General features: G+C 41.4%; 1 protein-coding gene across 3 annotated transcripts; it reads right to left on the reverse strand.

Annotated features, from left to right (window-relative positions):
• Positions 1-4,770: 4,770 nt before the first annotated feature.
• On the reverse strand, positions 4,771-21,447 carry hdac11 (histone deacetylase 11). 3 transcript variants are annotated; one of them, XM_083668577.1, is made up of 11 exons: positions 21,262-21,447; positions 20,667-20,727; positions 19,782-19,865; positions 18,958-19,058; positions 17,606-17,722; positions 13,869-13,911; positions 12,777-12,853; positions 12,439-12,501; positions 8,762-8,858; positions 7,041-7,219; positions 4,771-6,343 (listed from the first exon to the last, which is right to left on the reverse strand). In XM_083668577.1, exons 2-11 carry the CDS (start codon positions 20,680-20,682, stop codon positions 6,104-6,106), a joined length of 1,017 nt encoding a protein of 338 aa, XP_083524703.1. In that variant the 5' UTR covers positions 20,683-20,727; positions 21,262-21,447; the 3' UTR covers positions 4,771-6,103. The 3 variants fall into 3 exon arrangements, with proteins under 3 accessions (XP_083524703.1, XP_083524702.1, XP_083524704.1); XM_083668576.1 differs by having other exon boundaries at positions 19,782-19,930; XM_083668578.1 differs by lacking the exon at positions 20,667-20,727.
• Between the last annotated feature and the right edge of the window lie 50,642 nt (positions 21,448-72,089).

Here is a 72,089-nt window from a genome sequence, read left to right on the forward strand (position 1 = left end):
TGCTGAGATATTATTGCACAGTGACCAAGTGCAGGAAACCCAATATCATGCAATATAGAGATATTAACAAGACAGATGAGGGATGTAGTCAGGATCCATATGATAACAAATGAGTTTTGTGTATGTGTAACAATCATTGACAACAAATTGGGGTCAACATTTACTGTGTATCAATGTGAACACATGCAGGTTTAACAACTGGTTCCTGTTTGTGTTCTGCGGAATTAATCACTTACCACACTTCCCAATGTTGACCAACTCAACAAGTTATTGTGTGATGCAATTCAAACAACAGTGCAACTGGGTAAACAAGATATCTAACAATTCATTAATTGAGAGGGGGAAATGGAAATTCTATAGAATCCTAGTGGAAGTCTTAACTCTCCTCCATACGTGCTGGACCATAATACCATTAGACCCATATGTTGAGTAGGATTGCTGTCCAGATGCTCACCCTCTTCCTGCAGCCACCTGCTGGTTGTTGGCTTGAATTACAGCTACAATGAATAATTCATTGCCATCTGTGACTAAACTGGACAACAACAGAACCACGCAAACATCAACAGAGTGGCCTGAGTCATCAGCAAATCTCACAGCATCCAAGACCACCCCAAATCAAATCCCAACAAAATGAATTGCTGCACACATTTTGGATGGAAATCCAAATGCCCAAAGAGAGTGCAAATGCATTGTGCCAATCTCAACCCGTTGTATAAAGTGTAACTGGAAAGGTGAGTAAACAACTGCTTGGATCTGCTCTAAATGCTTGTGAATGTGGATTGCTTTTGGTGCTGTCTTTATATTGTGGAGAAAGAACATGAATCAATGCTGGAGCTGGTACTGAGTGGATGGGAGTGGGAGTTTGAGCTGGGCTGGGCAATGTGATCTCATTGTTTTCTTACTAATGCAGTAGGTCACTTCTAGGACAGTGTTTGATTGTGTAGTTCAATCCGTCCTTTAATCAAGCAGCTTGATTTGCCATGTCTCCAGGGCCAGACGACCCTAGTAGGATCAAACAACATCACGTCTGTGTCAAACTGTTTTGTTACAAACGGGAATGGGGGCATATGGTTGTCTCTTTGTTAAAAACACAACATTCAGAGCAACACCTATACAGTCAAGTGAAGAGAAAGTCCTCCAATGAACTGCCAATTCCCTGGGATTCCCACACAAAGAGATGATGTGTCTGATAAGATATTTTCTTTTGTATCTGAATGTCAATAGAGCACTCGGATGCTTTTCTGTGAATACAAAAGGGGACAAAAATGTAAAAAGCTCTGCCACTGACAAGGCAACTTTTTCACTCAACAAAATCAAACATCGACATCATGAGTGAAAAGACTTAATATTCCCCCTGCAATGCGGGGAAGCTGTTGCATAAGCCATCATGCATTATGTCTCAAACCCTTTTTTTCTTTCTTTCTGAAGCCATACGGCAAATGGGATTGGAGAAAGAAAACAATAAGCAGACATCACCATTAGTCACTCCAGGAGGAGACGGCAGGAGGCCGGTCTGTTCCAAACACCCAGCCATCATCAGTCTACTTGCAAAAAGACATACAAACCAGTCAACACCAACAGACAATTCAATAGCACCACACATCCCCTTCAATTAGACACTGAGAGCATTGTTCTAGCGCTTTGTTTTACCTGCTTTAGTAGTAAACAAGCATCTATTGAAATCCTGTTCAAACTGAAGATGGCTGAGACATAAACTTCTCAGGTTGTCACCATCCCACTCCTGACACCAGGGTAGCAAACAGTGGGGTAGATTGCCATAAGCAGAGATTGAAGTCACAACCTTTTGCTTGCCAACCGGCCATGGGTCTGTAAATACTATTCCTCTAGCTTCGGTTAAAACCTATTTCACCCTAAAACCTGTGTTGAAACATTGTTGAACCCCTGAACTATCAGTGAGCTGTCACAATATCAGGTGAAAGAGTACACAATACAGTACATCCTGGGGTAAAACACCAAGGTTCCCCAGATCTCTACTTTCGACTGCCAATATCACTTCTTCCTGCCATTCCCCCCCTGCAAATTCACTCTGACAGGAATTTTAATAACAGCTCCTCTGGTGCGACTTCCAGGCTCTTGACTCCCTGCACAGAACAGGTGCCACTTATCCCAGGTAATGGGGCTGGGCTGTCGTTGTGAGACCTGATGTGGCTGGCTCAAGTCCCACTCCAAGATGAGTGAGTGAGCTGGAGTCAGTTTGAGTTCTGCCCCGACATCGCTCTGTGACATCCAACCTGACCAAGGACCAAAAACCACAAAGTCTAGCCAATGTCTAGCCAACAACCTACTTAATGAGGCCTATTCATGCAAAATGTGTCCTCAGCCATTTTTCAGCCCTGCACCAAATGGCGTTTTGGCCAAGGTTGCTACAAGTCGAAAAATTATACATCTTTGAGCTGTTGACAAAGAAGTGACAAAGTAAAATGTAGCCCTTTTTGGCAACATAGAGTTTTTATGGACATGAAGGACATCTCATCATCTAGCGTATATGAGACAGAACCTAAATCATATAATTTCATCTCACTCTACATACTACTGTAAATGTTTTTAAAGAGGGTTCTCTTTCAGCACACTTCATGGTTCAACCCCTCACAACCCCCCACACTGAAAGTCCTATTCAATTATGCCTGGTACAAGCTGAGGATGCTTACAGACACATAGACCCACCTCATAGTGAGGGTTCTCCTTCATCTCCTTCAGAGAACCTGGGTTACATTCGTAACCTCTAGTTTTCTTGCAGAATGAGGAGGTCAGCACACTTAGCTTAGGCAGGCATGAAAATGCAATCCCCCAAAGTGATTGACAGCACTTTAATGAATTGCAAACTCACACGTGGATGACGGCTAGGGATAAATAATACATTTATTCCAGAGAATATTTCCTCATAACATGGCGTTTAATGCAAATCTAGACATAGCATTATGAGAAGCGCCCCAGTGGCTGCTGGCTTAGTTTAACCATCTAAGCAAGCTCTAATACTTCCCGACTGATCAAATTTCCATCTATATTGCGCTGTCACCCCATTATGCAGTTTGCTCCATTTACTCTGACGGAATAGCCAGAAGCACCTGGTGCCACATGGTGCGTGGTAATGGCCTTTTTTAATGATGTCACTGCATTTCACCTAAGTAAAGGGTAGCGTTGGGTTTTCGTGGGAGCCATGGCTTAATCAAATGTGAGGGTCCAGGGAGAAGGTGTGATGGTAGGAGGTCAGGCCGTGAGGTGGATCCAGAAATAAACATGAGACATTCTACCATGATAATGGTCTGTCTAATAAGACTGCTTTGGACTTTCCTCTCGTCGTGAAAAAGACCATAAAGGCACTCATTACCTCAGTGTCTATAAAAAGACACAGCTTTAATGTGCGGTGCCATTAATAGCACTGTGTAAAAGTAGAGCAGCAGTGTGCAGCTATGATTGGTGCTTCAGTTTCTTTTGTAGGTTTCCGATGGACAGCTTGCATGACGTAAGGGGCTTAGATGTTTGTTTGCTGAGTCACAAAGACACCTCTGTGAGAACTCTATTACATCATGCTGACCTAAAGCTGTACTCACACACACCTGGAGGGAAAGGCAGGCTTGGGTCAGGTTAGATGCGTGCCACCCCAGATTCTAGCAGTCTGGAAGGACCTTCTCTGAGGTGGATTTAGTGGCACCACAGATAAAAAGAAGTAAACTGTTTCTTGTCCACCCGTTTCTTGTCCATAATTTCACACAACAGTTTTAATTGGTTATGATTTATTTAATGTAATCATTAGTGCATAGCACAATTCAATGTTGGTGCAAAACACAAATGCACCCAAAACAAATTCAAAACATAGAAAAATAAAGTATAGTGTGTTTGGCACTGTTATCAATAAATATCTTAGATACAGAAGTCTAACATGGTGGTAGGCTACTTGGTAAAGAATTGTTAAGTTGAATAAAACTGTCATCAAAAAGTGCTATTCTAGAGTTCTAATTAAAAGTGGAGTTTGTTAATCCTGCCACCTCCATTGACAAGCAGCACACTACATCAAAGGCCTTGCTAATTAGCACTGACATTGTTAATGTGGCCTGCTTTTCACAGTTTCATTATGAATCTATCCAAACAGCTTCCTGGACAGGGGGAAAACACCTTTTATGTTGTTCTCAAAAAGGCCCTTTTATCATGAAGCTTCCACTCCTCTCCCTTTAGACTGACTGCAATGGTCAGTTAGTAGAAGATGATAAGCAATACAAAAGCATTATAAAATATTCACAGCTGCTACTTTACAGTTCGCTTCAGCAACAGCAAAACACCAACAATAACAGACACAAACAACACCATACAAAATCTACAAAAGATCTCATTTCATAACCCATCACTTGGCCAAACCTTCCATGGTCACATTCACGTAATATCTACAGATACACTACAGAAATGTAATTTCAAATTCAATCCAAATTCAATCCATTCAATTCAAAATTTCAAACTCAATGTTGAGTGTTGATTTTATGGTTATCATATTCCTATGATTTCTTTTTGACCAATAGGATGATTTCTGGGCATTTTTTTGGAATATTTAGAGGACCCCTTTTGGCTCGAGAGCACCTCCAGGGACAATACCCTCCATAATGTAACTTTAACATGTGGTTGATGACTATCCCTTTGAACCCTTTAAATTGACATTTGTCTCCCTCTGTAAACCCCCATGAACCTTCCTCACACCAGGCATGTGCACCTCTCGGTGAGGCCATGATGAGCATGCTCCAAATGGAATGTGGACCTCTCTCTCTCTCTCTCTCTCTCTCTCTCTCTCTCTCTCTCTCTCTCTCTCTCTCTCTCTCTCTCTCTCTCTCTCTCTCTCTCTCTCTCTCTCTCTCTCTCTCTCTCTCTCTCGCTATAATTATGACTGCAACTCAGACAGAGTGAGTAGGCCTTGTGGTTAAAGGCATATTAGTGCTTCATCTAAACAAGAAGCTTACTTTGTTATTACTGTAATGCAGAGTTCTATTCGTCTAGTTAAGACATGACAGTTTCACCTCAGCAGAAGTGGACAGGTATATCTCGATGCTCGACAGCGCATGAAGAGAATCTTTAGCTACCTCTGTGAACAGTTCACTTCGTAAGATTGTTACAGGGTGCTGCATTAATCAAACTGTGGATTAAATTAAATCAAACCCTTCTCATTTACACTCCTCTTGAGACTTCTGCATTCAACCTTTTTTCCACAGTGCACAAACGGCTTGAGTCATTTAATATCTCAATGTGGAAAATGCATATGCTTACTCATTAATCACCACAAAGATGTTCAGTTTTCATCTTGAGATGACAGGCAGAGCCGTATTGTATCTGTTTTTCTTATGAAATGGACGGGGATGTTTAAGGGCTTCAGGCCACAAAGCAATGACTGTCTTCCAGGTGACATTAAAAAAACTATCAAACTAACTGTGTTATTTTAGCATTTCAACATCTCAATCATTTCGAGCAGCACAAATGGAACAGCCTTTACTGTCCTGTATAGCCATAGTAAAGATACCACAGTAAATAGTTAGTGCAAGTCCTCAATGATTAAGCTTGATTAATAGGAGGCCAGCCATGAGAAACATCTTTATCAATGGCAAGAAGGTTAAACATTCGAATTATCCCTCACACCAATGTTTTCTTATGTACAGTAATCATCTTCTTCTTTCACTACCATTACATGGGCAGGAGAATAATAACACTCGCCCGGAGGACCCAGGTGTATAAAATAAAAAAAAGAAATTAGTTTGAAAGATAACTTATATTCTAATTTATGAAATATTCTAGAATAAATTAGTTATGTATGAGAGGCTGTAGTGTTTGTTCAAATCAAGAGATACTGTAGAACTCTGTCAATGCTCATACAAAATTGAAAAAATCCACAAAAAACTTTTTTTTTCCTGCATGAGCATTGCATAAAAGCCCATCATAAATACCAAATCGCACACATTTCTGCAAAACTGTACCCCAAGTTCAGTACCGATATTATATCTTACACCTTGGAATGATGCATATTACTCGTTCAGTAACTGTACAATATCAAATCACTCCAGTGCCTTGCGACAGCCTCATAGACAGTCCCAATCAGTCTCATACCCAATCAGATGGCATTAAGGGTTGACCCAGCAGAGACAGAGCTACTCATCATGAGGGGGACCAGTGATGACCCCGCCCCCTCTAAGGCCCCTTCTCCAATCAGGCCTTGCCGATGCAGGTTCAGGATGGAGTCAGCGATGATGCGGGCCGTCTTCTTCTGGTATCCGCCTGACGTTACCATGAGGATGGGTATCCCACGCCGCCGCGCAGCCCTGAACACAATCTCGTCTCTCTTCACGATGCCCTGGGAGAGGAGAGAGGAGGTTGTGAGTCTTTCCATGACCTCTGATGGTAATCATAGCTAGTCTAAATCCTACAGAGCCAGCTGACCTCATGTTTCTGTCTACATTCTCATTCCCCTGAGAAGCCAGTGGTAGGGGAGGGATGATTGTCCCCATGTCTCCCTCCACCTGGTGGAGGGAGAGAGGGAGAGAGGGAGGGAGGAGCCTGGGAGGAAACACATATTTTCTGTCCCCCAGGGGAATGGGTGGGGACACGCTTCTGTCATAAAATAAAGTTTTGGAGCGATTCCTCATCCCAGATATCGTAAGAGCATTTTTCACATATGAAAAACACTTGTTTGTTATTGTGTAGAACAGAAATCATTGAGATTTTAATTAAGATTAAAGGGAATTGCTATATCATGGACATGTTTTGATGAGGTCTAAGGCTTACTACGACCATGTTGAGGAGTATTCCGTGTCCAATGAAATGTGATTCTTAAGTTCTGAGTCAACTTTTGAATATACTTCATAAGGTAGGGATGTAAAGTGATAGTTGAAGAGATGAAACACTGACACACAACATGTAATCAAGAATGCAATACAATGGCTAAAAGTGCTAAATCCTGGTCTCCAAGATGTTAGTCAGCCTATTATTGATTCAATGGGCAAACACACTGCGGTTAAAGTACTGAGAGCTGTTGACAGACAGGTGTGCACCTGTGGGGATATAGCCAGTCCTCCTAGGGGGTCCCCATCTAGGATGTCCGTCCCTGCGTTGTAAATGATGATGTCAGGCCGGACCTCGTTCAGCGCTCCCTCAGAGTGGAGCTCCACCTTCTGAAGGTACTCCGAGTCCTCCGTCCCCCAGTCTAGCTCCACCTTCCTCTTGATCGCCCCTTCAAAACACACGTTGTCATGTTGTCTTCATCGTCATCATCATCACCATAAGTAATCATGATGTCTTGTAGGCATAATGTACATAAACATTCATTGATCCCCATCATGGTTAAACATCAGAAAGCATTGCTGAACATGAGCAGGTACATTTTAAGTGCTGCTGATGATAAATAACAGATTATTAACTAGCACTATAATGGATGACTGCACCCATTAACTTACAGACTTTCTACCGTTTAACATCACAGTATTTTATGCACAAATTACATTTTGCACAGACACTGACGGCAGATCAAAAGCATAGCAGATTTCCCATATGCTGTACTTCATTGAATGGAATAGATAATTGGTTGGTAATACAAAGTTTAGACAAGTCATTATTCTCTTCCTACAAGTGTAAATTAATGTACATTTCTAATTGACGACTGTAAGTGGTGAAAAAAGGTATGGTTCTGCAGCTTTCATGTCTCTAATCCAAAACTGTAGAATTAAGCAAGGAGCAGGAAGGAACAAGGCATTGCTCTATTAACAGTCTTCTAATTCGTCTTTCAAGACTTTAAACTGCATATGAGGATTTCAGAGAAAACAGTGACCACAAATGAGGTGCATTGTCTTTGAAGATACTTACATGTCTCCTGGAGAAACACACAAAGCAGAATGAGGTTCTAAAGCCTTTATCTTGAAACACCAGAATGCACAATTTATTTTCCTTACTTTGAGGAACTAGCATAGGACCATACTCAATTGGAAGCCTACTCTTGAGTCAGTTGTAGGGCAAAATACTGTGTGTGTGTTTTATTCTGAACAATATTAATAAAATAATGGATGGATGGATTTGACTGTAGCACACATTATACAGCAGTTGATAGTATATTTTGTAGCAAGACCATGATAAAACTAAAGTCATGGTTCAACTGAGCAGCACCTTTAGTGCTGAGGCTAAGTAGTAGTGTGTGTCCTCCGTCAGATCCACTTTAAGGTATTGACAGATTACGTTAATGTGTGGAGTGATTATAGTGTTAAATGGACTCTTAGGTGACAGATTACATGCAGTGTGTGAACAGAGCCCCGTGCCAAGTATGGATGGAGAGGTAAAATTACAACATAATTAAAATGGCAGTCGCTGACATCTAGGGGTTGGATTTGGAGGAAACAAAGCCTCTCACCCTTGTGACCGCAGCAGGCTCATTTCACAGTGCTTATGCATTATATTAAAAATAATCAGTCACATGGATTAACATCCCTGAGAGTATCAATTTTGCACATTCTCCCATGCAGGTATGAGACTCATTTCTCTGCCGCAAAATGTGACATGTCTGTCTCTGCCCCCTGTAGGACATTTTTAAATCCATGTCCACTCCACTGCCTCTACACATCATGCTTTCGCTTTGAATATCAAACCAAATATGTAATGCAATATTCCTTAAACAGTCCATCAAATACCATATTTGCACAAATAACATAACTTTTTCATGAAGAGCAGTGGATATATTTTCAACTTTAATTGATCTTACAAATGAAGTTAAATGAAGATGACTTACTCTTGGCGTATCCGTCCCCCGGATAGATGTAGCGGTTGTAGACATCCATGATGAAAACCCGTCTGTCTTCCAGGAAGTCTCGCTCGTGTCCATTTCCCTATGACACAGTGGGAGAGAAACATTATCAGAAAATGACACTTCAATTACGTAATCCATGTGCATCCTATCCGATTACCCATGCAGGTGTAATACATCCAAAGCTTCAACTTCAGACTCCATGACAACCCTATACATCAAGTTCTGTGCCAGTGTCCATGGATCCCATTTAGAGAAATTTGTTTACCTTTGATGGCAAGTGTGACTGACAGGGTGTGATGAGGGATAAATAGTCCTGCCGTCCATAGACATTAGTGTTAAGGTACTCATACCAAAGTCACTGCAACTCAATCATTCTTCATTTCCTCTCCTCTGTTTGTCATCTGAAGTGTCTGGGTCCTGTCAGGTTTTGATTAGGCTCGATGCCAGGGGCCAGTATTAATGTATCAGAAGCAGGATAAATGGGCCTCAGTCTCAGGCCCACGCCACACTGCTGCTGTCAGGACATTGGAGGTATATGGGAATATTAAGCTCAAAGGAGAGAGATTCAAAACCTCTATCTACCATCTGTGAAACAATGTGGTAAAATCTTGCTCTAATCTTAACGGTACCGGCAAGTTTTTTGCAAGTGCATGAATTTATAGTGCTGAAAATCTGCAATGCAAACTAATTTTCCACCATTCACTGTTCAGATAACCTCAAACTCAGGTTCATGTAAGCCCAATGAACATTGGAACAATCTAGACATTGCTTTCATCTTGAATATAAAGATATTTTGTCAAAATAGAACTTAAAAGATTAGAGTTCAAAATGACTCAACAACAAAGACAAATAGCATCAGTTGTACTATCCAGCATTATGCAAGTGTCTGCATACTGTAGACCTCGTGTGTGTGACCTGAACTCTGTGACTGTCAAGGCTTCCTTTAAACAAGCTCACTGAATCAATATATGAAGTTTACTTTAGGTTTAGGCAAGTCACTTTAAGGAGAAGGGCAGCTGGCTGTCAAGTGATGGACAGCTGAACCCATGTATGAGAGAAAGCAAACACATCACATGTTCATGGGACTATGTTTAAAAGAGCCAATTTAGGCAACACTCCACCATAGTTAAACAGTGTTTTCGCCACTGGCTATGCGAGTTACATTTGTTGGTCATACCACCCACCGCCCCAGCTTCCATCTGCAGGTTCGCTCTGTGTTTACCGTCCTGTAGGGGGTTTGAAAAGTTTATTGGCTCCCCGCCTTATAATATTGTATTTTATGGTGTTTAACTTCAGGCAGGGAGCTATATCAGAGCGGGGCCATCCAATTACGCCAAACCTAATTACCAAATGTATTACCATTTTCATTAAACATAAAATTAAAACGACGTAACTAGCTGAATATACTGCTGAGAATCACTCGGGTCCGTAATCCTCAAGAGGTTGACCTCTCTTCATCAAGTGGCCATAGGACCATACATTTGAAGTGACAACTGGGCTTCAATCACAACAATTTGTCCTGGCTGCCTTGGAGAGATAGAAGGATTATAGCAAATCATACTTACAGAACACTTAAGACTGACCACGGAAGAAGATTCAAGGGCCTTCTCATACAGTAGGCTACAGTATGTTGTGGAGAAAAATGTATTTCACTGGTATAATACACTTTTCTTTTAACAATAACCAACAAAGAACCCCCACCCAGATATACTCTAACAAAGAAAAATCCTCTGGATAGGGTTTTGTGTTCCATGGATATAGTACATGCCATAACTTAGATGAGGTTAATCGTATGAGGTATGTTTCAAAATGTGCAGGAGGAAAACAGACATGCATACACCTACATCATAGCCAGGGGATGTCCTGTAATGCTGACCTTAGCATTGATCCTCACTGTTACTGTGTTCACGGTTTGTCACCACTTTTCATGTAATCATTTGTTGTCTCATTGAATAAGAAAGACAACTCATTAGTCCATAATCTAAATCCAATTGTGCAGAGTACAGGACCACTCCAGAGTGTCATCATCCCAGGCCCTAATTGGGGATCTTAGCACCCTAGTTTGCCCTCTCTACAGAGCTGTGCTGAGAGGATATTTTCTTCCCATTTTTATGCCTTCATGCAGATTTGCTCTTTTGTTCTCAGTACAGCCTTCATGAATTATTTACTTAGCATCAGTATTGATCTGATCCCGTTTGTCAGTCAATAGCTAACAGAATATCATTATAATCAAAATGAATATACTGAAGCAGTGTTCTTTGGAAGAGAGTCACAGGCTTTGGAAACCTTGAGTGACCAATGTTAACAAACATTTCCGGACTAATTGGTGGGGAATATGAGTCATTATCTAAAAAAAATAGCTAAATATGGTAATGAGGCCTCACAAAGGGTCGAGTCCAAATCAAAATGCTGGGCTGAATAATCCTCACTCTAAATTTGCAATCTCAATATGCACAGTAACAAGATGAACATGCTTAACCATTTACATTACGTAGCACTGAAATTAGTAATAACTACTGATCTATTCTCTTAGTAATGGCTTCTTAAAAAATGAAATAAAAGAACATTGATTAATAGCTACTTAATGCAGCATCCATGTAAGAAACCGAGGATTTAACACTGCCCTGTTTCACTCAAAGCCCTCAGTCTGAACCGAAACTGCTTTTCTCCACAGACTGTAATTCTGATATGATGTGTGTGTGATGTTGGAGGAGATTCATTTGTGACCTACTAGAGGAGAGATGTGCCTGCTGCTTTGTTTGTGACAGGACACTGACAGTGTCAGTTATCTTCCCAAGCTTTGTCTGCTGATTACCTATTTAAGGCCTGTGCTGCGTGGACACCCTCATCCTCCAGTCCCAGACACAAAGTGGTGAAGCAGCACCAGCACTGCTACACTGCAGCTCTCCTCTGATCCTGACCTGCTTGTCTCTCAAAGAGCTTCTCTCTCTCTCTCTCTCTCGCTCTCTGAGACACAGCCAACTTTCAGCCCAACAGAAGTACTGTAGACTTGCTTCTGTAACCTTCACAGCGATGAGATACAGCACAAGACGAGGCAGGTTTAGTTCTGGTGAAAGTGTGAAGGCGAGCATGTTGGTGAAAGATGTCCCATGTCGGGAACACTGAATAGCCTTGTCTCCTTTCATCGTTCTAACGTTGCACTTGTATCAATCAGTGTAAATCAAACCTTTTCCTTCTAACTGCTGAATTAAGCATGGGCTCACTCTCCCTACTGTACGTAGTGGCTGACATGTCCTAATGTCAACAGTCGCTACATGTAGATATTCATCACTTGATGGCAACATTACTGCAGATGACCCAGCATGTTAGTGGAATCTGCATCATACTGTACAGTACATACTGTCACCTGTGGTAGAAAACAATGAGGGGGCATTTTTAGCATGTGATACCAACAGGAATTGTGGAAATCTTGTCCCACCACGACTGACTCCAATTTCCCATCCCAAGCCAGTATGCTCTGACAAGTCATTACAACAGCTTGTCAGCGAAGCCCGAAAGAGGATGCTTGTTTTGAGTTGGAAAGGCGTCTTCATTGATTGCTGGCTGTACTAAAAAGAGGGGATTATCTTGTCATCAGAGTTAGTTCTTCTGCAGCCGTGCTTATTGACAGTCAGAGAGGAAAAGACTAGAGAGCTCACCTGATGAGCATCCAGATCGATGATCGTGGCCCTGGAGATGCCCTCCACTCTCTCAAACAGAAACTAGAATGGGAGACCACAACACACATATCCACAACACACACATTACTCCCTCTATCTCCTGTGATGGCACAGTTCAGTTCTATGAAAATCAAAATATATCTACTGTATAGCAAACAGTGTCCGTCTGTTTAACCTCATCATTACTTGCATGATACAGTACATGTCAATAACGTGACATGCAGCTTATAGCCTATAGTATGTATGCTAATACATTTTTTAATAATAATAGCACCTCACACAATAGAACAACCACCCCCCCACCTCCCTTACAGTACCTTGATAGCTAAGGTGATGTCTGCATAGGCACAGAAGCCCCCTCCCTTGTCACTGGAACAGTGGTGAAAGCCCCCTCCTGGGACAGAAAAGCAATGGCTCAATGTCAGGACTATTACACAGCTCAGGCAGGTCATTGTACCACAGAGAAGGTATATTATTCAAAACACCCTAAATGTTTTTTTTAAAAGGTTGTTATGGAGTGTATTGCTTGTTACAAAGAACTGTGACAGTTCCCCTTTGGAATGACAATGTGTGTATCAACACCAGAATGAGGCTTGTACGATTGCCATTTGCCTGAGGAGAACAATTGAGAGGCTCGCTTTTGCCCTCCTGTGCCCTATGCCCTCCTATGCTTGTGCTCATTAAATAGTTGTGTAGCCCCGCATCTCTAATGGGGGTGGTATAATTTTGATTAGCATGTACAGTATAGTTCAGTAGTACAGCCCAGATACCTCAGGGGTCATATACTAAATCTATGGGGATCTCAGATGCATTTTGAATGGCCTTCAACACTCTATTAAAAATCATGTTTATCGACGTGAAACAACAGAGCTTCTTTTCCTGATTCATCAACAGAATGTGTAAAGTGGCTGAGTAAGCAGGAATCACTTGGCAAAAAATCTGATGCTGCTTTTTCTTGTCTCGCTTGGCACAAATCAGGAAGAAAAAGATGTCCTATCAGCCAAAGATCTCCAGCTCATAAAAATCAAGAAATATCACATTGATGGCTGGATTTCATCGAACAACAGCAAAACCATGACACATTCTGCTCCTCTGTCTGAGAGGTTGTCTTGGTGAAGTTATATAACACTTGATCTATACTCTGTTAGACACCTGTTTCCAACGGAGTGCCATATTAAATTAAGAGGTGATCTGGCAGTGATTTCACTGCATTAGACCTCAAAATCTTTGGCACATTACAAAGTTGAAAAGCATTACATTGCATGTCACGGTGCAGTCAATTAATGTGGTGAAATCTATCCTGTATCCCAATTTCCCCACATTAGAGGTAGCCCAGTTGGGTGCACAGGGATTGATAGTCTAATTATGGGTCAGGACAGACTGTGGGAAGGTAATGAAATTGAACTCACCTACATTTATCGCCCATCCTCGGTCAATGGCCAGCTTTCCTGCCTACAGAAAAGACAACATTTCATCTCTGTCCGCTGTCGTATTGGGACAGAGCACAAAAACATACGGTATAGTGGAAGCTTAATTGCTTCGATAAACAACATTGAAAATCGATAAGCAGTATCTTTTAAAACTAAAAACAAGCAAATAGCAAAGAAAAGATCTGAAAGATTGTTTCATATATATCATTGCAGGGGTACAATGGGTTCCAAATGGAGGAACATACTACACTAGAGCTGATCTTCTGTATGACATACTGTATGTGGTACTGTATGCCCGGGGGAATGCATTCTAATACAGCTCTCAAAGCAGAGGTTACACAAAAGCAAACAACATAGGTCATGAACCTTAGCCTTTATATACTGTAACCCTTCATTCATGTGCCAATTATGTCCACCTGCACAAGACCCATGGCCTTTTCATTCACAGTTCACTCTGACAGGCAAGAGAGACTGTCAATACAGTGTAGGTGAACATCATTCACTCCAAAGCAATGGAACAACAATAACACCATTAATTCCTGAGTGTGTCCATGTTTTGTGTGTCCAATACGTTATTATCATTCATTTATTATCAGCAGCGGTTTTTGGCCCTTCTCCCGCCTTGAGTACGCTCCTGTTGCACTCTTAAAGACCTCAGAATTAAGTTAGATACTTGTCATGCAACAATTTCTTATCCAGGGGGAGAAACAGACTGGGTTTGTCACACACACACACACGCGCGCACACGCACACACACACACACACACACACACACACACACACACACACACACACACACAGGTAGGCACACACACACACGCACGCACGCACACAAAAACACACGCACGCACGCACGCACACACATTCAGCCTAATCCCCTGAACACGGCTGGTGCATGGCTATGCATGAGAAGGGTGTTATCTAAGCACTGCTGGTGCCATAGGCACATCCTATGAAGCAGATCTCTTTGGGAGGTTTCCTCTGAATAAAATATACCTGCCAGATGGAAGAAACCATCCTTAACCACACATCTTACAGAACTCGAATGTCAGTTTCAAAATGGCTTCCTCTATATTCTGTGGGATTGAGAAAGAAGAAAATATTAATCAGATCTATTGCCAAAACATGCATCATCATGGCAACCAAAAGGCCACCAAATGCCCCCTCTACTCTACAGTGTATGAAAAAGCAATACTGTGACAAACACAACAACAGCTGCTCATTTCACAAGCAGGTTAGAAAAACGTCTGGAAGAGAAAAGGAAGCTCTGCTATTTCTAGTAGCAGCACTCATAGCTGGTAGCAGGTAGCCTGAGGGGAGAAGACGTGAGTTGAGAGGAGTTGTGTGTAAATGCCAATATCGCTCTCTGACGGAACAGTAATAACACAGATTAGCATGTATGCACGCATGCGGCTTGGGTTTGAAGCACTCAGCCCTGAAGAGAGAAACAGACATGCAGCATAGTCAAAGGTAGAGGGTATCTCTTTCAGAAGCCATATTCTAATATCATCTGAAAGAAATCAATGATAGGCCTACATCAATCTAACAACAATATCCAGCTCTTTGAAATGTTCATTGGAGCACTACTTTACATGAAACTCACAATTGGAAAATATCTCAATCAAAGATGTCAAAAAGTAATTATACCATTTGAAATGAAACTAAGTGTATGCAGTGAGGATAGTTTTGTTTTGCAGTTATTTCAAAAGATAGCTTTTGAAGTACAGAGCTAATATTTTCAGAACTGCAGTATTTCATTCCCTCTGTCTGTCGTCTGATGGACTTATACAGTATGCATTCGAAACTATGGTCTTGGCCATCTCCTGCTGGTTATTGCTAACTCCATACAATTAACAATGATTAACCTGTCTACAACTAGTGAATGCAATTGGTTAATTATCAAAAAAAATTATGCACCACAGATTAACAAACCCATAAACTGCTGTTCAGGGACCGCAAAAATATTACTTTTTTCTTATCTAACAAGTATGAAAAATGCCAAGTATTGAATATGGTTCCACAGTCATTTCAAAAAAGGTTCTCTCCCCTCAGTGCGTGTGCTACAGCACCCATACTGTAACAGCCTGAGCTCCTCACTCACAGCCTTGAAGGCAGCTTGTTATTCCCCAGGTTATTCTACCCGCACCAAAACTTTGTCACCCAAGACACTGTTTTTTAATAAAACATTCTCTGATGCTGAGGCTGTCGAATACAACATTCGGGATTAAAATATTTTCAAAGGTTAAATGACAACTGGAATAACTCTTTATACTGTATGATATCAAGGGCCTGGAAATCTCATCGTGAAATATGAGGACTTGCTATGAATGTCATCTCATGTGACACAAGCACAGCCATAAAATATCCTTGTGTCAGGCGAAAAAAAAAGTATACATAAGTGTCATTAAAATCGATTTAATGTGTACTTAATATACCTCAAATATATTCATGTTTTATACTTATTGAAAGTATACTTAATTTGTACTGATGTTTATCTTCCATATATTTATTGAGAATATACTTGAATATATTTCCGCTTAATTGTATTTTAGGTATACTTCCAAAAAGTTTACTTGAGATTAACATGTTATTCATTGTAATCAAATGTACTTATTGAAAGTGTCCTCTCATTAAGTGTACAGACAAAAAATATACTTGAGATAAAACTCATGTCTACTTTGTAATTAATTTGTAATTAAGCATATTTCCCTACTTGAATTTAATGTCTTATAGTTAGTTATCAAATATACTTATTGAAAGTATATTTTAATTTAATTTCCGCTCATTTGTATTACAGTACATTTCCAAAAAGTACATATTAATTTAATGTTATGTTATTTTCAATCCAATATACCTCTTGAAAGTATTTTTTCATTTAACCTGACAGCTCAGTAGAGTCCTGGCAGACTGATGCTAGTAAAACTAAGAAGCTGATAGTGGACTAGAGGAGGAAGAAGGGGGGGACCACCATCCACATCAACAGGGCTGCAGTGGACTAGAGGAGGAAGAAGGGGGGGACCACCATCCACATCAACAGGGCTGCAGTGGAGAGAGTCAGCAGCTCCTTGGTGTCCACATCCCCGAGGACTTAACATGGTCACACCACTCCCACGCTGTGATCAAGACAACGCGCCAGCACCTGTTTTTCCTCAGGGGGCTGAGGAAATTTGGTATGGACCCCCAGAACCTCTAGAGATGCACCACAGAGAGTATTCTGACTGGCTGTATCCTGACTGCCCCCCCCCCCCCCCCCGCTCAACCATCACTACCTCAACCGTCCCTCCTCCCCTCCCGACATTATTGCACATTATGATTGCACACCTGACATTATTTCACATTATTTGCACTAGTACTATTGTCACTTTTCTTAACTTTTTTTTGTGTTGACTTGTTGATTGTTGCTGACTGTTGTTGTTGACCTAGGAGCAAGATCCCAATGCATTTCACTATGTCAATTACAGCTGTATGCGATGTACGTGACAAAAAATGTTGCTGTCTTGTACATTTGTTTCGTATATATTGTATATTCTTTAGTATTGTATATTTTACATTGGTTGGCATTCTGCGGACAGCAAAGCAAGAATTTCGTTGTACAGGGAAACATGTTTTCTACTGTGCATATGATAATAAACACTTTGAATCTCTTTGAATCTTTGAATCTTTGAAATAACATTTGATTTGATTTTGATTTGGAGTTGTTTATTACAAAAACCTACCATTATCGTCCCACCCGTCTGCGTTCGTAAGGGCCTCAGGACTTTCCGTTGCACCAGGAAGTTGGGCAAGAACAGGAGCGGTGGGATTTCTGTGATGGTTGCCACAACCAGTGACCACTGAAATGGACAAAGAATCACGTCACCATACAGAGACAAATGTCTCACACCTCATGTGGTTTGGTTTTACAGTACAACCTTTGCTTTTCATATCACTCTTTACACATGAAAAAATACATACAAAAATAATATCATAACCACAGATGGGCCCAGTTGACTGTAGAGAACAAGATGCACTATGGGAAATAACGGTGACTTCTAATGTACACATCTAGGTTTGGGTATAGGGTCTGTAACTATTGAATGACATGTTATACTGCTGGCAAAATGTTTAAGCATCATCAAAAACAGTCTCAACTCTGATATACAGTACAGTACAAGAAAGCATAAAGTGAATGCATTAATTCACAGCAGAATACTGAGATACCTCTCGTGAGCCATCCAAGATATGGTTCTGCATGCAGTAAAAGGAGAGAGAATAAATACATCGATTTTTCAACGTGAGACACCCGACTACTTAAAAAATCAGTCCATGACCTTCTTGCAGCAGACTATTGTATGAGATGTCGCTCCAGCTCTGAAGCCATTCCTGTATCATCAACAATGACTATGGATTCTCAGCACAAAAGGCAGTATCTCATCATGCTAAATGACCACTGTCAAAGCTGTTGTTTAAACAATCTTGACTCCTGCTCGAATGAGTATGCCCCTATGTACTTTGTCTTTTAAAGCAACTCCATTGTGTTGTACATCATGGGGATGACTCATGCACGCACAAGGGATTTGGAAAGGATCTATGTTCTGTAAAACACTGTAACCTGATTGATTTAGATGTGAATCTAGGCTTCCATGGGATAATCCAGGGCATTTCAATCATGTACAATCTGTCAGTCTATCACCGCTTACATAACAATATGATCCAAGCAACAAACCTTACTGAACTCTTTCATTTGTGCAATTAAATGTAGTATACCTCAGCGAACAGGCATTAACTCTAAACATGATTTCCCACATAATAATAATAATAATAATAATAATAATAATAATAATAATAATAATAATAATAATAATAATAATAATCAAGTTTCAAATAGTAATCAAGTTTCAATTTGATGAATCCTTGCCTGAGTAGTATCAACGTTTTGCCTTCAGTACTTTAAATGATGGGAGGAGGAGGAAGAGGAGGGGGAGGAGGACAACTTAGGGTCAAGGAATGGTGTGCACAACAATGTTATGTTAACTTGACTCACTGGAGAAGCAGGGGAGCACTATGGTGACAGATCACTGACAGCTACCTTCAGTTTGTTGAGATAGCGTTTGGTGTGAACCACAAGGAGGTCCTCCTCTGTAGCTTCACGGGCCTCCACTATGTTCCCATCAGTGATGAACTGCTCCTCTAAAGGACAGGCATGGTGTTACAGTTATGGGAGGGGCAACACACCACGTGAAAGTACTAAGGGGATGCGTTGTTTCTATTGTGCAATATTGTAAAATATAGGGGCAATCTGGGATTGGTACATCCATTTCTTTTTTACTTAGATTTATTTATTTCATTTTGTACTTATATTCTGATGGGTTAAGACAGCTGAACTAAACTAATGAGGCATTCATAAGTTATATTCTTCAATAATCAATGGCTATATATTCAGAAAAATTCAAAAATGGATCCCAGATGGCCCCTTTAAGATAATTTGAGCAGTGCATCATGGTATTCAACACTGTAAGGGGAATACACTGGTAATCTATCTACACAGTATATTTTACTCATGTGCATTCCTTCATAAAATATGATGGTAAACACAGCGAGTGAAGTTACCATGGCATTCAGCAGAGATGACCTACAGTATAGTCTAATCTGACAACAGGTTTATTTGAAGCCCTGCCAGAGCTTCTCTCTTCCCCAGTCCTTCGGTTCAAAGCCAAAGTACCTGCAGAGGCTCCCAAAGGGAGTTCAACTCTCTCTAATTATCTCTGCTCCACTGCTCAGCCTCACCCTACTCCAATCCTTACCCCTCCACTTGCGCCTGCTCCTTTTAGAGGTTACCGAAGCCCTCCATATATTATACCTCACATTACCCAAGGAGATTTGTCCTGTAATCTGCCATTTAAAAAGTGCTACCTTTTAAAAAGTGAATGACTTTCCCCCACTTCCCAGCATCGAATGGATGGAGCTTTTCGAGGCCCATGAATGTGATGTTGTACTCTGGGGAGTATACAATGGGCATACATGTTGGTGGGACCTCAATGAACAGCTTAGTGCGGTGAGAGCTGAAAAACAAAAAGTGTGACAACTACTGTAGCAATGATAAACTACTAATACACATTATAACAGTTGTAAGGATTTTGTTCTGTGTAACCATGCAAATGAATCTGTTCGAGGACTCTAGCTCTAATGAATGTCTTGTGATCGAATCTAGAGGTTAGGAATGTAACCTAGGTTTTCTCAACGAGATGAGGGAGACCCCTCACTATGGGACATGCACTCTGTCTACCTATTCACTGAAGACCCCTATACAATCACGCCTGGTACAGGTACGGTTGTAGGCAGATAGCCCACTCTTACTGCCCGTTAAGTTAAGTTGTAGCTACGAGAACACACTACAGTACGCTTCGGACAGTCAGCAAGTGAAGAGTGGAAAGGATCAAATGGGCGCGCTTGCTAGGTCCTATAGGATGGATGGTAGACGGGGATATTTGCCTGCAAGCGTCACCAGTCTGTACCAGGCAAGATTGTATAGGAGTCTTCAGATAATAGGTACACAGAGTGCGTGTCCCATAGTGAGGGGTCAAACCGAGTTGACTGAAAGAGAACTATGAATTAATTATTGTATTTATTATATTCATTAATTAATTAATTCTAATGAATGTCTTTCACTTACAGTTGACTGTTAAGATTCTGATAAAGCAAATCTAAACAACTGCAAATGCATCAATGAATCACTATGAATAAGATTAATCCAATTCAACAGTTATTGGTACAGATTGCTGGTTAGTATGCACTTACCATTTTTTCCCTTCATTATCTTCTTTCTGAGACATTTTTTCCATGCATTTCTTACTTTTGTCTAAAAATTGGAAAAATTGCAATTGTGTTACCAGAACCATTACATCAGAACCCCTTAATATCAGTCTGATGTCAAACAAAGGAAAACAGTAGTAACATATGGGAGTCAAGGTCCCTCATTAAAAAGTGCTGTTGTGGATGAAATTCATGAATTCATATTGATTATATTGATTTGTTTAAATCAGCAATAGTGTCCAGCGTATTGTGTTGCGCTTTACTGTAAGGAAACTCTGTTGGATATAGTTGAAGTGAATGACGCGCAATGTGCGGTTGCTACACAACCACAGTACATATGAAACCGCAGAAAGGAAGAGAAACTACATTACCCATAATTTCCACACTGGCTGCACATGCGCACTGTAATTTCCAAAGACGCAGTATGCAATAAGGAAATATGTTCTTTATGTTTCTAATTTCTACATTGTTCAGTTCTAGACTAGTGTTGTCGTTAATCAAAATCGAAAGCATCGTAAACAATGTTGCGACAACAATGAATTCAGCTGTTGCCGACAGATTGCATCGCACTCGGACTCACCTGCTTGCCATAACAATCTTTCTATTATGTATAAAGCGACACTTAAATACTCAAATTGATGTCTTGCAATCTTCACAAATGCAGTGTTTGGTATTTCGTGCCGATAACATTGTGTCAATCATCTCTTACACCAAGAAATAAAGAAACCGATTATTCTACTGTACTTCCCTCCTCAACATAAGATGAATACGCACGTCGCACGCGCTTCATGTGGCCCGTAGCTACGTCATTTGCGCACTGGTCGTAGACATAATTTCAGATGAGTGACAGTCACTGATTTGTTTTTATATGCACTCTCAATAAAAACAAGAACTCTGACATCTATAATGCATCTATAATTCATAACACAACAAATTATACATATGTTCACTTGTAATAACAGTTGTTTACTAAAATACAAAATACTATTTACAACATATAACAAATATATATACAATATATTAAAATATAAATACTATTTGTTCAGGTGTTTAAGCTAAAATACAGTGATTTATGTACTTACTGTATGTACAGTATCCTACATGGAAAAGGAGGTTCAGCTCATATTAACTAGGAAACAACAGAGAACTGATAGCTTCCCGGTACAGACATAATAAAAAATGATGGGATTATAGTGACAAGCATATTAGTATTGTATACTGTGCTGAATGTGGATTGATGGTTAAGACCGTGTGTGCCAGTTTTGACTTCGTCAGTTTGAGGCACTATAAAATGAGTGGATGGGAAGCTGGTGTTTAAATACTGTGAGTAGATGAGGTGATGAACCACAGGTGTGATGATCGAGCAGGTGGAGAAGATGACAAGACTGATTGCTGGAGCCTGGGCCACGCCCACACACATACACACACAGACAGACAGAGACAGACAGGAGAGAGACAGGAGAGAGAGAGATACCAGCACAGGCTTGGTGGAAGTGGAGGGCGTGACACCTACTCTATGTGCGCTCCACTCTTTGCACCCTACTATGACGTTTTTAATGCTAACAACCCATCACTTTCGCCATATCATCATGATTAATGGGCGTCCCCTCAAAACTCCTAACAAGGGATCTCTATGAAAAGACGCATCATTCACCCACGTTTCATCAAAATTGGGCCAATCAGTGTAATTTCTTAAACGTCGTATCTGTATAGCAAGACACATTATTCACCCAAGTTTCGTCAAAATTGGCCCAGTGGTGTCAGAGATAAAGCGTGTGACATACGAATGGACAGAGACCGATCCATAGTCCCGTCCCCAATTTCATTGTGGGGGACAAAAACGCCAATTTGGCATTTATTTTGAAAAGGCAAAAGTTTCATTTTAAATCCTGTTCTGGCAATATGCAAATGCAATGCCAGAGTGACAGTGGATAATGAATGATATCACTTGTAACTCATATCAATTGCTTTGCTTTCTAATCCTGCCTCTTGGCAGCTGTCTCCAGAGACACAGTGCTATAAATAGCACCGTGTGTACTGTAGCACTTGCGTGATGATGATGTTGCCTTGTCTACCTTACTGATGAGATAAGGCATGATCAACATGCTCATGGGCTGGTGGTCCCCTGATCACAGAGGTACATTAGGGCTCATGGATGACAGTACTGCAGAGATAGATCGTCTAGTAAGGCTAAGCCACTTACTGTGGTGACCAAACAAAACAATGCCCAACTATGTACAAGGCTGTACAACTAACACAATCCCTATTTGCATTGCATTTTCTCAAAGCTCATAGGTGACCTTGTTCATTGAAGTTGAGGCCACCCATTACATAAGTTGAAGCCGATGGCATGCCTTGGTATTTTGCAGATAATGGAATATTTTTGCATATTTAGTTCTGACATGCCAATTCAAATAAGGCAATGTAGACTGCTCTCCCTTTTATACAATATGATAACCCCTGTCCTTAATTGGACCTGGCCCCAGTATGCAGAGTTCCGTCGGGGTCAGCACCATTGATTGATGTAAAATAATATGATCTGTTGTTGCTCTTTTTGTTGGTATTATTTTTTGTAAAACATGTCTAGATTCTTAAAGCACTAGATTTATGAGCACTCTGAACAGAAGTATTGAATAATATGATGTCAATAGAAAGACCAATTTTTTTTCTACATTTTAAAGTACTGTATTTGTGTTTCAAAATTCAAAACATCTAACATCTATATTCTGCCCATCAACATCTTTGGATAAGTCAAAATGACATCACCATGAAAATGAATATTATATCTCTCGTGGGGGTGGGGGAGGGGTCACAATATGACATTTAAAAACTTTGCAGTAGCATATTTAAAAACCTTTGGCATCTGTCAGCCCGAAATTTAAAAGCTCTGTGCTGTTTGTGCACTCCTGTAAGCAGATGTTTTCTTTTGGTGTTTTGTGTTTTTTTTTGGGCATGGTTGAGGGACACTCAGGTCTATATTTGACATGCTTCAGATGGCTTGCCTGAGGCAATAGACACCTCACCCAGAGATTGTATGCTAGCCATCTGTTACCATAGCGACTGTCAAAGGAACAATGACATGAGCCCATGTTTACTGACATTGAGTGGTATAAACATGGCGTGTGTAGAGTTCAGTAGATAGCATCTATGAGTCTTTGCAGAGTGAATGGTCATTTAGGGATATCAAGGACAAGTAGACCGTATCAGTTCTAATGTGGAAATCACAATAATGAGAGGTGGATCTTAGGCATTTCTAATATCTTTTTGTGGTAGCCACTACTTGGACCATGAACAGAAGATAAGTGTGTGGTTAATTTCAGTGTCAGTTGTATGCAAGTGTGGTATTAGGTCTATTGCACGGATACCATATGGACACAACACTTGCCATGGGCTGTTTTGCAGATGGATACAACACATTTTAAGAATCAGCAGGAAGGTTTAGATTTCCACCAGTTTTTCAACGACACCATTATCCATCTGCCCTGTTACCGCCAGAAGGAGCAATTATCTCATACAAATGCAGGGGGGAAATATTTCCTTTAAACTGATTCATGGTATAATCTGCAGATATCATATGAACAAAAAATGTTTTCCTCTGGAGAGGGAGATTGCTTTCAACCATATGCGCAGGCTTACGTCAATAGACTGCAAAAATACTTTAGGCTTTATACAGGGGCCTTGTGTAATTAATCTTAGTAAAGAGACATATCGGTTAATCAGCAATATTTTGTGAGTTATGATTTCTTTGTTTCACCATCTCAAATGCTGTGTGGAATAACTTGCCAACAGTCAAGGCACTGCTTTTTGTCAAGGTTGGTTTATTGATAGACCTGCCCTGCGCAGATGTTTTGGTACGAGATGTGGATAACTTTGTTTAGACAGTATACAAGCGATACAGACACTATTTCTATATACAAAGCCAATGCCATGATGATGGCTTTAACATCTCTAAGTCTCAAGCTCGGCTATACTGCATCACTCTCTCTGTGAGGTTACGCCATGAGAGCAAAGGTCATCCTTAGTCTTTGTAACACATAACAAGTCTTTTAGGTGACGAATAAGCCATCTTACTGGTCAGTAAGAGTTTAAGACTCCAGATCCACCTCATTCAGAATGACATTCACACAGAATGTCAGTGTACAGTGTAGTACTAAAGAGAAAATTATTCTGTTTAGTTCAGTTTTTTTTTCCGCATGACCCTTATACACCTACCTATTGTCTTCATAAACAGAATCTTCTTCTGAAAAACATTCTCCTGGACATTTACAGTACCATACTGTAGCACATGCTGACCAATGTGCTATGATAAACAAGAGATTCTTTTTTTCTAGGGTTGAGTGAATGAGAAATGAGTGTCCAATATGCAAGCTGTATTGAGAATCTGCAAGATTTGCCTTTTCATCATATCTTGTGAAAAGTAATGTATAACGGGCTCCTTGTTAGGTAAACAGCCTAATTGCCTTGGGCTAATATCTTATTTTTAAATGGAAATGGAAGCGTTGATTGCTATTAAACAGTGCTAGTAGGAAGGACTTACACTGTAAGCCTGGAAAGGTTTTATTCGGAACAACTTCACAGAATTTTAGTATATTCTTGGTTTAAGTGAGCTCTAGTTGAGCCTTAAACAAACATGGTGAACAGCAGATATCATTGTTTTGCTATTTGATCTGATATGGGGGCAGTGTAACTCAGGTTTACACTTAACCTTGTGATGGAGATTTGAAATTCAATTGAACTCCTCCGTGGTTCTCAGTGGTTATGTACTGAATGTTTCTCATTGCCAGAGCTGGGCTCTGATGACTGGGGACTTAACAGCTTTGCCAACCCAGATTTGCCTCCTCCCTCCACCCGCCTTTGTACTGCATGGTCCCTGTCTGTACTGCATGGTCCCTGTCTGTACCAAGCCCTGAGCCATCACACTGACAGATGTCACCCTATGACATAAGCACTCTTGTGACCATCTCTCTCTCTCTCTTTCTCTCTCTCTCTCTCTCTCTCTCTCTCTCTCTCTCTCTCTCTCTCTCTCTCTCTCTCTCTCCCTCTCTCTCTCTCTCTCTCTTTCTCTCTCACCAGAATTACCAGTCCCGTGTTGTGTCCCCTCTGGGAAACTGAAACTGACCACTGTCACTCAAAGAACCATAACCCTGACAGACATTGAAGGAGAATGTACTGCGGTACTTGGGGAGGGAATAGCAGGCATACAGTACACACTCGACAGAAGTGTGTCGAAGCACAGTACTACCAAAGGGACACAACTCTCATCCAAACAGAGACGTAGTGCTCTGATATTTATTTCATTTTGAGGTGGAGGGAGGGATGCGTCCACTTTCTGTCCACATCAAAGGAATTCAACAAGACCTTTGTGTCATCGGATTACAGCAACAACAGTTTGGAGTGCACTGGATGAATTAAATATGTTTGCTCCAGTAATGTAGAGAAATCCACTCTCACTGTATGCTTTGAGACATTTCTTCTGTTTTCAAAGTCTGCTGTCTGTGAAAGCTGTTGAAAGAGGGTGGTTGCTATATGATAGATGAGTCCTGCTGCTTGGCCTGATGCTAGCCCAGCGAGCAGTGGTAATGAGGAGATATACAGTATCAGAGGGGGAAACACACAGGGATACAACCCCAGGACCTGAGCCTTGAAGAAAAATAAGGCTACCAAAGAGGATTTATGTCAAGAAGAATTATGTCAATCAAGAATTTACCAAGCTCAGCCATTGTGTGAAATGAACGAGAGGGCAATAATACAAATGTATCACTCATACAACACTGTAAGAAACAAGGTCAAAGCTTTATGTAGCCGAATATGTTTGTGTTGTTGAGCATAATGTATAATGTGCCTCCGCTCCCCCACCATCAACGTTCTCTTCCATTCATCACTCACTGGTCGTTTGTCAAGGACTGTGCGGTGATTGATGGTGTTTACGTTGTGTGTCTGCAGAGTGAGTGATGAGCTGAAGTGCTCCATGCTATGGGACTATCTCAGCGCCAGTCCAATCCGGCAGGAAATGCCCTGTCCAACTAATTTGGTCATATTAAGGAAATTCTTAGAAGCTGTACTGTATGACATTAAGGCATTGATTGTGAAACGAAGATGGATTTTACTTCACACAGATGAGCCCATCAAAATATTCACATGCACGTACACACAAACACAAACACACACACACACACACACACACACACACACACACACACACACACACCGAAACATGTGACTACTTTGTCTTCTGATATTCCTCTGTCAGAAAGAAAATGGACCAGCACCTTATTTTGCATTTAGATAGGGTCCAGTACATCAATTAAGAATATCAGTGGCTGCTTATGTGATTGATTACAAGGATCCTGATGGTAAAGAAGCTGTTCTCTAGGTTGTTAATGTGTGTGATCAGTATTCAAAGAGGGAGAAGCAGCCCAGGGAACTAACCTTTGTGACAGTCAATGGTTATTCCCTTATGATTCATTTTTCCTGGTCACGTGATCCTGCCTGGCCAGGAAAACCTTAGGACCCTTCTCATACAGTACAAACATACTTGTTCCGTATCAGAGCCTGATCATAACCACCATTGCTTATTAGTGTTTTATTAGAACAGATTGACTCATACAAGATTGATTGTCCTCTTGTATGCTCTACATGAGTTGAATCAATCAACTCCATTCATCTGTTTGTGTCTGATTGCTTCCCAATGTTGTTCCAACTGAAACCACATGAAAGAGTGAAATAATGATACATTGAGTTGTTCTGCAGTCCCTCCAGAAAGAAAACAACTGGCATCAAATCAGTGCGTGGATACGTTTTAGACCTAGCTCACCAGCACTGCTAATATAGAGCAGATCTTCCATTTCAAAGGACAATGCATTCATATTGATCTTTTCCTTACTTCATTAGCTTGTGCCTTTCACACTGTGACTTTTTTTTTTATCCAGACTTGTGTTTGATGTCAGTCTATGGTTATTATGATGTGCAGTTTGTTGACTTCCCAGCTTCTAAATGTGGTATTATTTCCTCCTCCAAGATGTATAATTACACAGATCTCTCTTGTGTCACTAGGGCCTTATGAAAACATACACATACAGTAATATGTTTTTTTATTTTATTATTATTACTTAATAACAAAAAAATAAGACTGTTTTGTTTCCATATAGATAATCTACCACTGCGTTTCAATACAGTCATTGCTTTTCACTGACAGGAATGGAACACATAATGTAAATATTACATAAACTGACATAATAATGATTGTAACTCAAGGATTTTAACATGAGGTTTGTGGCCTTGTGACTTAATTACCTGACTCCATATGGTCCATCATATAGGAACAGTAGCAGAGTAGTATAATAGAAGGCTGGACAGCCAGAAACTAGATGTTTCCATAATTAATTTATTCCATACAGCGTTCAAGGAGAATATTGAACAATCCCTCTTGTAGAGCTTTCTTACTTTCAATGGCTGCCAACATGTAAGAAGGACTTTAATGTACTGTTTGTGTCAGTGCTGTCTCAGTGCAGGATGTCTTTAATGTTTGATTCCTTCTTACAGTAAACCTGCTCCCTGGTGCTGCCTACTGAGCACTGCTAGGGAGAAGACTAGCAACAGAGTGCTTGGGGGGGCTAGAGATTCGGACCCTGATGGACCATTCCTAATCAAGGTCATACGTCCCTGAACATGTCCTCTCTTGAAGAGTCAATGTACTGTCAAGGCCAATGTAGCTCTGGATCCATGTCCAATCTCACATCTGTGGATGGGGAGACCTCTCTTAATCTCAATCTCTTCAAGTCAATCTTGTTTTTCTACATCGGAGAATGTTTTGCGATCCCTTTAGAGAGACAGCACACTCTCACTGTCCTCTTTTTTCCTGACTGGGAGCCATGCATCTCCACCTTCAAATGGTGGGAGCATGAATTAGAGAGCCAACCCTGCAATCGCAGGCTCAGCCCAGGGAGCCTGCCATACATCACAGCTCCTAATTGATTGTATTGCTTTGTTTTGTTGCGGCTCACAGCTCATCAGAGGGCTAATGTGCTGTATGAACGTATGTAGAGAGAGGCAGACAGCAGGAGACTGTGCTGCAGTAATGACGCTCTGCAGGACACCAACAGGTCACCACTAGCACACTAGGCAACCAGCTGAGAGATTACTTATTTTTCACGCCACACAGAAACATAGTCATGTTAATGTGAGTTTTTTTGTTTAATGATAATCCCCTCTCACAATGCATGGTCATATTCAATTGTCATATAATAAAACTGTGTATCTGTGTACGCACAATCTGTGTATGACTTTTCACTGAGTTGTGATGGTCAGACTCCGTATTAAGTTTCTAATGGCACCAACTGATTCTGATTTTTGGTGGTGCTGTGCTGACCTTTCATTCTCAGATAGAGCATCATCTTCGAGTGAAGTGCTATCTCTATGGGTCAGCCTTGAAATGAGCGTTTGGCTATTAAGATGGAACAGCAGTGGAAATCCAATCACAACTGTGATCAAACTTTAGAGGACTACATGCTGCTTCAGCTAATAGCTGTTTTAAGAATGCGCTGTTGTAGGGTTCAACCCCATTACACAAGGGCATCTTATTTGCAAATGCAGGATGAGGCCTAGGCTGTGTTGAGGCACTTCCATAATGAATTCAATAAGGCTGCATATGTATCACTACTTGGAGGCAATGGCAAATCAGGGTAACCCTCATGTCTGTTCCACCATAGAGAGGATGTGTCTTCTTTCTACCTTATTGGATTGCACAGGCTTTAATAGTGTCCCCTAATGAACATCTGTGAGAACAATAATTGCAATAATTAAGACAGTGGCAGTGTTTCTTTTAACTAAAACAGAATACCCATTTTGCAACAAATCAGTGCTGGGATGGATGTTGTCTAGGGGTAATTTAGTGTGCCCCTTTCTACATGTCTCTTACGGTGCACCTACATTTGGGTGCATATCAGTGCTGCAATGGGCTAACAACCATTTATGCTCCACTTTGGACCAACCACAGTCTGCATGTTAACTCCTGCTTTTTCCCAATAGGTCTCTATGGTTTTGTTTCCTTGGCAGTCCAGTCCTGTAGCTGTTTTAACAACATAACGTGTAAGAAGTCTATTGTTTTAGATTTTAAAACCGAAGCCAAAATCACTTGGCTTAGGGAATAGGGGGCCCTCATTGACCTCACTTCTGAATGAAGATGACTGCACTTCTACAGTTTAACTCTGCGGCCTTTCTTTGAACAAGATGCTGTACTGTAGGTTGTGTGACAGTAGCAATAGATGGGCATGGCAACTTCATGTCTGTTTCTGTGTGTGTGTGTGTGTGTGTGTGTGTGTGTGTGTGTGTGTGTGTGTGTGTGTGTGTGTGTGTGTGTGTGTCTGTCTCTCTCTCTCTCTCTCTCTCTCTCTCTCTCTCTCTGAACCTGTGCTTGGCATTGTGCATATGAAGCCCCTGAGGAGCTGTGTAACACATCATGTGACTTTCTCATATCAGCAGCTTATCTTAACGAGGCCCCCTCCAGTGCAGGCTGACAACGTTTTTGGGAAACGTCTTTACAATGAGATTCATTAGTGCTGTTTTCGTGAGTTTTGTTATTAGAAGAGCCATAGTAAAAGGTAAAAATGGGCAAACTATTGGGTATTGGGTTGGCATCCTCCAGAACACAATTTTTTCATCAGGTTTTTGATGGTTTTTGAATGGTTCGGCATTTTAAACACTATCTGGTTTGAACCATATTTAAAAAATCTACTTGTGCTATATTTAGTTAGTTATAGCTAATATAATAATGATGTGGCAAGTTCCCTGTGAACCGCTTTACCTCTCACATATTGGAAATGTTACCCACAACCTGCCTGTGTTACTGCCCTTTGGTGTACTATATAGCTATATAATGTTTCCACTCATTAGTTTAGGCCAACCTTGAACTTTAAGTACCAGCACAGGTTAACGTTAATGAAAGCTCCTGGGAGATTGTCACATTTACAGGTGTATGTAATCCCATGAGAGATGCATTATAATGAAAGGAGTAGTGGGGAATAATTATGTTGTGGCACACATAGGAGGTTCAAACACCATCTCAGGAAAAAAAAAAGTATCTAAAAATAATTGGAATTAAGGTGCTGCTGGGTGGAGATAGGCATTCAAAATCCGAACACAATTGATCTATATTTCATCTGCCTCAGGTACTGCAGAGAGTTGACTGCATTGGAAATGAGGGATCTTTCATTTCATGTTCATGAAAACCCTGTTAAGCATAAGCTGTTAAATCATATGAAACCTGTTTCAAGCTTTGAACACCCTTCACTGGCTCCCAGTTATGGCTCGCATCAGATTCAAGACCCTGGTGCCGTCGACAGGGCGGTAAAGGGAACGGCCCCTCTCTATCTGCAAGCAACGGTCAATCTCCAAAGCTAAGCCCAATCACTCCATCCTTTCACCTCTGCTGGCCGTTTGGCACCGCCATATCTACGAAGATGTAGTGGTCGCTCTGCTCAGTCATGGCTCTTCTCTGTCTTGGTGCCCCAGAGGTGGAATGAGCTCCCCACTAATGTCAGGACAAGCAGAGTCACTACCTATCTTCCTAAAGACTAGAGACCCATCTCTTTAGGTTACACCTGGGCTCCTCCTCCTCTGACCTCTCAACCCCCCAACACTCGAATTCACAAAGTACCTGAACTTTTGCATAAAAATTAAATCATAATAAAAAAGTCAACACCTTGACTATTTGTTGTGTTCTTTTCTCTAGAACTGTCACTTGTGGGACTTGTTCTTATCAAAAGTTTGACTTACGATGGCTGTGATGTATAGTTGATACACTTACTTTAGACAAATGTACTTATTGTAAGTAGCTTTGGATAAAAGCGTCTGCTAAATGACTAAAATGGAAATGGAAATGGAGAAATGTAATGTTTGGGGATTTTTCTTCCAAGGCCTAGATGGGGAAAGTAAAGGAAGGCAGAGAAAATGTTTGAGCTGCTTTTACCATTATTGTTTTTTAATGGTCTTGTTGTTATGTTATCAGCTAAGTACATAGACATCTTGTCCTCATGAGTCCATAATGATGATAGTACAAGCTGATGTGTCATCACCTACTGTATGCACCTTTCTCCCAGGCTCCAGGATATTAGGCTACCCCTGAACACTCTCCACTTTCTCACCTCTGTAAATACCCCTGACCAGTGATTCACTTCCATTTTTGGTTGGAAAATGGGCAGGAGAAGCTCTCCAGCAGCTAGCAATGCCAGGTTATCAAAAACACATAGGATTTCTTACCTGTCTATTGACCTCACTGTAGACAGAGCCTTTTAAGTCCTTGGCAGACTGCCATTGGGAGTTGGGTAACCTCATTGAGACCAGGCTTTCCTAGTTCGGAAAGCCTGGGAGAATTCTTTGCAGAAAGTAATGACAAAGGGGTGGAAACCCATTTGAAATTAGTGATGCTTCGCAACACATCAAGCCAATCAAATGCCTTGCTTGAGTGGAGCTCCAAAAAAACAGAATTTCTGAATTTCTATAATGTTGCAAGCTAATATACGTAATAACTCTCTGCAAAATAGTCCTACCCGGTCGGAAAAGAAGGCACATATAACAACAAGCAACCATTCTACCGGCATGTGAGGGGAGGGTTCTTGGAATGTTACATCCAATGAAACTGCAAGCACATTCTCCCACCGCTCCGTCCAGTTCAATCCAAGCCAGATCGGCTAATCTAAAATTCTCCAGACCTCCAGACCTCCAGACCTCCAGAGGAGGCGTGAGAACGGGGTGATCCTGACGGAAGGTTACACAGGACTAGGAGTTGGGTGAAACCACATTAGATTAGATTTTTCTGCTCAGTTTGATTTCAGCAGACTTCATAAGTACCGAAATGGCCAATTAACAATATGGCCAATTAGCACTATGTGCCGCTCTTCATATATTCTGTTCATGTCTAGGGAATTCTCATTGGGTGTTATGCTTGCAGAACAATATGTGTATCTTTTTTTATCATAGTTTTACATGTTTTTCTTTTATTCTTAGATGTGGAGGTAAGCGTTTACATTTGAATGTGATCCGGCACAATTGTTTGCCTTATTTGCATATGCGTCTTAATTCCATGGAAATACGGTACTGTATGTTACTGATGCTGTAAGTGAGAGCCATAATTTTTTCATGTATTCTAAAAACCATCAGTAAAGAATAAATCAAGAATAGACGAAGAATAGATTGTAGATAGAATAGTAATTTTATAGTTTGCTATGAAAAGTAGATTTTTTTTTATTCATTGCCATACTGTCTGCAAAAAACATATTGCAAAGAACAACAACAATCCTCTTATGCTGCTTTGACTTTTGTTTCTTTTCTAACACACAACTCCATATCTGTCTCTGTTCCACACAAAGAAGAAGAGGATTTATAGCACAGACCTGGGTATGGAAGAGATGTTGTAGGAGTTGAGAAGACTAATGAGGATAGGACAGGAGCCCAGAGCTTCCAGAACAGCTCAGGATCATGAGATTGGCCAGGATCATCCATCCTCCAGAATGGTAATTGCCTTCCTTAGTCTCAGGCTCAGTCACACACTGTCAAACGCTCATCTGGCCCGAGAACACAGACACAAACAAGCCATGACCAGCGGAGTGGAGCATAGTGGGGACACATTTTGTGCTGGTCGTTAGTTTGTGCATGTTATTGTCGCATAGCGTTAATGGGTTTAAGCTCTCTGCTACACTAATCACTCACTGCACCTCCATGGGTGAGGTTGTAGCATGGTTAGGGGGTGACTGAATGTGCCACTTTACTTTTGCCAGCTCAGCTGCTGCAAGCTACGACTATCTCGGGCCTGACATGTGTTGACCCTTGCCGGGTGGGACATTTCATTCTGAATGCAAATATTTTGAGGGTGAATACCTTAATTTCTTAAGATTTATGGACCTAAGTCTATTCCGCTGAGTATCCCCCATAACAGGAAGAGTCATTAGCCTAATGATGACTGTTGGAGTGCAAACAAAGTGAACTATTACCAGAATGAGAGTGGAGCCATGAATGACTAAATGTGTGGATTTGTTTTTTTGTCACACTGCCCCTGAAGACAGAGCTAAGCTAATAAATGTGTGAATATCTCAGTGAATGGATGGGAACTTCAAAATAATATGTTCCTGTGTGATGACTTGTTCTGGAACAACAGGAACACCTTCAGTAATGTGATGAATAAAGAGCCACTGAACCCCACTAGGGAGAAGGTTGATCTGACTATATGGGAGGGGCAGCATGCCATCGCCTCGGCTCCTACCAAACCTCGTTTGAATCGATCTGCGTAAAAATATGACTAGGATGGTCTCCATTGATCTGTATAATCTGTACATAAGAATTCCCTCCGTGATTATGGTTACACCATGGTACGGCTTTTCCTTGTGTCAACTTGTTGAATGTCTCATATATAGTATGAACAGTAGGTCTTATTGGAAGACCTGTTTACATGCATTACAGGTGTGGCTGAATGAGGAAGGTGTGAACCAGGCAATTGTCTGCACTCGCTATGGAGATTCAGATTCTCACCAAGGATGTCCAATTGATTTATATAAGGAAAATGCAATTTTCCTTATATAATAAATAAGTGTAGTGCACAGTACAGATCTCATTTTTCTCCAGTCGCCCCTGAACTCCAGCGGTTTCACACAAGTGAAGGACCACATGCCGGGCCACCTTCTGCCTGGCTGGGCACTTCTTCATGCTGCTGTGGGTCAACACACTTATACACTGGCTGTCAGCTTAGGCGTACAACTGATTTATAGCCGGGATGGGAGGGACTGTATATTTCCTGGGTTTTGAGGGATAGTAAGCAGCCCACTATTGACAGTGAGAGTATGCCAGGGCGACAGCAGAGCAAGCTGCTCTCCGTGCTACACGTTTAGCAGTGAGGTGCACCCACTTCAGAGAGCTCAGTTGTCAATGTCATGATACAGTAGGCTGTACATGTGAGGTACAAGCTGTGCCAGAGGTGTTCCTAATAATTAGAATGCATGAAAAAAAATGAACAGTGCTCAATCATTGTGTTCACTTAAATCAGATTCCTGAGGCAGGGAGTCCAGCTACAAGAGCAGAGCGGTACGACCCTTTTCATTTATCCAGAGAATCAATCCTGCTGTAATGAAAGTATTGAATGCACAAAAGTCGGCAGTGAATCAAATTTGAACAGCCAAACTGTTGTAAACTTTACAGTACAGTATAAAGTGTTTGTAATATCTATGTTATTATATTATATATGATATTATATATTATAATATTTCCTATGTGATTTTCAAATCAGATGATTGTTGGTGATGATTCTTATTCGTATCAATTTCTCCTCGCTGTTGTGTGTAATTAAAATTGATCTGTAATTGTTGTCTGAGAATAAGGGCTGGATATCCATTTATTTCTGTGTGTTTACATTCCTAGAAGAGGGGACAAGATGCCATCAGATCAAGAAGGGCTTTTTCTCTACCGAGCAATTATAAGTCATTGGTGTTATTGATCCAGAGCCTAACCCTAACTCTGACATCCCCCTATTTTTAAAAATAAACAGATAAAAAAATATCACGCCTAATGAAGTTTAATCTGCTGTGTGCCGTCTATCTCCCACGGCGCTGAATGTCTATCATTGTTAATGAGCTTGTTTTTGCTTTTCTTCAGTGCGCATTATTTATTTCCATTAACAATATATATAATTTATAATGGTGGAGTGTAATTGCTTTCTTTCAGATTGATGCGACAATTTTGTAGTCATATTTTTCCCAGTGTAAAACTTTATTACCAGCACCTATGAGACTTCCTGTAGAGTCTTTTCAGAATGGCAGACACGAGCTTCTCCTCTGCTTGTACGGTGTCAAATGTTCCACTAACAATACACCAAGGTCCAAGCGCTGCCAGGGCTGGAGAGCAGCCCAGCTGTAATGAGGCAGACCTCCAACATGAAAGGCTCTGACAGCTTGCTCATCTTCCTCTCACCACACAACAAGGAGCACAGTCACAAAAACATCCATCAGTTTGCACAACATATTACCTTGACCTTCTCCAGTCAACCTGACTGACCGCATTCTCATATCAAAGGTTCTCATTCTCATACCTTCGTCGAAAAGGCATCATTCCACCTTGAGTACGGCGTCAATCCTCAAGAGTCATTCCTTAAGGCATCAAACCGTGATGCCTTAAGGTTTGATGCCTTAAGAACTGAGGCCGTCTTGATCCACAGGTCATACCTGACGCCTTAAGGTTTGATGCCTTAAGGAATGACACCTGAGGACTGACGCCTTACTCGAGGTGGAATGATGCCGTTTTGATGAAGGTATGTGAATGAGAACGTTTGGGATGAGAAGTGAAGCGGTTTTGTGCGAGACTGATGCCGTTTTGAACTGAATTGCCGAGAGAACTGACGGCTTCCTAATATGGATTCCGTACATATGTGCGTTGATATGTCATGCAAGCGTCGTTGCCTGTGTTGCTTTATTAAGGGGCAAATAGGGCCCCTGGGAACTTCTTGACACCTGTTTTCATCTTCTGATGGCAGGCACTACAGATGGCTCATGGTGAACATTGCAGTGTTGATGATGATGCTGTTGGCTTGCATCCACTGTCCCTCTACACTGTCCCTCTAACAGCCTTTGCAGTGGTGACCATCACAGTGAAAACAGAAAAATAAAAAACTAATTCTGAAGCACAGCCCATCACATCAGTGAGTGTGAGAGTTCGGTCTTCAACACACAGATGGGATAGGGCTGTCAGAATACAATGCATTCTGGCGAGGACACAGAGCTTTTCTAAAACGCTTTGTCAGCCGCACAAAGGAGCAGAGAATGCATTTCCTTTCAATTCCTCCGTATCAATATGCATTGTATATTCTCTGCCTTTCTCTTGGCCATTGTGTTATTGAGGATGGCCAATATATGTTGAACAATCAATACTCTTTCCGATATGAGGAACAATACTGATTGTTTGCTATTATTATTATTATTGTTCCCGATGACACCAATTACATACAGTAAATGTGAATGGTGCTGAGATAAGTGTTCTGAAATGACAGAAAAATAAATGTGTATGCACTATTTGAGAAAAATGCATGCTATTTATCAATGAAAATTGCTTTAAAGTGCATCAAGTTGTGATAATGTTCCTCAAGAGACAAAGAATGGGAGATATTCAGGCAAAACTGGAATAACAGAGCAAAGATGCTTTTTGTACATCCCCTTGAGCTAAACAGGGATAATTTGAATTCTCCCTTGCATGTAATAAGAAGAGAAATGCTACAGTACCTTAAGAGCCTACCCAAGGACAAAGCTGTCATGCTTTAGATTCAAAGCCAGATTGATTTATACGACAACACTGGCAGTGAACTGTGAGCCAATCTTAAATCTTGGATATCAGGGTCCAATTTCTCTAATCTCAGGTAAAAATAAAATACCTTTTACTTTTCACCCAACCTGATTGACAAACCAGCATTGATATATGATCTTTGATCATGAACTGTAAACCATCATATAAATGAATGAGCAATGCCTTAAATATAGAATGGACATTACTTATCTACTGGAACATAGATGTGTAGCACTTTGTAACCTTGTTTAGAAAAGCGCTATACAAATAAAAGTATTATTATTATTATCATTATTATTATTATTATTATTATTATTATTATTATTATTATTATTATTATTATTATTATTATCATTATTATGTGATGGGATGAAGACATGGCTTAAGCAGCCCTGTGAGCCTAAGGCCTGTGGAGACAGAGAGGGCAGGGCACCATGCACTAAGGCTAATGTCTGCTCACAGCATGACATGGGGAGGTTCTCAACCAAAAACAGCCATGGAGCACCTATGAGTAATATGCCAACAGTGAAACTGTGTGCTAAGATCATAAGATAGCAGACTGAACCACCTACAGTATTCCTAGTTACTTTCCCAATCTATGTGAGGGTTTTGATCAGGCTTTGCAGTATTACATGACACACAATGTTAATACAGGACTATCACCACTTGTGCTCCTGGTCATCATTTCATCCCAAGAGACGTACAGTATTGGATATGACATTATCGCTGTTGGGTCCACAGTTACTGTGACAACCTTTGACACAATGGTCCATTATACAAGGCCATTCTGAGTTGCTACTGGACTATTCGCTATTCCATTCCATGTATTACAATGAGCCTGACCTCATATCCACAGAAGCAGACAGCCAAAGACATGGACTGTCCAGATATGATATGATATCTCCTATAAATATAATCAGTGTCAAGATTGGACAGAACCACAGTTTCATAACCTATTTTGGTGATTGTATCTATTGGAATATCTTTGCAATGTCCATAGCCTAAATAAGGAGTCTTATCCAGCCACTTCCTCAACTTCAAGAGTCAAAGTAAAAATGATGGATCAAGAATAGCAATGGTTTCTAAAAATAGCTACAGTACATCTCCCCTACACCCCCCCCCCCCCCCACACACACACACACCCATCCCCTCTAAAAAAAAAAAAAACTCCCTCTCCTATGATTCACCTCAGCTCTCTGTTATCTTTCCATGGCTTTGATGATTTTGACATCAGAACGATCATAGAGGCTGAAGTGTGAATTATGCACATTATCTTGTCCCACTTCCTCATTAAAAAAAGGCTGCCATACATCTCAGTGACTGGGAAAAGGCACTGAAGAAGATGAGAATGCTGCGTGCTGTCAGTCAATAGGGTGGGGAGTGAAGCAGCTTGCTGCTTGTCTTTTAGGTCCTAAAACCACCTATAGATTCAGAGCAAAAACCTTATGCTCTATATTTTCTCACTCTTTCATAGAACATACTCATACACACCTTATACAAAAAAGAAAACACCCTTTTAAATTCAACTATCAAAACACCATTTTATTTTCATCCAGAAAGGGTGGAACTCTGTTGCGGTCCACTTCAACTCACTTCAAGCCACTCTGTCACTGCCACAAAACAGTTGGTGATTTTGCCCCCATCAGGAAGCAATTATTATCCAAAAGTGCACAAAGTCAACCACTAGAGGGCAATCATTCTAAATGGAAGAACATATTAAAAGCATGCTCCAAAATCCCAAAGCTCCATTAATGTCCAAGTTAAATGACATGTCCAAGTTAGGAGGATTTGTCCTTATTCACAAAAAAAGGTGTGCATACTTATTAGAAGGAATATCTGACATTCAAACTCAAAGCATCCAAATACTTTGATCGATACTTTCAACATGGGTCATGAACCTCAGTAGCAGCTTTATCATGAGAGGTAACGCTATGGCATCCTTTTGAAGAATGTAGTAAGAAGTCAGGATATGCTCTCAGTGTCACTAAATAAAACAGAAGACACCTGATCTTGCATCTTAAGTATCAATACCCGTCTTTGTGAGGTATCACCTGAAACAGGGGCGTGATACCATTATAATAAAACACATGATCACTTCATCATCCACTCCACCATGTGGTCGATTCAGCGCCACCTCTTCTGCAATAACATTGGTTAAGACTACCAGTCTAATGCCTAATCGATTCCTAGAGATGCTGGAATCCTAAATAGGACGGCAGAGAGCAGTGCCACTGAGCCACCACTCCTCTCTTTGTGTCACTATAATTCACATCCCTTCGGAAACTTTTGCCCCTCTGGCATATAAAGATTAGAACTTGTAGCACTCTATAAGATGACAAGTCCTCCCTGTATGTGTCTTTAGACTGTGGCCGAGCATTAAAGTGTTGATGGCTGAATTAGTCCTTGATGCTAGCGGGGAGACAGACAGATAGTGATATTTGATCTTTGGGAAATACTACAGCCCAGCCCAGCTTTTTCATTTTCCACATTTGGATTGATTGATGGCCACTGCATTAAATTATGTTTTGATGAATTGAACTCAGAATTTATTGCTGAGAAGAACCATGTGTCTTATTGAGTGGTGGGGGGGGGGAGAAGGAAGACAGTGCACCATAATTACATGGTTCAAGTCCAGCTCCAGCTGTACCTTCAAGTTCCACTTTATATGGCAGTGTTGTTCAATTACAGTCACAGAGGTCCAAAACAACGATGTTTTGCATTCATTCCTTCTAATCAGAGACACCAGGTGGATGGCCAACCAATGGCATTAAGTGACCAATTAGCAGGTGAAAAAACTAACAGTGCCTCAGCCCATAAGAGCTAGTGATTGAATTGCCCTGCTATATGTGGTCTCACAATTAAGTCTAATAGAGGGGTATTTCGTTATTTTAAAATACTGGAAAAATTGCAGACTATGGCTTTGTGTGTTTGATTAAGGGATCGACATGGGTATATAGCAGAGGTGCTCAATTCATTTCTAATTATCAGAGATATCTAATCTAAAAGGCATCTCACCTGGGGCTTATTATACAGCACACAAGTTGGGTTGCCGTTTGGGGGAGCCTACCTGTTGAATAAAGTGACGGCCTTTAATAACAAAACAAATACAGTCTAAAATGTCAATTATTTCGCGTAAACACTAAAATACGCTGTATAATTCAGCCGTGATTTTATAGCTTCCCGAGCGTTTGAACATGTTTAAGCTGCACACATCCGTTAAAGGGTTAAATGGTTTTCCATCCTCGGGTGGTTGACGGGGGTTAGTTATTGTGGTGCAGAGCTTCTGGACGGCGCGTTGCAGCGGACAAACCCCTGAGCAACTTCTTTACTCATCCAATCACCACCAAACATAAACAATGGCAGAGCGAAGGAAGTACACTGAATTGGAATTTGACAGCGCTCTTCCATTGAACGAGTGAGAAGGTTGCGTGGATTGCCCATGGACGGGCAACAGAGATACCACGAGATGGAGAATCCGACCGAAAACCCTAACAAGGCGGCGGAGTATCTGAAGGAGCTCAATAAAATTATCGAGACTCAACAGGGGTTGCTGGAGAAGCAAAATATTCGAGTTGAAGAGCTTGAACATCAAGTAACGGATCTTTGCAAAGAAAACGCATGCCTCAAAGACCAGCACCAGCGGCACCTGGCCACCTGCAGACTCCAACAGGGCAATAGTCACCCCACGTTAGGAGCCATAAAAGAGAATGTAATCCAAGAAAAGTAAGTTCCAGACATGCCTAGTATTGTTATTTGTGAGCTGTGTTTAATTAATAAGGAACTGTTTTACATTAGGGCAAGTTTCTCTATTGTCAAATGTCCACGGAGCTAAGTCAAAGACAATGAATGCCGAAAGTAGCCCATGGACCGCGTAATCGCCAGTTCTTTTTTTTTTTTTATCAAGGGGCAGTCCGTTACATTTGTCCATTGTAAATGTAGCCTAGGCTATAATCCACCCAGTTTGAATAAAGTTCATATTGTCTATTCTCATATTGAATATTGAGGTATTCGAGTGGCTTTGCTGATCTCTTTCACGTCTAGAACGTGCATTTGGAAATACGTTACCGCGCAATTGAGTCCTGACGCGCGCCAGCGCAGTTTGATAAAGGGTAATTCGTGCTCTGAAAGCACACGGAATACACAACAATAATGGCCCAGATAGATTATTGAATAGCTATTCTTACGTGTTGTCTTAAAACAACATTACAGCCATTTTGGGGGGAATTAATTAACTGTAAATGCACCCAAGTTTACGCATAGCCTAGAGCCTCTACGCGTGCTGCACGAACGTGAAGGCGAAATAAGATCCATTAAAAGAGGGCAGGACATTGTTTATATTTCATTAGGATAAAGTAGCATAACACAACAAAGTCAGATTTTTCTGAATGGCTGTTGACATTTGCATTCGGACTATTCACATGCGTTTGGCACAATTTGGCAGTTATTCATTCACATTAACCATAATGACAATACATTTCCACATTGTCTATTTGTTACCTAGGCCTACTACTGCAAATCTGAACTAGGAATGATCAATCCATCATGGATGATCAAATTATGTTCAAGCAACGTCGTGGCAACCAAGTTACCCTATTCACCACCAGTAGATTAACTCATTGCTTGTCCAAAGAGGCACAATTAGGAATGAGCTCGTTGAGAGCGATGCTATGGGATATGTCGAATTGTTATTCCCTGCTTTCACAGGGTCCAGTAGTTTACTCGTCTTTTAAAGTGGATTTATTGGAGATGAGAATTAATCCAGGATATTTATGTTATGCAGAATAAGCCTTTGGAAGGGTGACTGATTACATCATTTCCCCCATATATTTTGAGGTTAAGCTCATGATATGATGATAGCATATCTGAGTATCAGTTTTATATTGACACCATATCAAATTATAGGCCTACCTCAAAGTCACAATAGTCAAAATCTTCTCTATCTAGCTTGATGATGCCAATGTAATATTCCACCAGCCTTGGTGCCGGTCTTTTTCTGCTGTTGCCTTACCAAACAACAACTGTGCAAGCTCACTTAAGCTCAGCAGGCTATCACAGTTTTCACTCATGTCAAGCCAGACTATGACAGCTACATAGGCAGACTATGACAGCTACATAGGCAGACTATGAGAGAAACTGGTCAGCTATGGCAGGTGTCAGGCAGTTATGAATGACTTGGCAAAGTCATTACAGTGTTCTGAATGGGTTCACTAAGAATGATTCAAGTGTTTTCTTTTTCCAATTAGTGTTTTGACTGATGATGAAGGTGCACACATCCCTTTTGACATCATAGGCAATGACCTATTTTGCTTACTCGTCAGTTAGGCTATTAATAGATATCTGCTCAGATAATGTACAAAGCAGCAGATTGTAGCTTACTGTGTTTTCCCAGGAACTTACATCCCATTTAAGAGGACCCTCCCAGCATCACACAGGCCTATATATTTGGAAGCACATAGTAATTTCGGGTAATTTAAACTCTTGTGTAGCACACACACACACACACACACACACACACACACACACATCGATGGAGTCCTGCCCCTTGTGTTCTGTCAACAGTTCGCCACGTCAGCTGTTATCTTTGTGCTGACCACAGTCAGCTGGCAGTCATGGCCTTGACTGGAAGGCCAATGAGGGTGCTCCTCACACAGGCTCCTCTGCATGCAAATATTGGATCAGAGCGTAATGTTACTGTAACTCCAGGCAGTACCCCATGTCACCCTCTTACTCTGTGTTACTCTCAAAGTTCATCAACATCATTGACGGCCATCAAATGCAGACCACATGTTGGTGGAAATGTTCACTATTTTAAAGAATTTTGTATACGTTTCAGTCAAGTGAGATTAGTGCCACTTCACTATGAACCGACAGGTGTAGTATTTCTGAGGTACCCTGACTCATTTGTGGAAGCGCTGTCTTCTACTCTCCCTTCTTTATTCCCTGGAATGTTATTCTTATGCACATTCTAGAACAGCTTTTGCTTTATGAGAGTTGTGAAAATTAGGCTTTTCCCAGAGCAAACTGGAATGGAGAGTTTATTCATGTAATATCCCAGGCCTGGTCTGGGTGGATGATATGCAGATGTTGGGATTTAAAGGCCTGACACAGTGAGGAGCCCTCTGACTGCTCTGCATGACCTGCATGACAATGAAGACAACTATGATATGTAATCTCTGGAGTACCTGGCCACCAATGTGAGGTCTGACTCTCACATATCTGTTTTTTGAGTGGTGTCCTCATGAGCCCTCTGTCACACAGCAGAGAATCCTTTTCTAATTGGACCGTAAGAGCCCCATGCTGAATGAACTGCCTCACACAGCCTCACGTTTCTTCTTTCATTAAACTGAAACCTCATTAAATTCAAACACCTACCACCCATGGTAAACGCATAACCCCATGTCCACAACCTTTGTTTCCTGAGTTGTCTTCTGAAGATGTGCTTTCCTTTAAGTGTCATGGTGGATAGACCAGGCCTTGCATTCTTTTTGTCAGTGAATTCTATTCTCAGAATAGATGACTCATAAGCCTACATTCAAATGCATTGGATCATCAGTGTCTGATGTCAGTGGTAGGAATGCTGTTTAACTGATCTTTAGTTTACTTTGATCAGTTTAATTATTCTAGCTTCTACATGGCTATTGTCGACTCAAGGGCTGTGTATTTTGCTGTATTGTTCTGATACCTGGCCGGAGAGCTTGAGGCAAAGCAGTGAAAAAGGGAACTGTATTTATGAGGACCTGAAACAAACACCCTTATTCACGTCAGCGCTGGTACAGTTGCCCTTTCTTGTTTTGATTTGTTTTCACAGGTTCACTGACCTGCCAGCCGTTCCAATAGAAAGGCCGACTTATGGCCACGTTTAGTGTGTATGAAGCCTTGGATAATTAACTGTATGAATAAGAATGCATAGTAGCCCGGAGCAAGTGTGAAATATGCAGAGTGTGTGCTGTGTGATGCATTTCAGGCAAATGCAGAAATGTCTCATGCTGGAGAATAGTCAATGGAACCCCAGGGTGGTCTTGTCAGCCTGCCGTTTCAACGCCGTAATATGAGATGAGTAAACAAACAAAAAAGAAGAGAAAAACGCTCCTTGGTAATGAAATATTCATGGCCGGCTTGGCATGTACAAAACTTGATTTTTCCCAATGTATGTATTTCACCACTGTATGATTCCTGTCAATAACCATGTACAGTACACGCTTGTACATGTTCTTTGAGTTGTTTAAGCTTTCAAGTCCTGCAGTTTTAAACACTGAAAACATTTATTGTGATAGTGATGAGCTAGCAAAGACGGTGTTAAAACGCCCTAAAAAATAATAAATTACTTGGAAGCGGCACGTATCTGTAGAATTCACAGAGTAAGGTAGTAAGATTATGATAGATATCTCCATGAATGAATCAGTCCCATTCCTACTTTAATGCAGTTTAAACTGTATTCAACATTGCTTTATTCTCCCCCGTATTGTAATGAACCAGAGTTGTCAGCCTTGTCTATCTTACAGTAGCAAGGCAGTATGAGAACGGTGTAGACGTTCACCTGCAACCAAGTCTACTGAAGGAGGCATGCTTCCTTCCCATAGCCTGGATGCTACTGAGTCCTGGGTTGCATCAGCAGCGGTGTGCATCTTCATTCACAAAGTCAGTTGAAGTGACAGTGAGTATAGAGAACTACTCAGCCTCACATTTCTATTGGTTATAGAATATTTACTGTACACCCCAAAGTGTTGATTTATCCCATACACTGACTCTCTGGTGACAACTGCCATGTCTGGCCTATATTTCGCATAAATGGCAAATTCTATATTGATACTATGAGATCAATGCCAAATGCATTATGCTTAGTCTTTTTGTGTGCTATTATTAGACATAATATACAGTGTGTATGTGACAAATTTGAGAATGGGCCATTGGCTTTCTGCTGAGGTGGCTGTATCTATCGATCATTTTGTAGCAATGTGGGAGCACGGGATGTTGTTTACTGGAGCAGAACACTGCAAATTAGAACTCCTGTCAAGAAATCTGCGGCCTGTGTGACACAACTTTAGCATTTTAAAGTGCCCCACAATCTAAAATTTGCACAGGCTTGTGAACAGTTAGAAAAACGTGCAGAAGTCTGCAGCATGCACCTCTGTGAGTCCACACCTCTGAGTTATGTAATAATGTGTGTATGCTACGGTGCACCGGGGCATTGTTTCTCTGCCATATTTCTTCGTTCGTTTATTGAATTATATTAGAGAATTATTGCTGGTTCTTCACTTATTTCAGATCATCATCTCAGAGTGTTGATTGAGTGATTCATTTAGTAGGAAGCTATCTGATTCTGTGAATTCTTTCACCAAGGTGAATTGTTGCTGTTTGTCTTAGCATTTGTCCCTTAGTAGTGCACCATTAGCAAGGATCATGAGACATAGTGATGGCAGATTAACATAATCCAGAATGTATGAGGATCCAGTGCATTTGCTAATACCCTACTATATACAGTACAGTGCAATGCATACTGATGTATCTAAAGCAGAGAGAACAGATGACATTAAGATTGGCTCCTACTGTTGCCTTCCATTTGTGGAAGGGTGATAACATTCTCCCCTGGATCTTATCAGCTGTTTAAATGGAGGACATCTATCATTCTGATGCCAATGGCTTCCAGCTGCAGGACTATCTGTTACACTGGCCTGACGCTTGGTCCTCCATTATACCTAAGTGTCTCTTAAAGGAATGCATTCCAGAACATCCTCTAACAGTTAATTGCCCCCTCGCACAAGTTTGGTGATGTATGCATCTTAACATTGTGTCTTCAGAAATGTAACAACATATCTATGCATTAATGACTAGTGATCCTGGTAATCAATTGGTTTGGCCACAAGACTGCATAAATTCAGTGGTCAGCATGTCTAATGGATGGATTGATGATGCAGTTGACATTGCAGCCCTTTAGTCTATTACAAATGTCTCTATCTGACTACATACCTGTCACAGAACCGTTACTGGTCTCTTTCTGAAGACAAGTCCTCAGATACCACCAGGGCTGATATAGTTTAGGGCAATATAGGGCTGTCCTAAAAAACACTTCAAAAAGCACTTCAAAATTGTGCATTATCGTGTACAGTAAGGTCTATCTACAGTATGTAGCAGCTGTGAGAATGTTTTAAGTCTTTTTCCAGGCCATGCTGTAACTTCTGCTATTTCTCTGATTTGAAGAAAGCATAACACTTGTTGGTTTTCACTCAGTTTCCATCTTGTGGGGTGAGGGCATGTTGAACAGATATGGATTTGTAAGCTGTCAATCAGTGGCATCTTGAGTGGTTTTGTTATCTACATCTGACCTCCATCCCTTGTAACAAAATCAATTTTTTGGCATTGTTCAGTGTATTCATTACAGATTTGTATTCCAGCCATGCATCCTCAATGAATAGTTTGAGTTATTACAAAAGATGTGAGGTGATTATCCCTGAAAGTGTTCAGAATGCCAGTTCATCATTTTGGTGTTTGATTTTGCAGTGTAATTGTAACGTATCGGATCACCCAATGATCCTTATCTAATGCCGCCACATGCTACTGTATGGCTTCAAGGGAAATGGAAATCTAAATCCATTATCATGGCCTTTTATCTGAAATTGAAAAATTTGCACTTTATAGCCTTTTCTAATTTCAAAAATAGCCTATTACCTGCGTATGATGGAAATACAAGCCCTACTGATATGATAATACAAATTCAACACAGTTGCTATCCGCACTTTACACACAGTTCTGCACTGGGCCAAATTTACCCTTGAAATTTGATATGGATAACATGATAGTACCGGGTTTGGGTCAATTCCTTTCCAATCCAGGAGAGATAACTAGGGCTATTACCAGGGCCCTGGGTTTTTCCTGGCCAGGTCACGTGGTCATATGTATATGTACATATGTTGCAGCATAGAAAGCTACATTTACCGTGATGCTTGTCTCTTACCACACCGTACACGTGTTCATTGGTGTTTCTATAACACAGCAGGGCAAGTTTAATTCTAAATCTGGTGCTACTGCGACTTTACAGAACAAACAGTGAGTAAATGATAGTTATTACCATAATATTGAGTCATACGCTCAAGGGCAGTGGGAAAACAGAAGGCCCCATAAGAGAGTTTTAATATTACTGTAGCATCCATTGATGCAGAGTGTTTTCTAAACATTGTCTGGTCTGACAGGAAACGCAGTCTGTAATTGTCATGCCTCACCATGGAGCGTTCCCAAACAACTGCTGCCTTTCATTCACTTTGACATTTGCTGATGTTGTACACTGAGCTGACTAGAATACGTAGATGTGCCCGTACGCTCAGAGCTCTGTTTCAAAGGAGGCCCTTGGGTTTTGTTGCAGTTTTGAACTACTGTAGCTAATGTTGGGATGAACAAGATGACATGTCTAATATGTTCATCTACAGTAATTCTCACAATAAATGTTATGATACGAGTATGAGAAATCTCATTCTCGAGCAAATTCGATTTTAAGACACAGACCTGTACTGCATTGTGCCCCATATTAGAAGATTCTTAGAAGGTGCCTTATGCTGATTCGGTCATTTCCAGACTGATGATAGATGAACATGGATAGGTGTATTGTACAAACTGATCACTATTATACTGTAATACAGTACTACCTAGGAGATAAACACATGTTCCCCATCTCCCAGGCGACCCATGTGTGAGATTGTGTGTGTTTGTAGACGATCAGGGCAGTGAGAGCTAAATGCTGGTGAGTGAGGGCAATCTGTCTCATTGCCATAGGGCAGTTTGATTAGCCTTCTGTAGCAGATTTGTCCCAGGTGGCTCCAGGTGAGCCTCATGCCTGCACTGCCCTGCAGGCTCCCCTCTCTGCAGGCCCAGGCTGCCTGCCAGGCACCCAGTCGCCATGCAGACCCACAGTGTGACAGACCGTAAACAAAGGCCCCCAAGGCTTCTCACTGGCAGGCAGCAGAGAGGCTGTCTCTGTGTCTGGCTGTCTCCACAAGGTGAAGACTCAGCCAGAGATCCCAGGCAGCGTTAGCTGCTCAGCAGTGCTCTCCCTCAGGGCTCCTGGTTTCCCCTCTTTCTTATGGCCTGTGATGAGATTTCACTGTGACAAGCCTCACAAAGGTTCAGCAGCTCAGACATTGTGTCCCTGATAACACTAAGAGTGAGTGTTTCATTTGGACATGCCTTCACCCTGGCAGCATGTTCAAACAAAAGAATGTTCCGCAACATAAATGTGATTTGAATTATCTTTTTTTAACCAGACTGTGTTCAGTTTGAATCCAGTTATGCCTTTTCCAATGACGCCAACGTTTCTTCAATGGCCCCAAGTATTACGTTGGCATACATAGTACATTGCTTCAAATTTCATAACCAATTTCCTCGCTTTTTCATTGTCCTCTGCATATGCGAGTCTGTCTCTTTCTCAACATGTGGGCCCACATCCTTTTTGTGTATCCCTAAGCAGGCATGAAGCAGCATTTGGCCATTAGGCTAATGATATAAGAACAATCTTCTTTGCAGCCTAATTAGGAAGTGAACTTGACCCTGCTCCACTCTCTCCCTCATCAACGGCTGTGCATGTTACTGAAGCCGGTGACCGTCAGCCTAGGATTACCTGCACACACTCTTTTCACAGGCGAGAGGGCATCCGTATTGATTCTGACAATGCAAATCATGTTTCTTTTTTTTCTTTTTTTTTTTTTTTTTACTTTTTTCATCCAAAAAGGACTAGTCTTTTAATACTGTAATCACCCTAAAAAGCATTTGTTTTTGTCATTGTTATATCCACATGTGGACTATTCCGGAACGCTACCTAAAACTCCTCAGAGGAATGCACCAGACAGAAAATGCGTGCAGATCAGTTATTTAAATCTCCCAAAAAAAAAAAAAAAGCGACCAACTCCTAAAGCGACGAATGACTCCGAAATCTGTTTACTTTTTGGGGAACATCTGCAGCTCTTAGAACACCTATTTATTCTCCGCCATAGTACGACCCGATGCCAGCTGCACTGCTCCCACTGCGACTCTCATGAGCCCAGACTTTTAGTAAGATCTATTCAAATAAGGAGAGTACTTAAATGGGTTTTTATAATAATGAATGTCATATGTCTATGATGTTTACATGAATGTAAGAAGAGCAGCTCCTTGTATATGTGTGTGTGTGTGTGTGTGTGTGTGTGTGTGTGTGTGTGTCTCTTTTGAGAGATGAACCCCATGGCTTCTTTCACTGGGTATCAGTGTGACTGGTGGTGACTCATCTCACCGCTTGTCTCAGTCCAACTGACTAGTCTCTCCCAATTAAAAGTGGGAGCAGTGAGAAGCTGCACATGCTTTTGTTAGTAATAGGTGCACTTCACATTCTAATGATCAGACCTTTAACATTGTATTCCTCAATGTCAGGCGCGTCGTTTGTGTGAGGTAGCCCACTGTATGTGTTTAGAGATATTTGAAGTGATTGATTCACCCTCTAAGGTTGGTTTTAAATTGTTCTTGAGTGCACTCACTCACAAGAGTTTGACTCTCACTGCCATGATCCTGCTGTGGAGTCAAACACTACTTGATGTGACCAGTGGTCCTAAAGTTTCCCCAAAAGCTCTGACTAAGGTTCAGTAGTAGCGTTTTCCTGGACAGCAGGTGATTATGATGGCAACCTGTCAAAGACTGGGTTGAGTAGCTTCTTCACAGCCAGGTGATATGTGGTGAATACTGTAATTGCCCTGGTCCCTACAGTGCAGTACCTTGGCGTCAGGTCTATAGTACATCCTTCTCCCAGGATACCCTCGTCACTGAGTACACAGGGCCAGGCAGCAGCAGGTGACAACCACTGTAGGTGTGCCAAAGGTCATGGAGGAGTCCCTGGAGGTTGCCTCATTAGCTATGGGTGTGAACCCAGCTCCAATGCAATCCGGTCAGGGGCAGTACCTTTCAGCACGGCTGCTTTTCCACTCCATGTTTGCATCCCGGTGTAATAAGACTTTGATTAATGAGGATCATTTGGATTCATGTAACAACAGGTTTAGCTGGTTGGGGAGGATGTGGTACCGTAGAGGGGTTTGCTCCGTGTCCGCTAGGCTGGTCCCTCTGGAGGTGTCTGTCTGTCTGCCTGTCTGTCTATGTGGGGTTCAGTCCTGGAATGCCAACATGATTTTCCCCCCCCCCCCCCCCCCCCCCTACACACGTTTACCTTCCTAGATTAGAGCTGCTTTAATAGCGTCAACACAAGGCCATTTGTTTAAATGAGAAATTTGAGGCACTTTTAATCATGGCCTATGAGTCATGACAGGTCAGAGACAATAGCCTGTAGTTCCACTGTGATTTAATGCTGAGCTGCATTATACCTGTTATGCCAAAACAATATGACAAATAGAGTGACTCAAGCTGCTGACAGGAGTGGTATTTATTTCAAGCCACATGTCTTTACCCTTGACAAAAGCTCATTGCTCATTATTTCTAAATGTATCTTCGTACTGTAGTTTGTCGATAGAATATTCTTTTGGCTGAATACTCTGTGCTCTCTTAATCTAGAATCCTTGAATCCTAAGGTGAGCAAACTCATTATATAGTTCCAACAACACTCAACCTGTTAAGCCAATAGCTCAGTGTTAATTCTTCTCTGTCATGCAGACTAATGCTGTTAAAAATAGGACATGTGAAAGATAAAAGAGGCTAAAGACACCAGATCATTAGTAACAACATTAGCGCTTAGCAGGCTCACTTATAATCGGTCAAAGGTGTCATGGCTCGGAGGCCCATATATCCAATAATTAGTGTCACAGTGGTGCCTATATCCTTCTGAAGAACGATATGTGTATGTGCTTCCACAATCCAAGGAAATTAAAGAACACAATGGCGTTTCCTGATGATCTCTTGTCATAACATCATGATTGGGATGGCCTTATTTGGTTCTTCTCTCCAATCCCCTGGCTTGCTGTCTGTTCCGTCACAGATGTTATCCTGCGTGTTATTGCAGGCGTGTTCATCTCGCTCGGTCTCTCTCTCTCTCTCTCTCTCTCTCTCTCTGGGCCTAATCCCCACTGTAGGTTCCCACAGAGTACGTCAGCTGCTTTGGCCACCCTGAACTGTGATGAACTCTTAAGTCGATGCCTCCACTCTAGATTTAGGCACTTGTTCCCTGTGGGAGGAGATTACGGCAGTGCCTACAGCTTTGCCACTGTTACATAATTATCTCTGTTGTACAGCTGGAGCGGAAATTACACTGTTTGTCATTATTCTAATTCCTTTTTCTAACATTGAATGGATGACATTGACAAACATTAACTTGCACAATAATCAAATGTGTAATTCTTACCAATTTAGTAATTATCTTTTTTTTTTCTTTTTTTTTTTTTAAATTTGATTTGATAATAGTAGAAATGCATTCATTTGTCATTTAGAGATTACACAAATAAAGCAGAGATGGTCCCTCTACGTTTTTCCTCCTTATCTAATCCGGAGTTAACACAGCGCTGTAACAGTACATGATTCCAATCTGCTTGGACAGAGCCAGTGGGCTTAATAAAGCTGCTGCTTTGGTAATGATCTTTGGGCTCCTCTCTCTGGACAACTCTCCTCTCCACTCCACTCCTCTCCTCCCATCTCCTGGCTGCAGGCTGTGTGAGTGTGTGAATCTGTATGGCACATCCATTGAGCCGGCTGCCCCCTGCCTGTGATTGATAATGTGCCTCATTATTTGTGCCATTTCATCCCATGGTTGCTGGGAAAGCCTCAAGCTGTGACTGTGTCTGTCTGCTTGGAATACCTGCTAATGACTCTGCATACGCATACTCGCCCTCCCCCTCCCTCCACAGCATGCATGCACACGCACACACATGGTCAGAGCACTTGCAACCTTGACCTAGGGTACACACACAAACACAAAAACACACACCACATACTGTACACATGTGGTCTCCACCACATATACACAAGGAAGCTTAATACCTGTATGATCATACTGTATATACTGTACACACATTCATGAATACAAAGGTTGGATTATCAGATGCATACACAAATATAGTAGGTCAGATGTTTAAATGCCTTTTGAGTACATCATGTGAATCATGACAGTGTGAATGTGTATTCAAGTATGTCTCTAAAACAGTGACATGGATACTAAGTCAAAGGTAAAGAAAGAGCCCACTCCTCTATGCCCACCGATGTCCCGGAGTGCATCACCTGCCCTGACACCGTAAGCAGGGTCGCAGGATAGGGCAGGAAGCAGAGGAGGAAGTGAGGTCACGGCTGCAGCATGGCACTGGAAAAGGACTGAATGACAGGAACCGAGAGCAGACTGAGATAAGGGAACAGGAAGTGCCTGGGATGAAATTCCTGCCTCTGCTCTCTGCCTGCCTCGTGCTGCTCTGACGGGAGAGAAGGGAGAAGGTCCTCCCATGGAAGGATATTTTCCAAAGGGATTTGACATTTCATACATTATTAAACAGATTCCTATAACAAGGCTGTGTTTGCTGGAGAGCTCTCAGAACGCTGAGCTAATATGAAGCAATCACAACGGAGACGTTGTGACGCGCTCTGCCTGCAAATCACCCCCTTGTGTTTGACTAATGCAAATATGTTTTTGGATTAGCATTGTATTACTACCAGTGATATGAGATAATGTCTCATCCAGATAATTGTAAAAGCCCTCATATTTTATTTATATGTTATTCACGGTTTACTATGGAATAGTATTCAGAGCAGTAATGCTTGGTCAGTATAAACCATATCTTCATACACATACCATTACATGTCAAGCATGTCCATACTGTAACTGTTCCTCTGGCCACCAGGAACTAAGAATATGTGCCTTACAGTCAGTGTTCAGTGTATAGTCATGCATGTGTGCGTGCGTCCGTGCGTGACATCCCTAAAATATTTGGAAATGTTTGGATCTGTTCAAACATTCCCATTCATGTGCGGTACGCTGCATAGTTGCTGTATACTGTAGGTTATGTAATGCATTTGAATAATTGCAAATTAAATCCCCTGCCATTAGTAAATGGGAAGTTACCGGAAGCATTAAGGGATCAGTTATTGACTTTTTTTTAAAAATGTATTTCAGCTGGAATGAATGCTGAATGCTTGTTCGCCTATGCCTAGATGCATATGTACTGTATACAACCAGTAGAGACATCTTAAATATATATATATCATTTATAGCTTTGTACAACACATCCCATTTAAGGGACTACATATGCTAACTCTGTTATAATGGTCAGTGATGTCCTAGGGATACATGTGGTGGCGTGTATTTAATGATCATTTTCAATTCCCCCAGCTCATTCTCTAATGAGGATTTAATGCTGTTGTATTATCCATTTGCCATTGGCTTTTCCTCTCATGAACATCAGTGTTGTAGTTCTCCATCACCATTTTCATTGATTGACATGGCCGTACACACACACACACACACACACACACACGTGCACGCGCACACAGTTACATCTTGTTACATCATTCCTTGTTCACTTTAAATTGTCCTTTTTTTTTGTTCAGATCAGATGCTTCTCTTCTCTCTAACAAAATAAATCCAAGAAGACACATTTTCCAAAAAAGTCTCTCTCTCCCTACCTCTTTTCTCTTTGTGTAGCCAGTGCCATTACACGGACACATTTTTTGAAGTGGATATGCCTAATTCTGTCATGTTCATTCGCTATATTGATGATTTAGATCATTTGCCATCTTTTTTTTAATTCATGCTCTTTAATGTAGAGGCTGTTAAGCATTCCTACCCCCTCTCTTTCATGTTGATGTGACTTCTCTATGGTCAGAAATGTAATGAATAATTCCAATGCACCATTCTGCCACATATTAAACCCTTTCCTAAGGGCACTTAGGCATTACTGATCACACCTTAAATCCTGAGCATGATATGATGTAGAAATTACAACAGGAGATTTAATTTCACCTTGTCAAATAAGAATGTTACTGATGTTAAGGCCAATCAACTGAATGACACTATGCTGCTGCACTCAAAAAACATATTTTTGAGAAGTTTTGCTTAATCATAATTTGTTCATATAACACAATAATTTCATGTTTCTAGTGGAATTGTATGTGCACCAGATTCATTAAAGTAGAAATGAACTGAACACACTTTGTTCACAAAAGATTTCTTACAAAAACAAGAGTATCTTTGTGAAATTTCAAAGTAGCACTGAGCGTCCCCCAAGCATTTTATTTTCAAAGCCTTTTACATTTAATTCAGCTTATGTCATCCCCATTTAGCTTTTTGTAACCCGTGGAAACAACTTTGAAGACAACCACCACAACATGTAAATCCTCAAAAATTGTTGCGAGACAGGGCTATCCGTCAACAGTGTTCGGAGAACATTATCAGATACGAAATCCGACTTTCTGGAACAAATGTTATGTGATAAAATTATATGTTAGAGAAATACCCTACTGATCCACAAGAATCAAATTGTTTTGGTAAAAACGTATAGCATTAGGAAGTGACGTTTCATCATCAAAGCACGTTTTCTCTCACTCTGGGCAGAGTGGATGAACACCCTATACTTTTGCCAAGGCAGAGTCCACTGATTCTTGCTTTCATCAATGCTTGCTTTTGAACTTCATTATTTGTCCATGGGACATCCAGTGGTGGAACACATGTCATTTAAAGGAATGTGATGTGTAGAAATATACTCATGCATGTGGTGTGTGGGGGCCCAGTGGTGCAGTTTTGTTAGACACATTGGCATTCTCTACATTGCCATTAAATGCAGGCTATTTTACCTCATTTCAAGTATGTAGTTTCTGCATGCCAATTCAAATGACCCGAGGATGATCATTTCAAGGGATGAACAGACAGAGAGACAGAGTGAGTATCAACATTTCTTCAGATGTCACCCAGGGCTAGTGAGCTAGTGTTAGTTCTCTACCATCATTATCTACCATCTCTACCATCAAGTGATCAGATGCCAACTAATGATGCACACCATTCCTTTTAATTTATTTTTCACACATTTTATAAAACCACATTCCATTATCAGTTTATGGATGTACGACTTTTATAGAAAGGGAAAAGAAACACAGTCAGTCATGCATGCAGATAATCACCCTTCTCAGAATATGGTTGTTTCACAAATACCACCCTCAGAGATTCACATTTGATTTGGGCACAGAATCCTGTTAGCCACACGAGGGTGTAGTGGTTAAATACAGAGTGCTAACGCATCGACTGGACTGAGCTACGCTAGGTCTCTATGTTACATGCTGAGGAAGACGTACTCACAGGAATCAATAGACATCCATTTGACATTAGATGTGAGCTCTGCTGTTTTTGTGTCTCCCTCTGTGGCTGTTAAATCCTGCCATCATTGCATGGTCAGGCACAACCAGCTTTAGGAGACAGTAAGCCCGGGAAGGCTCTATGGCCGTATTGTCACGTCAATCAGACTATCTAGCAAGATGATCCAGATTATTGGCAAATGACTGCATACTACTCAGTTACCCTGTGAAGTCGCTGTCTTCCACAGTTTCAAGGCAGTGCTATTTTGCACAGGTCCCAAAAGAAAATACGATATTTCACTAGGCCAGTCTGACCGCCCCCCAAGAGAGATCCAATGCTGCTGCTTAGTAGTCCAGTCACATGGGACTTGATACTTATGCTCTTTTTCAAGATTGAGAGTTAATCTTCATGCCATTGTGCAGCTAGCAAATGGAGGACAATGTGGGACTGTGTACTGTACATTGCACTCCGATACTACAGTATGTGTATTGAATTAACCGTGTACTTATTCTTTGGTATTTAGTCAACACATTTCATTTTTAAATAAAGGATGTACAGTAGGAATCTAATTTTGAAATTTCCTTGGAAAAGTAATCAGTTTGCATGAATATTTGATGCTATTGAATAATATGCAAGCATTATACCCTGCAGACAAGGTTCAGTGGTTTGCCCTCTCTCCCAAAAACTGAAATTCAATGCAGTGTTCAAGCCCTTAGAGGGGAAGAATCACAGTTATGTAGGTTTTGTGAAACAGACAGAAGAGTTAATGCACTACCCCAGTCTGTGTATGGAGGAATAATACCACTGTATTACAAAAGGATTAGGATTCACATTTGAAAAACAAATTCAAAAATGGCAGTGACAACATGAAATGAAAAGATCCTCCTGTGGCATTACCGTATGTCAGCGGAGCAGTCTTGGGGGAATGAGAATACGTGTTGTATAGCACAGAGCCTTGCTGGTTGCCCTCTCAATCTGCAGGGTATACAGGAATGAAATGTTATTGTCCTCCTTAGCTGTGATGTATAGCCTGGTGGGTGAAAAGGTTAATTTCATTACCCTGTTGCATTAAACAGTTGCAGATTTAATTGGGGAGAGGAAAAAGGAGCAAATGAAAAGTTGAGACTGTGTGACCTGTAATGAGCATAGGAGTCACAGCCAGTCAAAGCACATCCTCTGCTCTTCTCCTGGGGGGTTTAAGGTAGAGAGGGGTTTCAAATGAGCCCTGAGATATGAGAGAAATCATCCCTTTTATTCTATTTTTCCCTATCACACATCACAAGTCATCACTGTTTGATACTGTATGATAGAATGTTTCTGCAAGAAAATAGAAATACAAATCTTTGTGAAGTTCACTCAAAAAATACAGTTAAAACACATTAAGTTAGAGCCAGATCCTAACTTGGCAGCTTTCTGCGCATGGGTTTGCTATAAATTTGGCGTTGCTTGTGTGTGTGGTGGAACAAAGCGCAAAAAGTGGGTCTGGGAGCTCAGACTGTTGTCTCTTGACGACCACTTGAAAAAATTGTGTGAATTGAAACCTTTGGGTTAATGATGAGTATAGCCCATTTCTAGAAAGTACCAGGGCCTTAAATTTTTCTCATTACCAATGTATTGTGAGGCAATAACTTGTGATTAAATTTGGTCTTCATGACACCAATTGTAACCCAATGGTTTCCTTGGGTCGTGCCCTGACAACCCCTCATTGTCATTCTCATATCATTTAATTAGTTCTGCTGCTGTCTGACAATATTTCAGTATGCTGCCTCTCTAGTAGAAAGAGTCCACTTCTACACAGTCCACCCTGGTGTCTGTTGCTTTTGAATTACCAATTGATCTCTGTCATCTCGTAAACTTCTTGAGCTGTACTGAAACATCAATAATTGGATGTACTGTAGCACAGTAGCATTTCTGGAGAATGTGTTCATGGCTCTACTGCATGAGGCCCATTTTAGTTGAAGATTCCAAACATAGCTAAAACTCCCTCTTTCAAAGTACACCTCTTTGTGCTAAATTTCAGGCATTCCTGTTGAGGGAGGTCAATTACTCCTCTGTTCCGTTTTCCTTCTGTTTAAACTAGGGCTGTCAAATTATTCAACAAATTAATTGAGTTAATCCCATGGTTTGCTGTGATTAATCACAAATTAATTGCAATTTTGGTTTGGTCAAATGTACATGTTTTCAAATTGAAAACAAACTACATTGGGTTGTAGATGTCATATAAAGGGACAATACAATTCTCTGCACCAAAAAAAAAATCGGCATCAGATGTTTTTATTCGCTTCAGCCAATAACAATTTGTGTCACTGTACTGGCACTAATCCATCCAATGATCAGACTGAGAGCTAGACTATTAGACTGGTAGGGAACTCCATTCACTTTGTTGGGTGCATTTCAATCACAAAGTCCATTTTCATTGGAAAATCAGTTAGATTTGCATTTATGGTTTTGGGACTGATTGGTGTTTTGATTTGCTCTGGGTGGCTAGATTTTATAAGCTAAATTATGGGGTTGCTGAAATTGTTATCATTGTGTACTTGGCTACTCGTCCTTGACTTTTGGCCAGTTTGGATAAATCAATATCCTGTTCTGCCAGCAGAGGAATGAGTTGTGGGTGCAAACAGGCTGCATTGTAGATGAAAGCAGAAATATGTTTTGGAAGAGTAGATGACTTATGACTGTTTAGTCATAATGATAATGAACTCTCCTACTGTACATTGACTTGTAAAACATTTCATAATTGTTTTGTCTACATATAACAGGTTTTTCTCTATTCTCATGCTCTCCCTCAGATACAGTATTTTCATGGTCTTTCACATACTGTAGATGTGTTGTTTTCATGGTCTCTCTCAGCTGAACAAAGAGGGTCATGTGACCACATCCCATCTATCAGGAAGGAGGAGACGGGTGGAATGTTGTTGTTGATGACATGGTGCTCTGTGATGTCAATGTCCTCTCAGGAGTGGCAGGCCTGCAAGGTCACACCCTTCCTGTTTAGTAGCACACTGCATTTGACAGGCATTGACAATAATTTACTTTCAATAATAGAGTGAAGAAAATACGGTCACTCTTAATCCCCTCAGCATTTTTGTGTGCATGGAGTGGCTGACTACATATTGTAGTGTGTGTGTGTGTGTGTGTGTGTGTGTGTGTGTGTGTGTGTGAGAGAGAGAGAGTCTTGGATTCTTTGCAGCTCAGACAGCACTGTAAGCCTAGTAGCACTATCAACCTTCAGTGTACACACACACACACACACACACACACACACACACACACACACACAGGGAGTGCAGTAATTAAAACCAACTTATGGGGAACCTTGGCTATCCTCACTCCTCAGATGATATCATTAACTGGGTTTTATCAGCTTGGCAATCTCAATCTGTGCAATTACTCTGTCTGTGCCTGTGACAATCTCATCTGTCCCGGCTGTCACAGAGCTTAAAGGGACCAACTCTCTGATCAAACCCACCTCTGAAAGGGATGGGAGCATTCTGCTGAGTTGCCCTGCTGAAGGATCATACACTAGATGTAATTGAAATTGAGATCTTTCAGGTGGTGGTCACAGATTTTACCCATTTTGTTTCCATCTTTTGCTCTTTATGATCATCATCAGAGTTTTAAGATGACTCTGTGATGGTTGTCTCACATTTTAAGATGACATAAAGCAACGTGAACCCTTAGACGTTTCTCATCAATTCAACTTGGTTCAAGCAGGGGGCCTATTATGTTAATAGCAAAGGAAATGCTATGCTTGAATGAACTTTTAGATAAGATGTTGAGGACAAACGTGTCAAATTGTTGCCACTGCCAGGCTTCCCTGCACCCTCTGTTAGACTGGTACTGTTTAATAGTGACCATAGATCACTCTCATTAGTTTAGTGTCGAGCACACAATGCCTAGAAGGAGAGACAAGAGGCCTATTAGTTTGATGTCCCAGGGTTATGAAAGACAACCTGAGTATGGAGGAATCAGTCAATTTAAAAAAAAAAAAAAAAAAAAAGGTTGGCTGGGTACGCTCTCTCAAATGGTCGTGTACCAGCTACATTGAAAAGAGTCAGTTTCACTTTTTAGGATAAAGTTTGATGGAGATATCACGAGCAATTTGCCTTCTCTCCAACCTATTTTTCAGTGCCCAATTAGATTTTCCTCCCTCCCATCTCTCCACTGTATTTAAAGCATTGGGCTGCTAGGCTATGTGACTGCTCTGGCTTTAGGTGACGTTCCATAAGGCTTGTGGCTGACCGCAGCTATGCGGGCATCTATCATTAAACAGACACACCAGACCACACATCTGCCCAAGATTAGAAAAAGAAATGGGTCATTTTGCTTCAATCAGCCTGTAATTTCCAATGAATTTACTATTATGGTTTTGACTTATCCAAAGTATAAGGATTTGTGTTTCATAAAACATAATTCATTCAGGACTTCTCCAGCTCTTTGATTGTGATATGATATTAGATTTTTTTAAGCATCTTGGTAGCATGTGAACAGTATCAACGTGTTAATCATCCCTGATCTGTCATAGAATATGATTAAAGTGACCTTTTAGTCTTTCTTCACAGTATATCTATGACTCTTTGACACTACAGTATGTTAAAGGTGCATTCAGTGCATAATATTGGACTGGGAGTTGCCTGAGGTTTTAAACTTATGGTGTGGATATTAGAGCTCTCCATCAGGCAGTGAGAGCTGCACAGAACTGCCAATGTGCTGCTATACTGTGGTGCGTGTTGGCCTCTGGGATTTCTCTGCCTCAGAATTGGTGCCATCAGAATTCCCAGGGCTCATGGAGAGAGTTTAGTTCTAAAATGGTTGAAATGTTATTTCATTTGTTGACTCTTTCTATTTTACGATTGAGCGATACTTGTTCAGATTTCCTTGACCCTGTAACTGTAGATTCAATTGAAAATAAAATCTAACACACTCTCTCTCTTTCTCTCTTGCTCTCTCTCTCTAAGGTCTGAAAGTGAAATCGCAAGAAGCGTCAGGTATGTAAAAAGCCTGTTTCTGATTGGGTACAGCTGCATGCCCTTCAACAGTAAAGGAGTGTCACAGAGAGTCTCTCCATGTCACTCTGTCTTTCAATCACATTTCATCTGAGACATCACATGACCTTCTCTGGGCCTCTGTTCATGGCTGAACCCACCTGACCAAGACCCACTCTAGTCAAAATATCAGTTTGCCTCTATTAAATAGGAACACTATTTGAGTAGTATTGTTGAGAAGAGAACAATGTTTGTTGTTTCTAGATGAGCCCCATGTTTGGCTCTGTGTGTCGTACCCCAAGCTGAGCTCAGACTACCCCGGGGGCTGTCGCCTGAGGGGGGTGTCCTGTCAGCCATGGAACTGTGTGTTGGTACAAGATACAGGCATACATACACCAGGAGAGGCTGGTGGAGTTAGAAATCGGAGGGTGGGCTCATTGTAATGCATGGAACGGAATCAGAAATGGTATCTGATACCATTACTTATTCTGTTCCATGCATTACAATGAGCCCATCCTCTGAGTGTTTGATGCCATTCCTCATTCCGTTCCGTGTGTGTGTGTGTGTGTGAGTGTGTGAGTGTGTGAGTGTGTGAGTGTGTGTGTGTGTGTGTGTGTGTGGTCTTTTCTGCCTCTTCAGCCTATGCTGTCACTGTACAGTATTTGTTGCTGGGTTCACCCCACTCTAAACGGTGAGTATCTAAAGCTGACACAAGGACATTGGTGTCATTGATGGATGTGTCCCTGTGTTTAGATACATTCTATGCTTGTACAGTCTTTTCCTGTCTGAACATTTGTCTCTACGACAGTAGCCTACAGTATTCCACAGTGTTCATCACTGCAGGATATACATTCTTAAGGTCACAGAAAATACATTCCTGAAGTCATAACCATCTTATTGTACAATAAAGTAGAAATGTCTCATGCTTATCTATCTAAATGGATTGTCTTGACGACAATGCAGTGTAGTTGTCCAATGAAGCCTGTTGTGTTGTGGATACTGAGGGTTGTTGACTTGCTACCATCCCAGGGAGCATGTGAGCGTGTCCTGAGACAAAGTGAGATGTCAGAGCAAAGATGAATGTGTTGGCCATCATTCTTCCAGACACTGAAGTTAGACACTGTGGACACTTCTCTCCAACAGAGTTAAGGCACAGAGCACCTTCATCATTGTGATGGATTCACCGAGATGACAGGTCAGTCAGTGGGACAATGTAGGAGCAGGTCCACTGGCAGATGGTGTAGCCTATATACTGCATACTTAGTGAGTCATGATAAGGCACTGATTAATCATTTCATTTTTGGGAGGAACAAAAACAGATACAGTATGGTGTTGTGAGGAAATATTATGGAGTTTACAGAGAGACTTTGTTTGTTTGTGTTGGCGATGGAAAAACAAGATTTCATCAGCAAATGTAGAAGGAGGGAATATCAGTGTAGAAAATGGTGGTACAGATACTGTAGAAGCCCTGGTTAACTTGTTATCAAACTGTCAAGCAGGAACTCTCATGAGCTTCTGCTGTGGAAGGATACCTGTGTAACCGCATTTAACATAATAAGAGACAACACACATTGCTCATTGCACAGTGCTGTTCAAATGTAATTATCTCTGCCCAGAATGAAAGCACTTGTTTGCCGGGAGACAGTGAGAGAGGAGTGGGCAGAGGGTCAGATGAGGAGAAGGTATGGCAATGTGGGTTGTAATGGCCATGATACAAAGGCTCCAGATGATGACCATGGATTAAGCGCTCCACATTAAGTGGTCCGGCAACCTATTAGCCGGTGGGAACCATTGGGTCTACTTACATACAGTAGGCACATCCTGCTGTGCCATAGTGCTAAGTTTAATTTGTAACGTTTGATAGAACGTTCTGAATGTGGTCATGCTGCTCTCTGAATGCAGCATACACATTGTGGCCTGCATGTAGCAATTTTCTGCCCACAGTTTCAAATGACCCATGGCAGTTTGAATTTCTGATGGAGATGTTGAATTACAAGTTGACCTTGTGAGTACAGAGGATGTGTGTAACTGAAGAGAAGGACACTGTCTTTGGATTTGTTTATTGGCTAAGAATAATGTATGTCACATAAGAGAGGTCTTTCCTTTTATTCAGTAGCTACTACTACTATTTTGTGGCTATTGAACTGTGCAGTTTGCTCCCAGAATGTAGAGCATGGTAATTTTAAAGAATAAGATCCAACAATTAACAGAAATCTCTCCCCCTCAGGTTATGGACCTCCGTTCTACTCCTCTCACAGAGTTTAGCCCTTATCTTACACATAACGCGCAGCAGTACGGTAGAATTATATTATTCTCCCTCTGCTCCACAGTAGCATCTGTGTAACCTTTAGTGTCGATGTTGGGATTTTTTTAATCAATATGAAGTATTGTTTCACGCATTTTTTTCATACACATTTGTGTACATTTATAAAGTGTATGCAAATGAGACATTTTTATTCAGCTCACTTTTCAAGTAGTTTTCACTTTGGGCACTATACCAAGACAGAGCTGCTTTGTTCATGGCAATTTAATGAGAGTTGAAGTGCTGAATAGTAATTTTGTTTGTTGTCTTTGGTAGGAAGGTAGGATGTAAAGTAATAATGGATGTGAACATGACCTGGAGTGAAATGTTTAAAAAAGCGTTCGGAGACCTTTACTCTCTTTGATGTTTCAAGGTGAAATACTGTAGAGTGTTCTGAGTGAGTTGATACCTGAGATTTGTGAGAATGTGTTGCCAAAGCGTTTTTATTCCCACCTACTCTCTCAACTTTCTGGTATCTAATTTCTAAAATCCAGCCTTGGATTTCTTCAGATAGGTAAGGTAGTACAACCTTGCACAGGATTGCCATGAGCATAAAATGTAAATCATTCATTCTTTCAATCTAATTTTGTACAAAGGTGGTTGTCATTAACATTTTAGTTTGTGCCACACTGTTCCTGTGATGCGTGTGCTCTGTTATAATCCCCCCCCATCCTTTTCTGGAGCCCCTCCCCTGTCGCCTGGGCTGTATGGAACACAATGTTCCCCCTGCTCAAGGGCAGAAACACCACTCACTGTGAGTGTGTGTTAGAGTGTGTGTGTGTTTGTGGTAGTCTGTCCCTGTAGCAGACTTGGTCTGCATGCCTCCCAGAGGGACGCCTGGTGGCTGACCCCTCTCATTTACGCCCAGCGACCCCATTTACCTGAGGAGTAGGCATGTCACAGCCTCCACCCGCCTGCCAAGTTTGCCCCCATCTCCTCCCCCCACTCCCCCTGCCTCCCCCCTACCTGGCTGCTGTCACCCTGACTCACGGTTACAGGTGAGAACTGAAACAGGCACGCTGCTGAAACCCATCACCCAAAGCTGGTCTGATATGTTGCAGCTGACTTTTTTTTTCCAGCTGTAACATCGCTCCCCTGGAATAAATAATGGTCTAGGACTAGGCCTTGTCTGTGAAACCAGCCCATAGTGTTTTGTGTGCTGACATGGCGTTCTGTAAGAGGGGGCAAACCAAGGTTAAGTGGGCTGTAGTGGCCACTGGCTATGTGCTTTCAGATGTTACACACCAAGAGACTTGGGTAAGGAAATTTCTCAGGGCTGGGAGAGAGAAAAATGCAATTAGGGTACGTTTTTTTTAATGTTTCAGCTCAAACACAGGGATTTTATTTGGAACCTTAAACTCAATATCATTCGTGAAACGCTCTATAGAAATGATATACTTTAAAGACAAAGCAAATAGGAGAATTAGAAGTGGTGTAAATATGGGAGCTTTGCAGCATATTGTTCTATGGTCCTCTCCAGCACAATGTATCCTTTAGGAATACACTATGCGAATGGCAGGCTGGCCCACATTCTGATATATGTTACAAGGCCTCTGTTTGTTTGTTTTTCCTTCCCTTGATCTGCTCCTTGGGGACATGGGAGATGTGGGGCCGTAACACTCTGTGAAGTGATTCTTCCAAGCTCTCACAACAAAGCCAGCTCCAGTGGTGTGGTGATCCGGTACTGGCCCAGGTGAGGCTGAAGCCACCATACAGTATCACCATATCTCAATCATCTCTACCACACGTGGCACCCTGCAGTTCAGGTCCAACAGATGCACAGCCTGGCCTGCTCTTTAAAAGCAGTAATGAATGGTTTGTCTTACTGTTTCCAATAGGAGTGTGAGCTGGGCAGCATAAATAATGAAAAGCCATTGAATTTACTACTGGATCCTATAAATAACCTCTCCCTCAAGATTGCGCTGATCGGATCTGATGCTGTTTACAGTATAGATGAAACCGCTCTCAGACGAGGGGCTGCTCTCTTACACTTGCGCCTCACTACTCTGTGTTCTGCAGCCGAGAGGATTCTGAAAGGCTTCATACTGAAGCACTAAAGGTTAATTGGATTGTGTCAACATGATATCATTGGACCACGGTTCCTTCTATGAGTTCTCACAGCATGTTCTCCTGTTGTTTAATTGTTCTCTTGAAAGGGCAATCAGTCAGCCTGTTGTCAGAATTCCTGTATAATGACTTTATTAACATAGTTTATGATTGGTTGTAAAGCAGTAAATTTTTACAGTACATAGATGTTATCGTTCATTGCTTGAATAGAATAGTTTTGAGGGAATACAGTTGTTCAGATTCGTCAAAAGCACACAGTGTGTGTGTGTGTGTGAATACATACACACACACACACACAAATCACAAGGTGAAAGACTTTTGACTTTATACAGTATATTCAAAGCAAAATTGGCTTTTATAAATATTGTGATACTATAGGCCACAAAGGCAGAACAATTTTGAGTCTGTATCAAACAGAACCGAAACAGTAGATGTTGTATTATGTAAACCTGCGTTTGACGTGTACAGTACGTAGTAGACACTGTATTGTGTAAACGCAGCAGTCAGAGTGAGGTGGAGTATTTGTATGCGAAAGAACGTAGAGAATTCCTCATAGGTTAGCCCTGTGTGCTGAAGTGCTTGTGGTTCTCTCTCTCGTCTCGATCTCGATCCAGTCTTGTGGAGCCCTGATTGATGGCTCACGGATGGCTGCGGTGCAGTAGTGCAGGGTTACGTTGCCAGATAAGATGATCCTTGTTATATAGCACTGATTCTGGGGGAAATGTATCAGAGACTAGCTTGTGAAATCAGCCTCCTCTATTCAAGCTTAATGTGATTTTGATTTGTTTTGTGTAAATGCTGCTTGACTGATTTCCTCAATGAGAGAAAACATCAGGTATAACCTCAGGTGAAGAAAGCCCTTTCTTGGCCTATTTAGAGAATTCTAACATGTTTCCTACTCTACTACTCCATTTCTAATGCACTCAACAATACTAATGCTAAACTATAACAAAACCATGCTTGGGTTTCTGGCTCTCCTGGTCTATACACTATATTCCAGGTCTTGTGAGCTGAGGTAAATATTGCTATTGTGTAAACTTTCCTTTTTAACAACAAAGTCACCCAACCTTCAATAAGGAATTCTAATCATGCGACCATTATTTGAGCTACTATATATCCTTTGATATATACTACAGTATTAGACAGCTGAAGGTCATTTAGGTTTTGTTGAGTGGGTGTGGTGTTTTAGAGGACCCAAGCTGATAACAAAATGCATGTGGGGGCTGCCAAGTCATGTTGAGTGTTTATTTTAGATTTTGGTATCGTACACACAGGAGCACAAAGTGCCGGTCCTAAGCTCAATTAGTCCTTGAAACCACTAATCTGAGGCTACCGTTGTGAATTTGCCAGCCTTTAGACAGTTTTGAAGTTTCCGAGCGAGGGTATTTAGAGATTGCAGTTATGTAAGCACAGAACCTGCTCTCCAGTGATAACAGGAGGCTTATATTGGAGGCAGAGAGAAATCTCAATAGGACTTAACCCCATGGTATGGGAGATTAGCACTGGCAGCTCTGGGTCACCAAGGAGCACAGCTCATTCGTCCTTGAGGTGCGTTTACCCATAAGGCAGGCACATTACTGGCAATTTTGCATATTGAACATCCTACTGTATTCCCATCAGATTTGTTTAATGTATATTCATTAGAAAGGTTTCATACTTCATATACACTCACTGAGAGCTTTATTAGGAACACTATACTAATACTGGGTGGGGCCTCCCTTTGCTCTCAAAACAGCCTCAATTCTTTGTGGCATTGATTCCACATGATGTTGGAAACATTCCTTTGAGATTCTGGTCCATGATGACATGATTGCATCATGCAATTCCTGCAGATTTTTCAGGTGCACTTTCAAGCTGTGAATCTTGTGTTCTACCACATCCCAAAGGTGTTCTGGGAAGGCCACTGAAGAACACTGAACTCAGTGTCATGTTCATGAAACCAGTTTGAGATGACTTTTGCTTTGTGACATGGTGCATTATCATGCTGGAAGTAGCTATTAGAAGATGGGTAAATTGTGGCCATGAAGGGATGCACTAATAGCAATAATACTCAAATAGGCTGTGGCATTCAAGCGATGATTGACTGGTATTAACTGGCCCAAAGTGTGCCAAGAAAACATTCCCCACACCATTACACAACCTCCACCATGAGAAGGTGTACAGGTGTTCCTAATAAAGTGTTCAGTGAGTGTAAGCAAAACAATACTTGCTAGACTTATTATAATTGACTTTAGCCTATTTGAAACACACCTCATAAATAACATAATGATCTGAACTAATAGTCTTTATAATGCATGTCTCATAGTGCACTACAAAAAGGGAAAAATTACCATTCTGAATTGGATAATTCATCACTGAGACGTGTGCAGCAGTGTATTCTATTAGTCTATGTTCAATTAGTTTCTGGTATTAGGTCTGAGTTGCGAAGAAATAAGGTACAGTATAGGACCATGGTTCCTTTATCGGAGGCTTCTCTGCTCTCAGTTAAGGGGTTTCATTAAGCAGGTAATGAGATGATACTTGTTGAGATTAACACTGCACAAGGGTCGTCTGAGGCGACTCATTTGAATTCCCTCGCTATTCTTTGAAACAAATAGAATCTCCTCTAAACACAGAATGGAATACACAAATGCTAAAGATTGCTAACTTTAATAAAGGCATCATGCTTATAGACAGCCATATTACATAGGCGTATATATATAATTACTGTATAATACAATACACTTGTTTCCATGGACAATATTAGTACAATGTCTCACATAGTCATGTCAATGATCTCAAAGTTGATTTTCATCTCACAGCTAGGCTGACCTTCAGAGCTAAGGACCCATTGACATGAACACCCTACGTACTCTACCAGCTAATACACAGGCATGAATTCAGGGTCAATCCATCTCTTTACCACAAGTATCATAATGTTAGGACATGTGAATAGAGCTTTACAAGCGATTTTTCAGTAGCATTGCTCCATTTTTAAAACTAGCATAGAAAGGTTATTGGTTGGACCACAGTATACGCTTTATCCATACAAAGTTTGATGAGAAAATCTCTACATGAAGAAAGCCACCATGACCAAATATTAGGTTCTTGAAAGGGGTGCACATTTGGGACAGGAGATTGTGTATTTCACCTACTGTAAACACAGCCCACAGCTATTTCACAGGACCTACCACATCTTCAATTCTGTCGCTGACTCTCTGTAGGGAGTTGGGCAGGGTTATCTAGGCTTGAATGCACACAGACCCACCATGTCTGTAATGCTAGACAGCTTGTTCTTTTGTGATACATTCAGCTTCAATGGAGCAGGCGGCCCACACAGGGAAGGAAGGCCTGCGACGTCTCCCTCTGATGTAGGGAGTCCACAAACGCTGAGCTTTTCTTTTTGACAGCCTTGTCCGGCAGTCTTTGAAGCATTCTGGTGACTGCAGGGGCATGACATCTCATTCTCCCCACAGTGTCCCCTCACTAACAACTTAATTAAATCTCCCTAGCAACGGCCAGGTGATGATCACTACTCAAGTAGAACCCGGCATAATCCTTATCGCCAGCTAATTAGAATGATCTGTTAAACAGACTCATTTATACTGTTGGTATTTTTTGTTTGTTTTATCAACTCTCTTTAACTTGATACTCCCACAACTGACCACCTTGACTCTTTATGAGGTCATCCAGACAGAGTCTGTGTGATGCCCGGGAAAGAGATACTAAAGCTCTAACCAGCTGTGAACATATGGGCTGTGTTTTTGTGCCGATAGAGAATGTTAAAATCGTTCTATTCGGTACTGATCCTGGAGAAAATGGTTTTTCTCCCTCTGTGCTTATCTGAAGTGATGATTTGATTTAGATTTGCCTGTCTCTCGTTCTTGCTTTTTGAGTGTAATTGATCAGGTTACTTTGCAAAACATCCATTTGAACATTTGTTGTATTAGGTGGGTTAGGATTGTATCGAAGCATTTCTTGAGCCGATATTCCCTTTTTTATAGTCTCTTTGGGACTAATACCAACCGAGTTGTATTTATACTGCACATGGAGGTGAAACACTAGAGGTTTTCAATGTAGCAATACTATCTGTAGCTTACGTCAGTACACATGATGTGCTGTGACCTGAGGAGCAGCCCAGTGGGCAGTTGTAGAGAGCAGTCCAAGGTTTTCCAGAGTGCATCATCATGGTGCTGTGTGCCAGTCAGCAGAGTCAGTCCTCACTGGGGAATAGTTCAATGACAAGTGGCTACTTCTCCTATTACTCACCCTCCAGCAGCAATTAGGCCCAGGGAGGGGGAGATGTATATTTATGACTGCCATTCTCTCTGGCTGCCCTGTTTCAGCTTCCACATCTCCTGCTCTGTCCTTTCTTGTGGCCTTGGTGTGTGAGTGGTCCAGTGGGGTTTGTCATGACGTTGTCCCCTGATCATTACCTGTTCACCAATCAGCTTCTGTTTGAACCGTTTTTATCCTGTGTCTCATCCATGTCTTCCTGGTCGGACAGATCTGTCCTGCAGTTGTCCTCTCTCGTTGTGTCTCATCCATGCATTCTGCTCATGTCTCTTCTCTCTCTCCTCTCTCCTCTCTTCCCTTCAACTGGCATTCAGCCTTCAGTGCTAATTCAGCCGCTTGTGATTATGCATATTTGAAAGTTCCGGGCCCTGATTTGAAGGTATTGAAATGCCATGCACAGTGGGCAGAAGTAATGAGCAGTCTTTCTCTCTCTGGTGAAGGCCACGGTCAGCTCTATGGTATCTGTCTGCTGATAGGTTCACCACTTGCTCTGCCAAGTACAGTATGGCCTCTCACTCACAAAAGGATGTGTCATGCTCTATTCATTATCCTTCGTGTCCACTCATAGAAAAAAGCAATTACACCCATGTGTGAACATGAGTTTGCTTCATTTTAGATACCGGCAAAAGCCTCTGTCATCAAAGTTTTGTCATTAAACTATGAGAAATTAACTGTTTGTTCAGTTTTTTCTTATGCTACTGTATATGTTCAATGTGTAATCTTCTCAGCCAAACCAAGCTAAAGGCTTTGCATGAACAAGATTAAGAGTGCATGCTATGAAGATCCACTTATCAGCTGAATTCTACTGAAAAATCTGTTTCTGTTTTCATTTTGCAGGCGACATGCATCTTTGCCTATAGAAGTCACAGAAAGCCCCGTAAACCTTATTGCCCCTCTCTGTAGAAGAAGCTATCCCAGTCGCAAATGGAAGTCTGCATCTTTTGGGTAAATTCCAGGGTTCTCATTACCTTTCCAATAGAATCTGTCGGAGAGGCCCATTTGTGTCTCTGTATGTCATTATGCCATGTACAGACCTCCATGTTATTATGATGCAATCCATTTCCGTGGTGCACTAATCCATGCGTAAGCAGCATATAAACCTCTGTGTTGTTGAGCCTGCCTCTCCAGAGCTCCACCTGTTGTACAGTGCTCCGCCCCTGCTGAGGATGGGGCGCGGCAGGAGGTCTCCTCAGTCACCCAAATCCACTCAGATAGAAAATGAACTAAACCAGCGCGTATTCCAGCCGCGAAGGAGTGGCACAGTAGGAGAGGAAGACTCCTCCCTGGGACTAGCATGGTGTAGCCGACCCCTTGCACCTCCCTCTCCTCTGCCAGCTCACATGATTAAAAACGATGGGAAATGGCAGGTTTTAATAGACATGGCAAGGCTCATTAAGAAGGGGGTGTAATCGCTATTTTTGTCCATAACAGTTTGTTCTGATTAGGTGAACGTTCAACCAAGCCCCCTCTGCGAGGTGCAGTATGCTTGAGTGACACTCTGGTGTGCAGTGTAGTCAGCATTCTGTTTGCATGCAGTGATGCTCTCTCTGCTTGTCCGCATTCGAGATTTCTCTCTCTCTCTCTCCCATTGGCAGTGAGCACTGGCTGCTCCGTGGCAGCGCTGCATTAGAGTTCATTACAGCTGTTCGGCTATGCCCCGAGAGTTTCTCAGCAAATGAGGAGAGATGGGAGAGATGAAAACCCTGAGAACGCGCAGCAGTGGGACGTAGGCTTCAAAAGCTTGATGGGAATTTCAAAGGTTTTTTCTTGATGCTGCTTTCTACTGTATCCAGCATCCACTGAGCTCGCTCACGAGCAAGAGTCTACAGTACTCTCAGGTCTGCAGCAAAAACTCAGGGAAAACTCAAGTCAGGCGGAGCGTCGCCTGGGGAAGCCAGTGATTGTGAAACTCCTAATGAGCTGTGTTGTTATCCATGTTTGTTGATTTTAATTAGCTTTTGAGATGATGGGAGTACAAAGCAGTGCTGTTAAACACTTGTGATTACAGTGTGGTCTCGAGCTGTCCCAGTCTATTAGCAAGCATTGACCAAAGAACAAGCAGCACTTTGAAAACAAGTACAAATCAAGGCATATCTGCCAGGGGAGTTGGGGTTTACATGGCTTATCGGGGGTCTCAAGGGCCAAGCAGGGAGTTAGGTGTGTAGACAGGATGGTGATGGTCATTAAAGGAACACCCGTGAGGGGCCAGTGGACAGATTGGTTGAGGAAGACTGCATGCCGCGGTCCATCCCTGTGTTTCTAGACTGGGTCTCTTGACAGTATGTTTTTTGTCTAAATGATTTCAACCAAATGGAATTTCTGAATACATGTTGATGCCTTCAGTTTTGTTGACAACATGTGAAATGAGAAATGTCCTTGTCATCTACCTTCAAGAGACCACAGTCAAGACATCAGAATTAAATGATGTTCATCACTGTTTGATAGTGAAAGATATATATAATATATATGGTATGATCTGAAATAAACATAGATCATGACAAGCTGTCAGCTTATTTTGTAATTTGCATGAAGGCTGTTATCAGAGGTAATTGTGTGGAGTGGACCCAGCAAGCTGCAGACATTGATAGATAGGGAGGGACAGAGGGAGTGATAATTGATGGTCCAGACACCATCTGTCAGCCATGGTCCAGGAGAGCTCCTGGCCAGACAGGTGTTCTAGAGAGAGAAGCCACCTTGCCCAACTCTATACTGGCCACTCAGCTCCAGGGTGTCCATCCTGTTTACCATCATCTATCTTGCCCTGACATCACAATTACTGATGTATTAAATTACTAAATTCTAGACAATATTGAATAATAGTGGCATATTTCATTCTGATTCAATTCTGGATGCTACTCAATGAACACTCAAACTTCCATTAAATGCTAAGTATTTGTTTTCAATTACACCTGATAAAGTGTCCTGAAAGTCTAATGGATGTGATGGCTGTCCCACTTTAGCATGAGCCATTAAAAGCATTAATTAGTGTGCATGTTGTACAAATGCATTATGAAAACAGGAAATATTGCTATCAGGGGAATGGCATTTAAGTCATACTCCAGGCATATACAGTACAGGATCTTTTATTATGCCACATAAAAAGACAATATTAACTTGCATGTAGCTCATGTTGCTGCTTACAGTATTGTAGGTTATGCTAGAAAGGCCGCATACGGTGTGGTTGGTGATGCTCTGCCTACAATACCCCAGACATATGCCTGTGCAGCCTGCGCTGGCTC

This window comes from Argentina silus, assembly GCF_951799395.1.
Source record: "Argentina silus genome assembly, chromosome: 4".
NCBI classification, from domain to species: domain Eukaryota; kingdom Metazoa; phylum Chordata; class Actinopteri; order Argentiniformes; family Argentinidae; genus Argentina; species Argentina silus.

What these genes read in the sequence shown, in the direction of transcription:
- hdac11 (XM_083668576.1), bottom strand. Translation starts at nt 20,710, where the DNA reads ATGGAAAAAATGTCTCAGAAAGAAGATAATGAAGGGAAAAAATG. An exon ending in AGTCATTCACTTTTTAAAAG is followed by an intron (nt 19,059 to 19,781) that starts GTAGCACTTTTT and finishes CCTGTCCTTTAG; the next exon opens with AGGAGCAGTTCATCACTGAT. An exon ending in AGACGGGTGGGACGATAATG is followed by an intron (nt 13,912 to 17,605) that starts GTAGGTTTTTGT and finishes TCTTTTCTGTAG; the next exon opens with GCAGGAAAGCTGGCCATTGA.